Source organism: Vanessa tameamea, chromosome 5 (assembly GCF_037043105.1).
Source record: "Vanessa tameamea isolate UH-Manoa-2023 chromosome 5, ilVanTame1 primary haplotype, whole genome shotgun sequence".
NCBI classification, from domain to species: domain Eukaryota; kingdom Metazoa; phylum Arthropoda; class Insecta; order Lepidoptera; family Nymphalidae; genus Vanessa; species Vanessa tameamea.
In genome coordinates this window covers 1,593,296-1,665,384 of record NC_087313.1, presented here as the reverse complement: position 1 = coordinate 1,665,384, position 72,089 = coordinate 1,593,296, and the positions used below count along the sequence as shown (strand labels likewise).

The window sequence follows — 72,089 nt, the reverse complement described above, 5'->3', positions numbered from 1 at the left end:
CGTAAGTGTCCATTTCCAAATCACCCCATATTTATAACAAAAACAATTATACATACTATAGTTCTACACAATCTAATGATTATATAATATGTATATTTGTACATATATATACATAAGAGAAGCAGGTAAAGCTGATAATAAATAGAGGTGACGGGAACGACGTTGATTGAGTCGAGACATTTGTACAGCGCTACAGATTTCGCTCACGTACGAACCAGTTTATTAGTTACTTTGAAAAATTACGTGTCTTTAACGTTGACGCTAATTTTCACGTTATTTTGATGCTGCGTGAAACGAAAACGTATATATATAAGTATTTATCTACTAACGTGAATAGCTCGCAACGTCGGTCATGTTTAACACATATTTTTCAAATCGATACGAAGCTATTTTAAAGGATCGTATCATTCATTTGTTTATAATACTAGCGACCGATGAATTCGCACACGAACAAGAAAATATTAAGGGGTGTATTTTAATTTCACGTTTTTTAATTCACGGTTTCGCTCTCTCTTTAGGTCGTCAAGTCTTAGCCAAAACATTAGCCTATGTTTTTCCTTGGAGTTCAAGCTTTCTCTATAGCAAATTTAACCGCACTTAGTTAAGCTCTTTACGCGTGAAGAACAGACAGAGCTATACAGATATTTTTTTTATGATATCGGTCGTCGGGCGAGCGAATGGGCCACCTGATGGTAAGTGGTCACCACCGACCATAGACAATGGCGCTGTAAGAAGTATTAACCATTCCTTACATCACCAATGCGCCACTAAACTTGGGAACTAAGATGTTATGTCCCTTGTGCCTGTAGTTACACTGGCTTACTCACCCTTCAAACCGGAACACTATAATACTGAGTACTGCTGTTTGGCGGGTAGAATGTCTGATGAGTGGGTGGTACCTACCCAGCCGGGCTTGCACAAAGCCCTACCACCAAGTAAAGATACATTATAAATAAAGTATTATATATTTATATATTATTAAAAATACATACATTTTTGGATAGTGCTCTCTTCGTATTTCAACGAACGATTTTTGTTGCGTGAAATTTCGAATCGGTTATATCTACTAAAGTATCATCTTTATTACATGGCCAAGATAACATATTTATAATAATAAGGATAATTTTCTTCAACTCATTATACTGTAATGTTTTACTAATCGGTAATAGATAAAAATAGATAGTTATTTAGTGTACCTTAAAAGATAGATATCCTAATGCAGATTTTTATAAGATCTAAAACTTTCTTTTTTTTTATTTTGCATTATCGCCTAAGGTTTAACCTGCGAAGCCATATAAACCTATATAATCCTTCGTTGTGAAAACATCGTTACAGTTAAGCCATTTAAAAAAAAAAAACTAAAATGCAATGTTACAAACAAAAACGGAATAATATTATCTTATACTATTGATAGATAAAGATGACGTAATTAAAAATTCAATTAACATGAAACATCCAAATACCATATACGTTAAGTTTCAAATCTTGTATATTGAGTTTTAACAACTTTTCCACTTGAACAATTTCTTAGTTCAAATCAGCTTACACAATAAACATTTATCGATGCGAGGACGTCGTGACCCGCTTCGATATTACATTTATTTGTATGTCAATCGCTTGCCAATAATTCATCATCTCAACAATAGTATTGCAGAGAAACAGGAGACGAGGTCTTTATCCAACTTTGTTACTCGCAAACTATCATCTATGTTAATAATATCGTGTTTCTACGAGAGACCCGATCGAAACCTACCCGCAATTATAGATTTTTTTATTTATTCATTTAATTCTCGTGACTCCAACAAAAAATTAAACAATATAAGGGTTACAAGTTGTGTGCTCCTTCGATTATAGGAGACCACGGCATGCACTAAATAATAATTTAAATACAATTAAGTGAAAAAAATATACGTAGCAGTAAAAACTGATATAAATTAGTAACTTAAAAATTAAGAATAGCTTGTTAATTAAACATTTTTATTTTTGTGTTAGGTTAAAAGTTTAGTTAGACGCACTCTGAATTTGGACAAACTGTAACGATGAATATCGAGGTCCTTATTATTTCTAGAAAGTATGTTATATTGCCCACAGAGCCTTGAAACAGTAGCGTTATGGCCTAAGGTTGATTGAAATGTAGGAATATTAAATAAGTTATATGCTTTTATACGGGGCATACGAGAAGGAGTATTAACTTGAATATCGTTAAATCGTTAGAATATAATGATTTTTTAGTCGACAACATATTGCAACTCCGGTGCGAGAAGTGTAAGTAATAAGTGTCTGAAACAACCCTTTACTTGGTGCAATAACCGCAACACATAGTTTCCGTAAGATGGCGTGAGTGTCATTACGGTTTTGGCTGCAATTTCCCAAAAGTGACGGTCTCGCACCGGTCGTGCGATTATATCAGCAATATTCGCCTAATCGATATATTTCGATTTTAAATCCATAAAATTTAATGACATGACTGTTCACCGGGCGGCCATGTTTGACGTTTACGAGTGCCTCCAGAAAGTGTGCTCCAAATAATAATTTCTATAAATTATCAGATCAAATTTTATGAAAAACTTATATGCTATATTGAAACTAAAGGATGAACCGTATTTGTTTATTTTTATTTATTTTAGCCGACCGAAGCCGGGCTTTCTAGATGAATACTAGATGAATAGTAATAGTATATTTTCCAGCATAAAAGACATGTTATAAAAGGAATCATTATTATGTCTTTTATGCTGGATTTAAATATATTTGTCTTTCAAGCGATTCATCCATTTGTGATTTTATAATCAAATGAAAAGCCTTTATAATCCTACCATGTCTATTTGTCAGATTGTCTTGTTTCCCCGCTTTCATAAATTCGGTAAACTTTTAAGCCCGTCTATAGAAAATTGGTTGGGTCAGACGGAGTAATTAATTATTTCAATTTAAATTTTTGTTCGTTTATACTTAATTCGAATGTGATTTACTTATTTAAATTTTAAGCTATTAATTTAATTAAATTTATAAAATAAAATTTTAAAGAGTAATCTTTGAGATAACCTTTAGTAAACTGAAGCATAACTACGATGTAGCAAAAAACATGAATGTCTATTAATATTCCGTTTTAGGGGTGGTCGTTGGGTGTAAGATTTAAAAACTAGCTTATTTCCTTGCGTTTGGCTCAAACTTACTTCATTCTATCTCATTAAATCAATTTTTTCAAATTCGGACATTGGTTTGGCCGTGAAAACGTAACAAACGTTAAATATCCTTCAATACATTAGAGACATGATTAAGTTAGTTCCTTCGAGTATTAACAGTGATATCCGCCATCTTGGATTTAATAATGCCATATTGCTCTACATGGTCTATGACACGGAAAACTAGCACAAAACAACCGAAACCCCCAAGTCTCAAACTATGATTAGTAGCTTAGCTACTTCGATTGGAACACATGAGCACACTTACATACATCGTGCTCGGAATTCAAAAGAAATATCGTGACCAGACCAACGTTTATACTGTACTCTACCACATATATTTCTATCGGCCAACATGCAGCGAAGCCTCTTGGTGGAATAATCTTAAGAACTACCGAGCGGACGGACTCTTTCAGGCTGTACCTGTTATACAATTTATATAATATATTTGTTAATCCCACAAGCGATAGGTGTGAGCCGAGATTTCTCAGTGGTTGGTACATCAAAAGATTAACTGAAGATTGTTGACCAAACCGAGCATGCTCCGTGAAATTTTCGTATGCTAATTTGTGTTTGTAATTCGTGTCACGCTCGGCGGAACCTGTAAACGTTGGATGAAGATCATTTCTATATATACATTTATATATAGAACAGTATTGGAGCATCGCAGATTTTAAATCGAAATATTCTTCTTTTAAGGACACGACGGATGAATTTTCTCCATCGACTATCTCTTGTTGACACTTAAAAGTAACTGAACGAAAAACTCGACAGTCGAAACAATCCCACGAATATTTCCTTTTTTTTAATTTTTATTATTATATTTTTGGTATCATTTCAGTTGGGAACAAGCGCCAAAAGGCTAAGTGCGTTTTATTTACATTTTAATTAACAGCCAAAACATAATTATCATTCGTATCTTCACAGAAGCTGCGTAAGGTGGAAATAGTGAGAACGTCAGACGATGCTGCGTAAGCGAATAAAATATATCACGCGAAATTAAGCCGCGTTATAAAGATATAAGATATAAAATTAATTATTTCACTTTACTTATAATTATAAAGCCTACTACGATTACGACTTACTCGGTACATTTTCTTCAATCGATGTGCATTTTGTTGGGAAATAAATACTCTCAGATGCTCTCAACGCTGATATTAATATATAAGTTTAAAATTTGACTTAAAAGCCGTACATAGAGCACTCTGTTTACTAAAAATAACGCTATTCACTATAAGAAATCAGCCAAACAAACCCAACCTATTATGCTATACAAAGAAAAGGTCGTATGATTTTTCCATAGCTTACATTCTAGCCTCTGATACGTCCATTAAAATTTGAATAAAAACATGGAAAATAGCTACTCATTTCGCGATTGTTACCCGCTAATGATTTCGAGCACTCAAATCGTGTTCAATTCGGTCGTCATAATGGCTGCGAAGGAACCTTGAATGATACTATAAAACGACACTCAGGTCGATATAGAGATCGATAAATAAATCTTGATATTTGGCATTATAATTGGCTTCTAATTATCGATCGCTATATTTAATGTGCTATCTGTAATACTCATTTTTACACTACACAACTCGCTACACAAGGGAAAATACCTTGATGAACTAGAAAAGGTTAAGTTAGAATTATAATCCCATTGCTTTTTCTTTTTGGATCTGAAATATATATTTCCGCATTGGTTGTAGATTCTCGTCAAACTAAGGATATATAAATATAAACATAACGGATAATATTTTTGAATTCATCGAATTAGCTAAATTTAAAATATGTCTATTAGTATGTATGTAATTAGGTAAGTATGAGCACTGCAAAATGAATCACGGCGCTTTTGTTTAATTCGGATTATACAAATTGATATTTTAATAAAATTGTTCATATACTGTAAAATTTATATTAAAATAATAACTGTTTGGTTAATTAAGTTATATTAACTGAAAAAAATTAAAATGCTAAGAGCTTATATTCTAAGTACTCCAAGTAGTTCACTGTAAAATAAGTATTATGTAGAATTTATCCGGATGCACTAGTTTTTCAAGGGTTTTCTTTACCACCTCGTACAGTTTATTAATAGAAATTTTCAGTGTTAAGAGTACAAGAATTACTTTTATATCGATTTTACCCTCTAGGACATTGATTCTGTTAATTATTTGTTTCTTTCCTAAAACTAGATAGAATTTTCAAACATACAAAAACATGGATTATAAACCAATATGACATTAATCAAGTACTCATAAGAGTATAAAATAAAATAATTTTTAATTTCATTCAAACTATATTGTCTTCTAAAATGTATCAAATCTGTTCAGGCGTTGTATAACAAAAAGAAAAGTGATGTTTTTAACACCTCGTGTAAAACTATCTATAGATATAATACTGACTCATGTTTGGATTGAGTTTATTCACACAGGCACTTTCGTCGAAAGTAGTATACGCTTAGATTGTGCTTAGTAACACGTAAACATGTACACTGCACTAATATGAGTAGTTCGGGGAGTAGTTGGAAAAACCTGAAACTCAATGTGGCACAGAATCCAAAGAAATCAGATTGCATTCTAAATTATCTTTCTCAGAATAACGAGACATTTAAACGAGATAAAGGTAAGTGCACATTAGATTATATAAAGTACGTTTTCATTTTATTTTATTAAAAATTGGCATTTTTGTAAAGAGATACAATTAGAGGGACTGTATTCAAAATTATTTCCATAATGTAAGACGGCTCGGATTCAAACAGGATTATTGTCAATAATCATTTGTTTCATCGTCATTGTCGTTAAATGAAGTCTTAAATGTTGCCGGTTACATTTTTGTTATATCAGTAGGCTACCTACTTCCCATAAATGTCGGTACTGTAAGGAATATTAATCATTCCTCTTACCACTAATACGCCACCAACTTTGGTATCTAAGACGTTATGTCCTTTGTGCACGTTACACTAGTTCACTCATCCTTTAATCTAGAACGCAACAATACAAAGTATTGTTATTTGGCGGTATAAAATAAAGTGGGTGCTAGTCTGTATAAAGCTTTACAAGCAAGTTCTTTTATCTTCATTATTATAAATATTTATATTACTAGCTTGACGACGCTTAAATAGTAAATGTATTTATTAGTTATCGTTAAATCAACCATTTATTGAGAAATGTTATATAGTGGATACGGCCTACGGGAATGAAGCGTGGTAATATTAAACAAATAGCTTATTTTCTTGTCAATCTATCCACACAACTATAATGTACAAGAAGCTTGATCAGTATGGTTTCATTTAGGCGTTAAATACAAGGCACAAATAAAAATAAAACGATTTACTTGGCCCAAATAAATTCTTCGGTATTAAATGGTCGGAGGTCTTTAAACGTGGGAAATATAATATATGACATTTACATAACGTACGGATTAAGAATTTAATAGTTTCTTTACATAACTTAGAACAAAATGTACATAAGAACCAGCTTTCTTTTATTTATAAACTAAATACTCGATACCGAGTTGTGATTCAGTATGGTCGGGAATAATGTTTGATGTGATGTTTATTTTAGTATAATATTTCTGTAGTAAATGTTGAATAGGTCAACGGTATACGCCTAGCAACTTTTAAGTTACAGTTTAATTTAGATCCCAGGCTATAATCGTGACCAGTTCAAGACGTTAAGTTTTAATCATGAAAATGTAATTGTACGTAACTTTCTTAAAATCCATCGCCATCGGCTTCATTGAATTATTTTTGTGTAGACATATATATGACATACATATATATTGATAGATTTTAAGGCAATAACAGCAACGTGATTACACAATATGTTATTCAAATATCGAATTCTTCTTATTTTAAATCACAATAAATTCAAATACGGTGAAAAGATTAATGGGATTATTTGACGTGAAACGTTTCGTCGATGCCATAATTTGTCGCAAATTGATTTCATGTTAAAACCTATAATTTTCAATAAACCACGATATAAATAGGCAATTAGGTCGCTCGGTGACCTATTAATTAGTAGTATAGTAACCCTTGTAATAAAATACATCAATGTTAAAACCGCGGTTTTGAGTTTGTGACGTAACTTACAATACGTTTATATTATAAAGCAAACTCTGTTTTTTTTTTTAATATTGGCAATCTGCATGTGTTTAATTTCAACGAAATTCTGCCACATTTGTATTCCACCAACCAATTAAAATTAAAAAATTAAAATTTTTTAATGGAATTTGCACTGATTTCGATAATAAGCGTTATTGTTTAATTAATTGAATTTTGAATAAAAAATGATGCAGTTGAATATTTTCTGTAAACGATTACAACAGTGATACGAAAATGTTGTGGAAACAAACACAGATTATTTTAAATTATTTAAAAAAAGAAACACGTATAACCCCAACAAAATACGGACGACACTAAACAGCACTACTAATTTATCTTGTATCTATATAGGTCTTAATAAGCTGGCGAGATAATTATGGTTGAGCGCGTTAATTTTAGATACTAACAATACAATCTGAATAATTATTTTTGCGGTACATAATTCGATTGTCGAAAAAGATTTCACAGAAATCTGGCAATTTTTATAAAATATGAATGTTTATATGTTATTGTATGATTTAAATTCAACGAGAGTCACACTAAGTGACAAAATTAAACATTGCTAATCACTCTCATATACCAAGAAGTTTTTCCAAGATAAAACAATTTGGGTGAAATATTAAAAATCTGCTTTGGAATACGACTTTTATTTTTGGGAGTAAGTTTGAAAACTTCTTTGAGTGTGATGAGAGTTTAATTTATAAATGTAACACATTATATATACAGATTGGGACCATCTTTACCACTCAAAATGTTACAAATGCTATATAGATTTAAGTGCTCCAAAACAACTAACTTCTAGAGTGCAGCGGATTAAGGTAATTCCATGCATACTGAAGAGTACCTTCTCTGGTAGCACAAAATGAGTATAGAGATATTATGTCAACGAGTTAAATACCTATATATATATATATATATATATATCTATAACCGTCAGATGAAAAATACTTCTCAAAATAATCGCCAGGTTTTTTGCTAGTACAGCTGAACCATCTGTTTAAAAATCTGACACGCTGGAGTATTTCGATACGAATATTATTTTTTTTTGGCATTTTCAAAAATTATCTACTCGTTAACGTCACTTTCGAATCGTCAGTCATTTGAGTCATAGCATTTTTAGGGTTAACAGTACACCCCTCTGAATTTCTGACATACCCTCTGAAACACTTTTTTCTACCATTTTTTATCCATCCGTAGGGCTAACCACAGCACACAAGCTGACAGATTAGCATGCCTTTGTTATCAGACGTTAGGCACCTAAACTATCCATATCTGACTCGCTTGAGTATTTTCATGTAATTATTTTTTATTTACAGTTTAATGGAATGCTCTAGACGCTCTCATCTCTGTAAGGGGAAACTTTATATAATCATCATCATGATCAGCCTGTGTTATTCCACTGCTGGACGTAGGCATCCCCCCCACTGAGCCCGATCTTCGGCCCTTCTCATCCATGTTCTACTGGCCACCTTCCGTATATCGTCGCTCCACCGTGCCGCAGGGCGTCCTACACTACGCTAGCCGATTCGCGGTCTCCACTCTAGAACCTTCTTGCCCCGACGGCTATAATAATCTTTTGTATTTCGAGACAACTAATTTTCAAAATCCAATATTCCCACGACCAAAACCGAAATCGTAATCGAAATATTCTTTCTTCAAGTAGGCTCATAATAGCAATTTTGAATCGTCATGATACACTGTTGAATTAAATGTATAACTACCGCCGACTCGGAAAGTATTCAATACAATATTTTTATAAACTTAAATAGAACACTAAATACACAAAATGACGACCTCCGTGGTCGAGTAGTGTGTACACCGGTTTTCATGGGTACCATCATACGAGTCGATGTAGAAAAAGTTCATTAGTTTTCTATGTTGTCTTGGGTCTGGGTGTTTGTGGTACCGTCGTTACTTCTGATTTCCATAACTCAAGTGCTTTAGGTACTTACATTGGGATCAGAGTAATGTATGTGATGTTGTCCAATATTTATATTTATATTACAAAAAGTATTAATTCAGTCGCATTAAACTCATCAAAAATTACATAAATAATAAATTTTAATCAAAGGCTAATATTTACACTGAACAATCAGTTACTGATTTAGTTCGTATTTCATTAATTATTCTAATTATGTTTAATTCTAGACTAACTATTGGAACACAGTTGGAATTGATTAAATGTTAAAATTACTAGCCTACGAACTACTTTATTTGGTGGTAGGGCTTTGTGCAAGCTCGCCTGGGTAGGTATCGACCACTCAGATATTCTACCCTCAAACAGCAAGCAATACTTAGTTTTGTTGTGTTTCGGTTTAAAGGGTGAGTGAGCCAGTGTAACTACAGGCACATAAGACATTAGATCTCAAAGTTGGTGGCTCATTGGCGATGTAAGGAATGTAAAGGAATTGGTTAGTATTTCTTGCTGGGTCATTGTCTATGAACGGTGGTGACCACTTACCATGAGGTAGTCCATTTGTCCGTCCACCTACATTTTACATAAAAAAACATACTTTTATATTTATTTTACTAATGACTACATTTCTGATACGAAATAATAACAGAAGAGATCACTGCTATGGGGAATGTTGAATGAACAATCATTGTTGCTTTTGTAGTCTCGATTAATAGTCTATTGGGAGAATTTTCAAAATCAAATCTTATTCAATCTTATTCAAGGAGAATCAACATTTAACAAACTATATTAAGAGAAGCTAACATCGGTTCGGAATGCAGACTCGACCGAGGAGAACTGGCAAGAAACTCAATAGTTACTCTTTTTGAACATTTAATAATATAAATTCATGTTAGTTAAACACAATTATATACCTATGTATATAAGACATACTGCCTGGAAGTCAACAAGTGGAACTCCACGCTTTTTATATCATTTAAATAGTCTTGTATTGAATAATATTCCTTCTTTACCAATATATTCCTTCCGTACGGAAGGGGGAGGACCAGATAGTTTAATACTTTATTTAACATTATATACCAAAATATCCAGAATGCGCTGGATTTTCTTTTGTAACTTTAATGTAAATTGGTTTTGTGGTATTTTATTGACAAAAAATTTAAAATCATTTATTTTAGTTTATTTGTTTAAGAATAAAAAACACTAAAAAAACCACGATAAGATTTATACATCCGATAATGACAATACTCTATCACTAGTTCAGAAAAGTGACGTAAGTAGTTATACACGTCAGCATCTAAACTTGGTCATTATGAACATTTCACAATCCATCACTAGTTACGTCAGCTAACTGAACATGTGTTATGAGTGATTATGAATAACCTCTTCTAACTACAGCAGGAATAAAGCTATGTTAACAGCTTAGCGATTGAATTGACATGATATCGTTGGTAAAGCTCTTGAACAATCTATGATATTCATTATGGATTCGAGAAATAACGGCATTTTTATCCGACTGTTATGATACGGATGTTTGTCTGATTGACTTATATTTTTTTTATATCTATTCGGGCATAAATCCTTCATAATTGTAAAGACGGATTTGCAAAATTCCTGTTCCAAAGTCATGGCATGGTTCCATTTAAATTAAATTCCCTCATTCAATATAGAAGCATTACGGTTGTTTGATTGGTAATTAAACAATACTAGCGGCTCGGAAAAGTAAATACCCTGACATAAGAAGAACCGGCAAATTTTTCAGCAATAATTTTTTTTTGACTATTTAAGATTGTGTACGTATGTTCAATATCACAAAGAAACAGCCTAAACTCTTCACTTGTTTCCTGATCACAACAAAAAAGAAATGTACATTTATTCTTAAATATAGTCTGTTATGTATATATCAACTATCCTTACATCGTCAATGAGTTACAAATATTGGGGTTAAGATCTTATGTCCCATGAGCCTGTAGTTGCACTGGCTCATTGTCTTGCTATTTTTATTCTAAGAGGAAAAATAAATAGATTGCCCTGATCTTTTATCCTCTCTCACCCTACAAGTATAATTGTATAGGCCCGAACACTAATTACAGTAAAAACTCTGTTAATTCCCGCACGTATAAGAACTCGTTCATTTTGTATAGGATATATGTATTTCATTCATCTGAGCCACCATTAAAAATGTTACATTTATTCGTAATCGGTAACAAAAAATTGTAAAAACATATCTACGCACCCACACACACATACAAACATTATACTTACAGAAAAAACACATACAAACCATATAACCAGCACAAGGTTAATATCAGATTTAAATTCAACACCATAGCGAAACATAATTACTGTCATATATTGTCTTATATCTACAAGTAAGATCAGAATATATCCTTATATATATACCTATGTATATCTTCTTATTTGGCTTGTACTCTGATCACTAAACTATTTTACCAAAAATATATAAAATCACTTATGATGGGCAGCTACTATGTCTAGCTAGTCGTCTCGGCTTTAATCGGGTGAATTAAGATTTTTTTTACTTCCCGTTCGCAGCGCCACCTGCCAGGTCCAATCTAAGCAATTCGTGGACCTACTACACACAAAAAAAATCATTGAAATCGGTCTAACTGTTGAGGAGTAGAGCTAAATCTACAAGTATAATATTTTTTATATGAAGATAAACTTCGGCTATTGTTTAAACCGACCTATATCTAAAATTGATTCCAAGAAATGTCTTGAAATATTGTCTAAATTAATGCTTTTTTCATTCGTCCTTAAGAGTTTTTTTTTTAATTATGTACCTGATAGTAAATGGTCACCAGCGTTCATAGACATTAGCGCTGAAAAAAAAATAACCATACCTTACAATGCAAATGTGCCACCAACCTTGGGAACTAAGATATGACCCTTGTGCGGGTTACACTGGCACTGGAAGGGTGATTGCACCCTTCAAACCATTGTGGTCCAATAACACTAAGTATTGCTGTTTGGCGGTAGAATATCTGATGGGTGGTACCTACCCGGACGGGCTTCTAATAACAAAACAAATCAAAGGTGAGCCTATCATTTGTTATCCTTGCGTAGCCATCCACTTAGAACCAGAATAAATCTTAAGTATATGATATTTGCAAAACTATATAATGACTGAAAATGCTAATTGCTCAATAATATGTTTTGTCAGTTAACGCAAACTATGAAATATTTCTCTACGTATTTAAATGTATATACATATACGAATGTATGCATCTCATATATAATACATACAGTTAGTGGATGGAAGTAGAGAATATAGTGAGTGCTAATGATAGCTAGCTAGTTAGTGGTGTGTACCAATTACAAATCATTCTAAATTCGAAATATACTGTGACCGATTAACATTGAGTGTTGAAAACATAAACTAAATTAATAACACATAACTTAACTCAGAAAGCAAAAATTAAATTGAAACAACAAATATACTACCGTAGAAACAAAGTTAACTGTTAATCAAACCAGTCACATAGCACATATATTAAAAATATAGCATTAATTCACACACATTTATTTGATGACTCGTTCAAAAGGGCGGCTAATGTATTTTTTTCCACCGATAAATCTCCTTTTTAGTCATAAATTTTAGTATTTAGAACTCATAATGTAATATAAAACTCTTAAATAACAGTTATATAAGTCACGTTACAAACATGACCTCAAAACTGAAAGGTAATGTCTTTTTATGTGTATATCTCTGCATAGCATAGTATAAAACAAAGTCGCTTCCCACCGTCTGTACGCATAAAACTTTTAAGCTATGAAACAGATTTTAATGGGATTTTCATTAATACACAGAGTGATTCAAAAGGATGGTACATATTAAACAGTAGAAAAACCACTATAAGAAGTACGTGGTAAATTGAAAAAAATATGAATTGTTTTTCAACATAAAATACATGATAATAAAATTATTGATGATTACATTGTATATCAAAACTACTCGAGCGCTGTATACATGTCACTGTCAAAGTTCAGCGCGATAAGCTCGCTTACAAGTGCATACTGACAAACTGCAAAGTTAACAACTACCTATATGCGAATATATAACATACCATAAATTAAATAGTAGATACCGTTCGTAGTTAATTAAAATGGTATATAATAATATTGTACTTAATTCTAATGGATGTTCCATTCACTCAACACGTCATAATATAAAGAGATAGATGTAACAAATTGTACTAATTTATAGATAAAAAAGATCGTCGGAAAAGGGCAAACGAACATAAGAAATAGGGTCCGAAATTGGACGTCACTCTTCGGTATTTTTCCACGAAGCCGCAAAGGGTCTAAATAGATGCGATTATGGGATATACTTGTATTATCCCATGACGAAATAAATAACTTACATCAGCAGTATATTTCGCTCCAAGATTGCTTGGAATTGCGTTTGTTTCGCTTATGACTTGGATTTACTCTGAGAGAAAACAATAGTGGCCATTTATTATTTCGTCAAGACTATTACACGTCAGCACATTTATCTTCGTGTATCGGATTATTATGGACATTTTTGCTAACAATAATTTCACTTAAACAAAATATAATATAAAAGCTTAAACATATTCAATTCCGTTTTTTTTTTGAAAAATTTGCTATGCAAAAAATTTCCAGCTCGAAGAATTTTTCGGCGTTGAATTCTGACGCAGTATAGACTGGAGAGGAAAAAATTTGAATCAATTTGTAACGTCGACAGTCCTGCCATTTTCACGAGCAAACCTGAATATTTAAGCAAGCGCCCATACGAATAACGCAAATTGTGATTTGCATAAGCATTCTGTGCCACATTGTGTTGGCGTTCACAGAATTATTCCGCCATTTGCGACGTTCGCACCTGCACATCGTTTTATCTTTATTGCTTTTGTTTAAATTTGCCAAATCGAGCGGCACAAAGTATTTGCACCTCCACGTAACAACCATACGAACAGTTATCGATCTGAGGCACCTTATTCACTTGAATAACTTTCGCCCACATCATCAACTAAACCGTTTTCTCGTTATATTCCGTTGCATATCAATTTTTGAATTGGCAATTCAATTATTTTAAAACTCAGTCGTTCTCCGAATATCGATTCACTAAATTCTCCTTTAAAATATCATCAAATATTTTCATTACAATTCAATTTCACATTTTTTTTTATCATTATCACCGCATCTTAGTTCCGTCGTTAAGTAGAGCAACGTTCTTGTAAATAAAACTGTGCGTTTAATAATAATAAATAATTAAAATGGATCAGTTGACGAAATTTCTCGTGTATAACAAAACGCCAATATCGAAAACCACAATGAATTATGAAGCGATGAAAGCAGAGAAAAATGATAAGAAATTGGAGAACGGTGAACTCGATAAGAGGATGCTGCTTCTGTCGCCTGATTTAGGAATGACTGCAGGTAAATATTTATTTCACTTTAATAATTTAGATTTATGAAATCAATTGAATATAAATGAATATCTCAATTTTTAGTAGTGAATCAATATATATAAAACTCTTTCGTTACTGAGTGATTGAGTGACTGAGTGACTGACAGACAACGCACAGCCTAAACCACTGGACCTAGAGACTTGAAATTTGGCACACACAAGGTATACACCTTGAGTATCCTAGAGGCGCACTAAGAAGGGATTTTTCAAAATTCCCACGGGATAGGGAATAAATGAGATTTATATTTTCGAAACAAAGTAGCTCTATCTCCGTAACTATAATTTCAAATTTAGCATGCAAGTAGGTTATAACAACAAATAAAAAGTATTTTTAGGATATTTCGGAATTCCCAAGGGATAGGCAATAAACGGGAATTGTATTTTTTCTTGAAAGTCCGTAGTCCTACAAACTTGAAATTTGGTATGAAGATAGTTATTATAGCAAAATAAACTGAAAATCATGATTTTTTATTTTTATTTGTTTATAAATATAACCAATATAAATTGATCCCACAATGCGTACATTTTGCTTAGGAGCAAGGCTCTGCTTACATTGGAAATTTTAAAAAACTTGAAAAATGGGAAATATCTTCAAGCATCGTTCCCTTTTGGTAGATCTATGAGCTATTTACATACCTATAAATATGTATATGGAACCCTCTGTCTACGAGTCCGACTCGCACTTTATTAGGTAGGTTAGTTTCAATTGAATAGTTACTTTTAGGTTTCATTTATTTTTAGTTGGTTCTTTTTAGTCCGTAATTAGGTTTACAGGTTAAAGTTGAATAAAATCTCTGCATTTCGTTAAAATGATTCAGAAAACACACCTCAGAAAATATGTTTGCAAATCCATACTTCCATACTAATATTATAAATGCGAAAGTAACTCTGTCTGTCTGTCTGTCTCGCTTTCACGCCAGAACTACTGGGCCGATTTAAATGAAATTTGGTACACATATAGTCTAGAGCCTAAGAAAGAATATAGGCTTTTTATTTAGAAAAAAATGCTGTAAAGGGTTTAAAAGGGGGATGAAAGGTTGTAAGTTGTTGAAAGTATTGTCATCATTTTAGAACTAGAAGCATAAAACTTATATATTAGGCTGTACACTTATAAACTAACATATCATGACACCCACTAAGAAGCGAATTTTGGAAATTCTACCCCTAAAGGTGTGAAATAGGGGTTGAACGTTTGTATGGAAGTCCGTAATTTTTTAAGTTAGATACATGAAACTTTATTTTTGGGATACTGATTAAAAAGGAGTAGATACTTATTTAAGTGTTTCTGCATATTCTACCCCAACGGGGGTGAAATAGGGAATGGAAGTTTGTATAGAAGTCCGTCATTTTTGAAGTTAGAAGCATGAAACTTTATTTTTGGGCTACTGATTAAAAATTAGTAGATACGTATTTAAGCGTTTCTGAATATTCTACCCTAAGGAGGGAGATTGGGTTAATATTCCGTATACAGGTTAGTCTGGAAGTCCGTCATTTTTGAAGTTAGAACCTATGAAATACACACCAATGTCAACAAAGAGGTCTTACACTAACGTAATATTTTAAGTTCATTTGTAAATATATTCAATTATTTATATTCTACGCGAGCAAAGCCGCGGGTAACAGCTAGTAATATATAATTCATGAAAATGATAAACATTTAACGATTATTTGACGTGACATTTTACCAATATAAGTATGTGGAAAAAATGCAATATTCAAAAAAATTATCAAAACCATTTCCCGCAAACATATTTAAATTAGTTTTTGCCCGCGTATGTAGTTTAGAGTTACGGATAAAAACTTTTATATGTGCTTTTATAGACTACAATCTCTCAGTGCCAAATTTAATTTAGATCCGTTCAACCGTTCTTGCGTGATTGAGTAACAAGCATCCATCTATCTATCGAACCTTTCGCATTTATAATATTAGTAAGATTAGTATTTCCACATTAATTGGACGTTTAACGTACCTAATAAATCAACTCTGCAGCATTATTCTGTAATAAGTTCGAAACTCACCCCTAAACACGATCGTGAAGTGTCAGAAATTAGTACACATTGACAACAATAATTATTAAATTTAAATGTACTTGTATCAAAATGACGTATCATTGTAAACTGGTTTTAAATATTTGATTAGTGAGATTTTTTCAAATATAATATAGGTAGACGGACAAGCAAATGCATCACCTGATTACCACCACTCAAAGACATATTATTGGCTTTGTAAGAAGTATTAACCATACCTTACATGACCAATGATCCACCTTGGGAGTTAAGATGTCATGTTCCTTGTGCATGTAGTTTGACTGGTATACTATCCCTTGTAACACAACAATAGTAAATAAAAATCTAAAAAGCCAGACGGGCTTGCAAAGGTCGACCACCAAATATACTAATATATGTATACGTACGAAGTGAGTTCCCTTCCCACAGAATAACACCGCCAGTTAGTACAATCAAAATTTCAATCATATTTCAACAGATATAGCTCAAAGTGAAGGTCACACTTGCACATGCAAGAAACGTTGGAAATAAACGTTTCTAACACCACGATTACATGTTGCTTATCACGTCGATTAATTTGATGGAAACGTAAAATCGGCCTTTCATTTATGGTGCAAGATACAACCTGAACGATGATTTTAAATATTTTCTAGACAAAATCGAATCGATTTATCCTCAAACTGTAAAACAAATGGATGGAGTACGCGATACATTATTGTGAAGCAACAAAAGTGAATATAATATAATCAAAAGCGAATAAAAACTCACAGTATTGTGAAACGACGACGGTCTTTTGTTAATACGTCAATAATTATTAAAACTTTGACTTTTGATTTCGTATTCACTTTTGTTATTTAACTATTATGGTCCGTGCGCGCTATTTGTCTTCGTTTTAAAACATGAGAATTTACCAAGTAAACTACAGCATATAAACGATATTATATAAAATTGTCCATAACTTTGTTGTAGAGTCTCCTTAATAATGTACATTTTAAATGTCCTCGCCTTAACGCGAGATAAACCAAGATAATAAACATTTTTTTATTTTTTGTACCCCTTTGTAAGTGTGACTATTCAAAAAATATGTTCTTGTTACGTGCGTGTAAAAATTATAACATACATTGTAAATAATTAGATATTATTAACCTTTAACTGTTTTACTTGATTTTTATACTTTCTGTTTTTGTTTTTATTTTTATTGTAAGTTGTCGTTTGTTTATATTAATTTTAAGTGGAAACTTGATTGATTTATGTTTTCCTTATATTCATGTTTTTTACCATTAAGCGTAATTATAATTGTTTGATGATTGATTTGATGATTATAATTGTTTCCCAAATAAATATATTATATAAAGACACCGTCTCACTTTTGAATCTATTTCAAAATAATATCAACAGATATTATTTTGAACTCGTGAACAAGACATTCGTAGATAATGTCGAAATATCGAGCTCCACCAAATAAAAATAAAAAACATGGTAAATATCCCGTTTTAAATACTGGTAGTAATAAAAATAACCATGTTAATTTAAAATCTTAAATAGATATAAAGTTTATTTAGATTGCAAAAGTGAAATTTATTAACAAAAACAATAAACTGATGCTAATATAAATTCACATTCTTACAAATTTAAGTAAATTACTTTTAAAAATCATAACACAATTAAATACGACAATAATGTTATGTTGTATATATGTAAAGTCTTATATACTGCGAGCTATTAGCGCGCCTTTATGTTATCTCTGCGGTTGTATGGGTTGAGTAATCTCTTAGTTATATTATGACTATTGCAATATCAATTTAATATATTAATTTGTATACTAATAAAAAGTAGATAATGAATTATTGTGTAATCTTTAATAAAAAATGATTTTACATTTCAATGATTTTTCGTAATTTAATTGAATTGCCAATAATTTAATTGTAAAGACGATTCAAAGGCGCTCGGAGAATTTAATTTATATATTTTTGATAAAGGTATCCAATATTTTATCATTGTAGCAATTATTACAAATTTTAACTCTTATCTTTTAGTACATTTTATTTAAAAACACAGTATTTTCATTCCGTTATATTGTAATTGTATATTATGTAGTTATATTATCTTTATGGTACCGTCTGGTAGGTACCACCCACTCAGATTATATTCTACCGCTATGCAGCAATACTTAGGATTGTTGTGTTTCGGTTTGTACGGTGAGCCAGTTAAACACGCACAGGGGACGTAACATCTCAGTTCCCAAGGCTGGTGATGCATTGGTTATGTAAGAAATGCTTAGAATGACAAAAAATGAGCTTGAAGATATTTAATCTAAAGCAACATTTACGTACAATAAGAAATTAATATGAGAGACATGTATATATAACGGCCTGTAAATTTCCCACTCCTGGGCTAAGGCCTCCTCTCCCTTCGAGAAGAAGGTATGAGCATATTCCACCACGCTGCTCCAATGCGGGTTGGTGGAATACACATGTGGCAGAATTTCGTTAAAATTAGACACATGCAGGTTTCCTCACGATGTTTTCCTTCACCGCCGAGCACGAGATGAATTATAAATCGGTTAAGATGCACGTGTTCTAACCACTGGGCCACCTCGGCTCATAAGTTATTTTAGCAATAATAATATTAGTATAAATATGAACGTGGTTCTCTAAATAATATAAACTTAAATAGCTAGTCACTGGTGCAAGAGAATATGCCTTGTATCATTTTATAGCTAAACTATTGGATTCACACGCCATAAACAACAAAAGCAATAAACGATCTACGAGACATTTTGTTTTGTATTGACGAAACATTTTTATACTCGTATATTATGTGCTAAAACTGAAAAGGCCTTTATTTATTGGGGAAACATTCTGAAAGCTCTTGGTGCCTTCTTCTAAATAAACTTGGAACTGCCAGTGAACATCATCATGATACAATTATCAATGATGTCATACTAATCAATTTTGGCTACAGCAGCCATTCCTAGTTCTCCTAGGCACAAGAGTCTAACTTAGTTTTTACTAAAAATATATAGTCTGAATAATACAGTTTGTATTATATATGTATGACTTTAATATATATGTAACGAAGCTTGAATAAAGTTTATTTATTTTGAAGTCGTATATGTATATCAAGATAGACATATAACAGAATCAAATTTTACTGTAGGAATCACTCCATCTATTGGTAAATCGTGCGAAAATTCGTTCGGTATTTTTAAATGTATCGCGTTCAGACATACAGAGAGACAGACACGGCAGTCCGACTTTGTTCTATAATATGTACCTATTGAAGTCCGTAATTTGACGAAAAAAGAACGCGCTCGTTGAATATTAAGATATACAATATGAAAATTACATTAATTCGAAAAAAAATACAGTGGACTCATCCGTTAGTTAGACTTAAAATCGACTCTTGTTTAATAGGAGTATATTATTCAAATAAATGAATGTCTGCGAATTATATCAAAGTTTGTGCTTTTTCATCTTAAGCCGAAACAAATCCAGTATTAGGGTTTGGCTTGGCATAACTCCAGCAATAAGACTGACTGAGGTTCACTCGGAGACAAATATTTTAAATACGAATGTACAGTATTATGTGTGTATAGGTCTGTATTAATGTTGCTAAAGAATTTTGAGAATCTATAAAATACTAGCTGAAACAGCGGCTTTACCCAAGCGAAATTTATTAAACTTTACCTGTGCATACATGCAAACCATCGCTCTCAATTTTATCCCCTCGAATGATGAAAAAAAGTACCCTTTATTTATCCTCGGGACTCAAACTATTTTCATACTAAATTCCATCTAAATTATTTCAATTGTTTAACCGTGAAGAGGTAATTTGATTGATTGTTTGATTGTGACGATCACAATGATAACTAAGATGATCATTGTGATTGTGATGATGCCGAAGGTGTAATTCTTTTGAACTATGATTATTCGCAATTTCTATATTTAAAGAATTCTGTGAAATTTAAATAAAAATATAACGTACGTAATAAATTATTTTCGTAACACAATAAACCCGTATAGTTGACACAATGTTATTGCCATAATAATTTTGGAACAAATTCTTAATTCAAATTAAATAAAGCAAATTTTGATTAATATTATATTGCGAATGATTCCGAAATATTTAAAATTAATTTAAATTAATTCTCTTCGAACCCGTAACGTACAATATAGATCGAATATTGGTAATTTTCTATTATAATCCAATGATTGAACCAATATCACATCGAGTGGGCTATAAGCTACCACTTTGAGGGATTTACTACTGTTATTACACAGTCGCGAGGAGCTTAACGATCCAATTATTTCTAAACCGCGTCGCCTGAACGGTGAAAGACTTTGATGTGAATATTAAACAAGACTCATGTTTCTTCTAATTAATAAAACGCACAATTTTAATATGTCATTCAAAGTTTTAAGCGTATTGTAAAAAATATTTGGATAATTGTTTGTTTTTCTATTTATGCGAAATGTAATAAAAGCCTAAGGGACATGACGTCTTAGTTGCCAAGGTTGGTGATCCATTGGCGACAAGTATTGGTGAATATTTCTTACAGCGCCAGGCAGTCCATTGGTCTGACCGCTTAACTATAATATCATTAAATATTCAAATACTGCCTGGGTTTGATCCGTAATCTTAATTTAAGGTAAACTTGGTCTAACGTAATAATCTCAGCTTATACAATTTATATTTTCAATAGAGAAGTGAGAATCTGTACGAAAACTTTTTTTTCTTTTTCAGCTGCGACGTCTATTAGCTTAGTATTTAATTTCCGCGATCGTTTGTGACTTGTTGCTAATGTTCTAAAAATCGTTTGAAGTTAGCTCATTGGGTTAGTTTGTAACTGGCGTTCTTCGAACTGGTCATATTATGCACTTTGAAACAATAGTTTAATAATAGTATGGAGTTTAAAGTTTGCAGTTTAAAGTGAATTCATACGCAATTTTTATTAAAACCGTAATAATAAATATGGATGACGATTATGAATATAAGCCGAGAGGTAAGTTTAATTGTGGTTTTTTTTTGTATAAAATATTATATGAAAATTCATGGAAATTCGGCGAAATACATTTTAATTAAAGAAGTCCAGTACGAAGCATATAAATGATAATGATGCCGAATGAGCGAATTATAATCGACTGCCTAATTGGTCTAGTCGTTAGATTTAGAGCCGCAGATCCCGAGGTCCTGGAATCAAACACGAAGGCGGGCCAATGAATGCCAAAAAATCCGAATATGGAAGTGTGTACTGCCGTGCCTCGAATAGCACGTAAAGCCGTTGGATCTGCGCCTGAGTTCTTTCCGGTCATGCCAGATTTGCCATCCTCTCGGATTATGAGAGGATGGCAAATCTGGCCTGACCTGAGGAAATATAAAGTGTATCTATATTTGCGCGCACACCCGTGCACATAATATGTTCTGCGTGTTTTATAAATTTCAGGCGGGCAAAGCCGCAGGTTCATCTAGCAAATATAAATATTGACACCCAAGCTTGAATCCCAAGTAACGACAAATGCTTCTTTTTACTTTTTACGAACATTCGGTCGAAGCTATGGGCGAACCTTAGTAAAAACTTTTTCTATATTCAAATACAATATTAATTAATACAAAACAAATTAATTTAAAGTATGCAGTAAATAAAACATAAAACCTTATAAGCAATATCTATCAATAGCTCTTTAAATTTTAATCGTATATTATTTTGCTCATAACGTGGTAATGACTATTATTATTTCTTAAAGAATAAATCCCAGTTGAATCATTATTAGCTAATTTTCGATCGTTTGAATTTCACGGTGAAAAAGGAAAATCGAGTGGTTTTTGAAATTAAATGTCTTGTAATGTATATTATACGTTTGTTTTTTGTGTATAATATTGTACATTACACTGTGACAAAACAATATAACAGCTGTTTAAAAAAATTATAATCATCGCTTGTAAATGTCCCACGGCTGGGTTAAAGCCTTCCCGTTTGAGAAGTTATAGAACGTATTTCAACCCACTGCTTCAATGCGGATTTGTGCATACTCATGCTGCACGTGATGAAATATAAATACAAATAACTCAATTCCTAAATGACCGAGTTTTGGATCCGCCATCTTCGCTTAAGAATCAATCGTTCTAACCACGGGCCTATTGCGACTTTTTTTTATAATATACAAAAAATCGGCCGCTCTATGGTAAGGGGTCACCACTGTATATAGAAATTGGCGCTGTATGAAATATTAACCAGTCCTAACAATACTACTGGCGTACTTACCCTTTCAATCAGAACATAACAATACTAAGAATTGCTGTTGGGTAGTAGAATATCTGATGTATGGACGCCCGTCTAGGTAGATTGCACCCATACATCAGATCTTTATCTTAATCTTAATCTATCTAAGATTGCACAAAGCCCTAACACCAAGTAAAAAGCTGTTTAAACATGTAGCAATTTAAGGAGGATAAATCACTTGTGTTAATTCTTAGTTAGTATTTTTTAATTAGTTTATTTCAATACATTATTACCAGATCCTGATGTTGATTGGACTTTTTTAAAATATATTAACAAATTCACACAAATACATACAAATCATATTATAAAGCAGTCATATTGTCCAATCGATGTTATTATCACAAATAAAAATGTTATCTAGTTTTCGTTTAAAACTATTACTTTTACGTCACTCTTAAAACTGGAATCACTAAAGCCTAAAAAATCCAATAAAACATTAGTTGTGTTAATAAAATCGTCTAAAAAAAGTAACAATCTTTTTTAAATCAAACGACGCCATTTTGAAATATGGCCGCGGTTTATATTGCAATGGCGCACGAAGGCGCGATCGGTTCTAAAAATAAAAGACTAATTTTCTATAAGGTCGGTAGGTGGCAAAACTTCAATATAGGAGATCGTGTTTGAGTTGAAATTGTCGATGTGATTGTGTTGCGTTTTATGTGACGTTGTATAGTGTGATTGAAAATTTTCAAATCTTATAAATGTTATAAGAAGTTCAGCTAAACGCGCTTTACGCGATAGAGATTCTATATTTTATGCGAAGATATTTTAAGATAAAATATTATAACGTTTAATCGAATAATTATATCTTAAAGTAATAATTAGTGTAAGTTAACTTAAATAAAAGATCGCTTATGCCGTATAAAACGTATATTTCGACACTCTCAAGACAGTCAAAATTTATAGGGATATACTATTTTTGATAATAAGTACCGTCAAACTTATTATAATAACCTACAAAATTGTACGGAACCCTCGGTGCCGAGTCCGCCTCGCACTTGTCCGGTTCTTTTGTATATATTCACTAATTTTATTCTACACTGTGGTACCCGAGTTATAAAAGATAGTTTTAAGGAATAGGCATTGAAATTTAAAGGAACAATAAAACTTATACAGATAAAAAATTCGCATCTTATCACTAACTTCTCAATTGAGTTGTAGTATTAATCGATGATCATTAATCCTGCTGAGTTACTGGAAACTGGCTAACTGAACATGACATTATAGCCGGACAGTATGGCTTAGTACTAATTTGTGAACAATTGCAAGTCAAAATCGATGCCTTCATTTTCTTAATTATTATTTTTAATAAAATAAGAAGATAGATTAGCAAATGGTAATTTGCAATTAACGTCCATGTGCACTGATGCTGTTAGAAATATTAAACATTCCCTAGATCGCCAACACGCCACTTATTTCCTTTTAACCAGAACTGAGGCAGACGAAAGATAGAAAGAAGTTCCAATACACATACACCACCCCAGCACACTCTTACACAACTGGTGTCGGTTTGTGCCATACACTGCTTGAAGCTATCATCTTCAAATCAAATAATAATATCAAAATTTGCATATTATATATGTTTCATTTAACGCTTTATTTTGTATATTTTATTGTTATTGCAATTAATTCAAAACACATATCCTGAGTCCCAAATAGCATTGAAGGGTCAGATTGAACCTTCCCAAGATCCCTAAACTCAAACCTTAATTAAAATCTAGTGTTGGATATCTATAGACAACTGCAAATATATATTACACACAGTGCTTATATTATTGTATATTGATAATGTAATGTATATTTTATTTCGAATCGAAAATTAAAATTCGAATTATTCTTCATTTTTTTTGCGATTAAGCAAGTTATGTGCTTTTTACTAGTACGGTATTATGCTCGTGCTTATTTTACACTAAGAAGGATCTGCTCGAAATTAACTGCTACATAAAAAAGGCTAGCCTGTCTGGACAACATAAGTAACGCATATTTATCATATACTTTTGATATCGTTATGTTTAAAGGAGTATTATGTTTAATAAGAAGTCTAACTACAGGCTCAAAGAACTTAACATCTTGGCTTCCAAGTTTGGTGGTGCATTGGTGATATAAGGAATTATTAATATTTCTTACACAACCATGTCTATGGGCAGAGGTCACCTTTGCTTATATGCTTAGACTTACCGACTTATCAGACGGCCCATTTGCCAATCCTACCTATATCGAATTTAAAAAAGTCGATCGTAGTATAACTAGGATTCGTTATTAAAAAATATACATTAAAAAGACATAGCATTTGACTATAGTTTATTTTAAGTAAACAAATTTGCTTATTATTAAAAAAGTAAATTATATATTAAACTAATAATAGGGATATCGTCAAAAAGTATTAAATTTACATACGGTCATTAAATATTTATCCGAAAAAAAAGTTAAAATTAGTTATTACAAATATTTAACTCGTTCACAGACTCGAAACGAGCTATAAAATCCTTAATAAAATATAAAAATAATAAAACAGTCAAAAACTATCAACGAATTTTAATGTATTTTCAATAAACAACGCATTTATCGGCAAAACGAAGTTATTCACGCCACAGTCCTGCCAACAAAGCCTTGAAATTGATTGCTCAATGTTAAAAGCTGTTCTGCGTGTAACATAGGCAAATTGCATCAAACCACTCGTAAATGCATCCATTTGATATCAACTACCGACTCTGGTGTGACGTGTTTTAACACCAACGCTGGTGCAGTTCGAACGACCTTATTACTTGGACGTTTAAAGTTGTTTTTGTTTGACCCGCTTGTATAGAATGAAGCTAGTGCTTAATCACAATTTGTGACCATCATATGAGTGGTACTGCGTTCAAATAAAATCATTCGCAGTTGCTAGATTTCCAGCACTAGTCAAGAGATACAAAAATTAGGTATCCATTTTTGAATTCGTCTTTTGAAAATGCTTCGAGGAATCAATGATCGAGCTCTGATGCATGTAGAAGGTACGCTTATGATTTTTTTTACATATTATTTAGTTATTATGACATCGTCGTGTACAAATTCAAATTTGTATTATTGTATTCAAATAACTCTTTGCAAATACCTATTTATATATTACGTTACCTTTGGCATTGCATCAGCCCCTGATACAATGGTATTTTACGCTACTGTTATATCGTGACACGAATGCAATTACTACGAGGCAGTTCACATTTCACACTTGGAATATTGCTATTCCGATTCTTGCCTCGGTTTATTCACTTAAAATCAATTCCGTATCACCTTGTTTCAATAAAAGTCTTCGGAATGGCAATAGTATCAGTGGAACTCGTACGGTTGAACCATCCGCATCTTGCGTTTATCTGCTCTTATCTAAATGTGAATCCAGTTCATTAACATAGTTGAGCCCCTATCTTTTTTCTTTTGGACGTGATCTAGTTTACTTTTCTGAATTTCACCTACGCTTAATAACTTATCTGTTTGGAACTCGTACTATTGAAGTCGTAAAATAAAAAAATTCATTTGCATTCTCAGACAAAAGTTATATTTTACAATTTTATTGAATGACAGTTTATTTTTTTTAACCGCGATGATACGAAAACATGCACTGGGTACATCACAAGAAGAGATAATATATGGTACTATACCTTTATTTATTAAGTCTGTTGGTCTACTGTTTTTGTTACTCCAATGAAATATCTAGTTTGAAAGAAAGAGATGAAAAACTATTAAGTAGCAATATCTTATAAAACTTTATAATAATGTAAATGTTATGTAATAAAAATTTTAATCCACGTGACATATGACATGGCTAACCGAAATATTAATAATAATAAAGCTGGATTTATTGAGTTTATAGATTTTTCACATAAATTTGTCACGATCTATTTTATTGCAGATTAAAAGTTTCTTAAAGTAATTTAGTACGGAAAAATTAACAACTTCTGACATAATGTATGATGGGATAACTTTAATATTCTTTTTGTTTACAGAACGCGTGCTATATGCGCGAAATAGGCAGCCGGGCTTAAAGCCTGCCGTAGTAGGAGGGAATCCAATCACCGAAGAACTGGCAATCGTTAGTGTGCGATTGAAAACATTTTGTCCATCCATATATCTAAAACAAAATTGACCAAATACTGGTTTCCGATCCGACAGGAACTTCGTGTGACAGCATTCGGTACTTCTTCATGTCCACCACGCGGGGAATGGATCCATACTCCTCTCATAATGAGACCCTCAGACCAGCCGCTTGGTTACGGTCTCGCTGCGCCGCGGAACGGGACCAGATCCCTTCTAGCTGGCCTTCAAGCACATATTATTAAATGGTTGCTGTTCGATTCCCGTCCCATGACAAAGGATAATAAGTCTATGGAACCACCAGACAGGTTTGTTGGATCTGATTATTATATAGCTACTCCACTCAACTTCATTCGTGTAATTTTTAAATTTGGAGCAATTTCTATGAAAAATTTAATTATGGTCTGTATAGTTGTATTGAAATAACAAACACGTCTGTTTGTTGAAAGAGTTACTTCCGTATTTGTAATATTATAATATAAATTAAACTTTATTTATCAAATAAAAATATATAAAAATGTTCCAAAAAATGTTGCACCTACCCAAGGTACAGAAAAGTTATAAAATATTAAGATTCATAATCGTAGTGACGGGGATTAAAAATAGAAGAGCCCCATACGGTGTTGCCATAGTTTTTAAGTTCTGACAAAACAAATTGCCGAAACCCGGGATCGAACCAGGGACCTTTAGATCTTCAGTCTAACGCTCTCCCAACTGAGCTATTTCGGCGATACGATACAGCTCGAAATATTCGGTTGCAATTAAATTGTGCTGTTATAATACGTATTTGCTTCTTTTTATATAAATGCGAAATCACTCGAAACTCTGTCTGTCTGTCACGCTTTGGTACGAAACGAGGTTGGGTTTCACCAAGATTGGACATAGACCACTTTTTACTAATTCACGTTTCAAGGGATAAATTACGGGATGATGAGGATGCGATTCATGAAATGTAATTTGTTCTTCAAATTCGAAGTTTAAAATGTACAAATTAATATGTTGGCTTACAATATTGTAGTACGGGGTGAAAACAGTATTAAAAAAAATTCAAATACTCTTTATTCAAATAGGCTAAAAACACTTTTCAATTGAATATTTGTCACAGTGTTAAATTAAATCTAAAACTACCGCAGGTTCGGAAAGTAGTTTCTACCGAGATTAACCGACAAGGAACTCAGTATTTACTCATTTCCACCATTTTAATTATATCAACAAAGTACAATTAAATGTTAATGTAAATATCAATTGTATGTTACTGTAAAAGCTCGAACTACGGTAAATCCTAAGATTTTCCAGTAAAATTAAATGCCCAAAACGGTTTGCGATTCGAACTTTTGCCACCGTTCACTTTGTAAATCTTAGGATTTACATTTAAGGCACGGTAAACGTTCAAAAAAATTATATCATAACGTGCTATAAAATAATATCCGAAATGAAAATAATTTAAATAGGTTAGGTTAGTTATTTAAAAGTCCGAAAAATTCGTCCCTTTATAATAAACTAACTTAAAATTTCTAACTCATGTCGGTAAATACCTAGAAATGTCTAGATGTCAACAAAAACTAAGTCCACAGTCCTTTTTTATCATTAATGTTATCTTGTACTGAGTCATATGCCTTGTTTATAAATGTTTTATTCACAATTTTTTAATGGGCCATTTTAAAAAATAACTGTAGAATATTTTTATAGAAACAAAAACCATGCCCCAATAAGAATGTATTAAATATGCAAAATTGGAAACTAGGTATGATTGATTGTCACTATTTGTATGAAAAATATCTATATTATTGTGAATATACATAATAGTTGTAACTATTGTAAACATACCGTAAAACAACTTTAAAAATATCACGAAGGGCGACTGTGGTGCAAACAGTGTCGCCGTACAATATCAATAAAAAAATGTGAATATTAATATTCTTTAAGACTTTTCTCAAGATATTATATATGTTTGGTATTCTTGATTGTTGATAAAATTTGGTATGAAACAAACTTAAACAGCAAGAAAGGATACTTTTTGATACCTAAAACATATTACTTTTAAATCGCGAACGAAGCCGCTAACCTAATGCGGATTGAAAGCGTTAGAAGATTGCTAACTTAAACTTAAACTTTAATCATCTTCGAAAACTCTCATATAGTTTATTGATTTTGTATCTATGTTTTCCTTTACCTTTAAAGAAGTAACTTATAAGGACCTAACTTAAATTCTGAGGTGTGTGCCCTGGGGATGAAACTATTGCGTTGAAGTCCAACGTCTCGACAACTACCGCTGTTTCGTAATAATATCGTAGTATTTTATACCCATCCTAATTTAAAATTATTACTTAAATAAATCTTCATAGAACAAGCTAAACAAGGAATTCCGTTATATAACAAATTGCAAAGCCACGGATTCAGCGAGTGAATTATAAAATTTAATGTAATATCATTATTAAATTGTTCATATGACTCGAATAGGTCATATAAATATTGAATTAGCAACAAAAAATAAAACTACGTTCAAAAGAAATTTCTGTAAAGGATGTTCCTATTTCAAAAATTACTATACTCAAATACCAATCTCAGATTCATCCTGTAAAATATCACCAAAGTTTACACTCACATCTAGAAATACAAGATTTCACCTCACCGCACGGATTTTGTTAAACAATTTTCAAAGCTTAAGTACATTTTCACACGCTGTACCGAACAATAATTCAAGAGGGAGTGGCTTTACTGATATCCGGACAACACTGTTGGACCAGGCGACAGAATAAAATTACGGGCATTTCCTTTCAAAAACAGAGAATGTTTACAACGAACGGGGTGTTGTGGGATCAGGGTCGATATTTAGAGGATCGAGAATAAGTTTAGGTGTTATATTTTTTAAATATTTTATTTCTTTTATTCCTACTCGAACACTTCGTTTAAATACATAGAATCTGCTCGTAGTTTCTTTGTAATCCTTGCATAGCAACCTTTACAATATTAAAATCATATTGCAGAATTATTTTCTGTATGTAATTTTTTTAATATTACTATATATTTTGTACTATTGTGCTATCTCAAACTACAAACGAAAATTATATACTCATAAGTTCTCAAGAGGAATTATGTATAACTAATTATATGACGATACTTTAATAATAAAAGCATCACAATCGAATCTTTACCACATAAAATGGTAGCAGTCGCAATGTATTGAGCAAGCATTTCTTGCTTGCAAGCTTGACAAAAACGGTAGGTATAAATGCATGTGTATTATTACTACAGTTACATTTTACTGCAAGATGTAACTCCCAAAAATAAATTAGTGTAGTCCATAAGATACTGCATTTGTGATTCAAAACTAAAAATGTGGTATTATTATCGAAATAATATCGTTACTAAGAATACTTCACCCCGCAAATATATAAGGTACCTTCAAAATGCCGATCATAATTCTCTAAAAGGCCACGTGCTTTAGCATAAATCCGAACGATGGCATGACGATATTTCACTAAAATGGAACATTATAGTAAAACCAGCGAAGTTTTAAATTGACAGTATCTCATAGTTAAAATAGCGCGTCAATGTATGGACTATTCGAAGTGTGGTTGGGATTTGCCGAGGAATTTCGCTTGTTAAAATGTTTCTATAACGACCTCCTTTACCAAACTTTCGAGGGGATGTTGGATAATGGAAAAACAGAATTTTACTAACCTCTAGGGTAACTTTTATTTTCCGGAAAGAAATATATTATAAAACAAAATTGTCATTGTTGATTATTATCATAACACACTTTGTTAAAAATATCCCATTGGTTATAGTCTTTTACAGAGAAAATATTATCTGAGATACATAAAACTTTATCTTTGCTTGGTGGGTTTTGTACAAGCCCGTCTGGGTTAGTACCACTCATCGTATATTTCACAGCCACAGTTGTGTTCCGGTTTGAAGGGTGAGTGAGCCAGTGTAACCACAGGCACGAGAGACATAACACCTTATTTCACAAAGTAAGGAATGGTTAAAATTTCTTACGGCGCTAATGTCCATGGACTATCACCAGAAGGATCATATGGCAACCCACGTTATAAAAATACACAGAAAGTTGCGAAGGGGTTTCGTATTTATATGAACCCTAAATTTATATTATGTTATGTTATGAAGCATATTGGTTTTGATCGTGGAAGCCGATACTGGAGTGAATGGCGCTGTAAATTTCCAGTGAAGTGAAGACGTGGTAAACCTATCGTTACTGCTTCTATTTTTAAAATAGAATATATTTATAGGTCGTTGTACAATGTGCTAAGCGTACCGATACTAAATGCAGCTGTTATAATGTACGTTGCTGTATCACGAATGATTAAAAACTTAAAAGGTTAACATTTACAAACTAACTATGTCAAGAACCTATATATCCATATAAAAATTCACGATAAATCAAGAATGTGTTTACGACTTTTAAATACTTAGAGAAAAACTCATTCATTGTAAAAGTTTTTGTTTTTTATTTTGGTTTACATTACATTATATTTGGGTAATTAGTATTTACGTTTATTTAAGTAAGTATTCTTAATGCGCTATCAACTATGGTTCCAAGAGTTCGGTCTGAACTGCAACTTGCTGAAATTTTGCATTCACATTAACACCGATGTAATCTTGGTTTTATATAATATTTTATTTATTTAATAATTTGTTTTTACTTTTTTAATTATGTTTTACTTTATCCTTTTTTGGTTCTTCGAAATGATATTTTTTTATTTTTATATTTTGATGTTGAAATACTAGGTCAGCTGTCTGGAAACTTCAGTTATATTTAATAAATTTTCATTTATATTTAATAAATACGCAGTTAAGAGCAAGTGGAAATAAATATGTTACATCAACATTATACCGTGTCCTCCACAATTTTTTCCTAGTTTGATATCTTAAAAAAATAAAACTACTACTCTCCAGCAATGTCAAGACAAAGTAAATTATAATATTTCGCTCTTGTTACATAATGGACGCGGCTCATCATCATCACAACTGTCCGTGGCTTAAAAACCATGCCGCGCGCATTGCCGCTTTGCCCATCGCACCGCCGTTTGCGGCTCCCGTTGCCGTGATGGTTATATAAAATGAATCTCGTAAAATTATTATTGAAAAGTGCTTTTAAGAGTCTATTTGAATAGTTTGAAATAAAAATAAATCGAAGAAAAAATATATATAAATAAATCGTAGATTTACATTGCTCATGTGATTTCCGTTCTTCATTGAAAAACATTTATGTCAGCATTGTTTGGTATTACGTCCCTTGTGTTTGGAATACACTATAAACCTGTACAAAGTATTTTTATTAGTAAGCTCTGATTTTTAAGTACTCTGTATTAACAGTTGCTACTTATAATGGCACATTTTTTTACCTTTACTTAATGTTTAGCTATTTACGTCCTAATGAGGATCGTCAAGAAGAAGCTTTGTGGCGAGCTTGCAGCGAAGTGATATGGCGTTGTGGCGGTGGTTTCAATGCTCAAACTGAAGTAAAAGTAGTGGTAGCTCTGCCAACCAGCACCATTTATGTGCAACACAGTTCGACTTATTATCAAGATGGGATCACTGAAATGGTAAAATTTTAATTAATTTTTATAATCCTTTATCGTAAAGCTGTAGACTGTAGCTGTAGACTGTAATTCGATAAATTATTTATTATTGTCTACGTCTACAGTTGATTGCTTACAGTAATATAAATTTTGTGAGATTAGTTAATATTTATATTAATTTTGTTGTGATAAGTTTAAAAACCAAAATGACTCGGAACTCGGATTAAGCCGAGGTAACTCTAAAAAATGAGATATTGTTCCTTAATACAGTGGATCTCACTCTCTTAATTTCATCCTCTTAATCTTCTTAATTATTTTTTTATTACACCAAGACGGTTAATGAATATTATTATTTGCGTTTTTCGGATTTAAAATACGAATCGAACTTCATAAAACGAAGACAGTCCTAATAATATTTACTTTAGTTTAAATTACTGCGGTCAAAACATAAACCATTAGAAATCAAAGAGTGCCTTCAGTGCAATTTAAATTCATATAAACACGATAAGTTCACTAAACTTCTCATAACATGTTACAATTATTAGAAATACTGATAGGTTCTATGAAGTTTAAATGTGAACAATATTTGTAGGTTTTCGCTATAGATAAATACTACCTTATAGTCTTGCAGCACCGTACGAGTGAAAAAAGAGAAAGGTCTTATATGTAGAAATTCTAATCTTTTTTAAAATTCGACCTTGAAATTTCAGTCATGCTTGAAGTAGATAATATAGAAAAATTATGTAAAAAAATTGTAAGGATGTACTTAGAGTGATATAATATATTTTTATATGCGATGTCTAAAACACTACACTATCTCTGAAATCAGATAAGAGCAACCGAATGATGGATGGATTCTGAATATAAGATTTTATTTCCACAGACTAATTTGGTTGTTGATGTTTCAAGCTGCACTTATTCGAATTTAAAAGTCTGGAGGATTTGCAAATATTTCTGAAGAGATACTTGTACTTGGTGAGTATTTGTGTAAATAAAATATTATTTCCAACAATATTGAACTATTACAAATACAAGTTTTTATCTGTTTTTATTCTTGCAATTCTGAGTTTTGAGATTTGAAAAAGCGGTAACGCCGAATACTCTGTTTAGTTTTAATGGTAAGACAGTTGATATCATTACAGGCACAAGGGACATAACATCTTAGCTACCATTTTGAGGGTCCGTTGTTGTAAACTGTATAAAGATAAAGGGCATTATAAGGATTGACCGACTTATCAACTCACAGTTTAAATTTCGAGGAAAGTTTTGTTTCATACAGAAAGGGAAACAAAGGGCTTGTTCCCTTAATCTTCGAGTTGTTGTTTGAATTGTGGTTCTTTTAACTTTATACACCAAGGGAAATAAAATGTTTATAATATTTTTGGGCTCCAATAAACCTGATGCGGTTAAAATGCAATAATATTTATTAATATTCCACGAGTAAAACCGTGACTGATAATTTTAGTGGTTAATAACAGTGGTGACCCTCCACGATGCATTGATTGAATCTGGCATGCGTATCCGCAAATGAGAAATGAAAAATTCGATGAATTATTTTTTAATAAATCAACAGTGGACAATTAATCGTCCACTGACTTGGATCTTATTTAAATCCCAGAGTAAATAACCAATTGTTTTTTGGCTTTGGCAGAAGTAGGTTCCTGGTCTCATAATTATAAATAAATAGGAGGAGAAAATATGCCATTCAATAGCAAGTTTATCCATTAGCTTGAAAATTGGGATATTTCATTCTGCATCCAAGTAACCATCATAGTTTGTGGCGTATCTTGTAACGTAGCTGGTTATTGATAAACTATATTAAAAGCGATACAGAATATTATATGCTTATAATTTTACCATTTATCCAACCATATCATTTATGTTCATATGACTGCTATGACTTGGATGCATTGGAATGTGTAGTCAAAATTGAAAGAGTAATTCGAAATTCAAAATTACGTTATTTGGGGTTAATTTTTTAATGTTTGCGAGGCACGTAACAATACGACGTAAGAATGATAGTATTTTTTTATTTCTGAGATAACCGCAAATTATTTGTGTCAATGAATACGTTTACGAACAATTTCCAAGATAATAATAACATATATATGTATGGACGCTATTTTTGTCATGTTATTTTCTTAAAATCATATATATCCAAGCATTAAATCTTTCTGAAGTAGACTTAACTCTTAAGACTTACACTGTCGGTCTGCTTGGAACTTTAATCATTAGGAGACGGTTGGACTGGCCGATACCAGTTTTTTTAGATATTTATTAAACATAAATTATTTCTTCTAACCAATATTCTTAAAGAATTTATTCGTATCTGTTTTATAAACTACGGGTTTTCGATAATAAAAAAAAATATATGTAACTTTAATTTCAATAATAATATCTGTAGAAATTTGTTAATTTGTATTTATTTTAGGATCGTGTGACGGCATATTATATTTATCTTTTGAAAAATCACTTTGTGGTTAAGTATCATCCACTCATCAAGTCATATTCCACAAACATAGTGTTGTTGTATTCCAGATGGAAGGGTGAGTGAACCAGTGTAACTATAGGCAAAAGGGACATAAAGTCCTAGTTCACGAGGTTGGTGGTTAATATTTTTATGGAACCAATGTTCGTTGGGCATTGGTGACCACTTCACATCAATTGGCATAACTGCCAGTCTATCTTTTTATACCAAAAATAACTGCAACTGTATGCTTGGTGCATTGTTACGACGCACTCCTTGGTGAAAAAGTATCTCAGGATAAACTCCCTATTTTCCCCAAATGAAATGGAGGTTAACACAATATAATTATTTCAATGCAGACATTAAATAAACTAAAATTTTCCAGTTGAAGTTTTTATATAAATTTTGACTACTCAGTAAATAACAGTGCGAGCTGTTGAATGCGAGATGAAATTATTTTATTCGTTAAAATAATTTCAATTATATAAGAACAAAAATTAAAATAAAACACGAAACCGTCGCATTATGCGCTCCATCGCTGTTTAATTATGCATTTGCAAATGACCGCTGTTTTACATTTTATCTGGATTATGCGCCGCGGAACGATCATTATACGATGGTATATTCGAAATTCATTGAATCGATCGCCTGAAAATTTCGCTGTATGATAACTTGTATGTAAAAATTGATGTTGGTAGGTATTAGACTGGCAATCGGCCATCCGACGACCAGTGGTCACCACAGACCATAGACATTAACGCTGTAAGAACCATTGACCATATTTAACATCGTCGATATGTCACCAACCTTGGTAACTAAGACGTTATGTCCCTTATGCCTGTTATACTGACTCACTCACTTTATGCCAGAACAAAATAATACTAAGTATTGCTGTTTGGTAGTAGATTCTATTTTGTTGAGTGGATGGTACCTACTTAAATGAGCTTGTACAAAGTCAATCAAGTCAATTGTAAAGATTGAAATCACCATAAATGTTGTGTACGATATGTGTAACGTAAGGTAGATAGAATATTATTTGAATAAACCAGTCTGCTTTTAATCTCGGCCTTTCATTGACGTAACATTGGCGCAGTCGGTTTCTTTTAAAAGTATTACCGGATTTAAACAGTTATTAATAAATCCTAAAATGCCTATCGGTAAAATAGAACCTTTTTCGGTCGAATCACATAACTGGGACAGTTACGTGCGTCGTCTGAAACAGTTTATAACTTTAAATAGTATCGACGACGGACTTAAAGTCGCCACGTTGTTAACATTAGTCGGTGCCGAGTGTTACAATTTACTTTGTGATTTGTGTTCGCCCGATCACCCGGAGGATAAAGAATTCGATCAGCTCGTTGAGCTGCTTAAACATCATTTGCAACCTGAAAAGTCCGAGATAGCCGAGAGACACATTTTTAGACAAAGAACCCAATTACAAGGTGAAAACATTCGTTTATATCTACAAGTATTAAAACATTTGGCTAAGACTTGTAACTTTGGGTCGAATCTGGAGGAGAATCTACGGGATCAATTTGTCTCCGGATTATATTGTGAAGAAATGCGGTCGAGAATATTCGCCGAGAAGGATATCGACTGCAAGAGGGCTGTGGAACTGGCTAGCGCTCTCGAGGCGGCGGAGTGGCACGCGAGCACGGCGGCGCAGATGCGCTGCACCGGGTGAGCGGCAACGGGCCAGCGGCGCGTGCGCGCGTTAGCGGAGCCGGCCGAAGTGGCGACGCGGGCGGTGCAGCGGCGAGCAGCGTCGGTGGCGATCGGGCAGCGGACGGATCAACATCGTTTGACCAATCACGATGAAAGTTGACCCAAATAGAGTTTCATGGAGAATGTTTTTACGCTATGTGTATAGCGTAAAATTTGAAAATTGTAATAGCGTAAAATATTTTGTTGCAATTTGCCACTAGATTGCGCTTCAGCACTCCTTCTTCGATACCGATCGAACCGATCGCAATAACTATAATTGGTTTATACAGACAGGACAACGAGCCGGCCTTTGCTATATAAATTGTATGAATTTATTTTTACTCAGTTTTTTCTTAATAACGCATGAATATGAAATGGAAATTGTGGCGGAGCGTAAGATGGACTTCCTAAGTGTCATTCTTAGCAGAATTTTAATCAACATTAGCAGCCTATGAATTGACCACTGCTGGGCTAAGGCCTCCTCTCCCTTTGAGGAGAAGGTTTGGAGCATATTCCACCAGCTGGTCCAATGCGGGTTGGTGGAATACACATGTGGCAGAATTTCATTGAAATTAGACACATGCAGGTTTCCTCATGATGTTTTCCTTCACCGCCGAGCACGAGATGAATTATAAACACAAATTAAGCACATGAAAATTCAGTCGTGCTCGCCTGGGCTTGAACCCGAAATCATCGGTTAAGATGCACGCGTTCTTACCGCTGGGCCATCTCGAATCTTAAACATTTGTTACAATTAATAGAAGCAACTGCTTTTACAAATCTCCGATGATATATCATATTTGTCTAAGGCTATAAAAACGCTGCTGTTTTTTTTTCACGCATTCGTATTTTGACATGATATTTGTGCCAACATATTTGGCGTGTTTCAAAGAATATTTTCGGTTAAACATTATTATACAAAATAATTCAATGAATAACGTCGCCAAGTGGCCGGTCTGCTAGTTTGCTAAAATAATATTATTAAGAGAAAGATTTCGACAAAATTAAAAAAAAAGTATATTAAAAAATTGTTCATGCTACAATATGAGGTATGCGGTTTATTATTTTAAAAAGTACATATATAAAAACTGATAGAAATATATGCTTTTAGTTTTAATACAACATGTAAATCTTCCATCTGAAAACTTCTTTACAATTTATTCGAATAACACCGCGAGCGACCTGGCGAAGCACTGCGAACTCCTTTCAAGGTTTTTTATAAATGCTGAAGACGTCACAGCACTTAGTGACTTTAGCTTGAAATTTGATCATTTAGTTGTACATTTGATTTTATATAATCTTGGGCAATTTATTTTGAAGAGTGATCATTGATAAGTATGGTAATTTAATAATGAATATTAATAATGATAAAAAATTATAACAATTAAAAATATAATTAAAACTGACAAAATCTATTTAATTGACTACAACGGATTACCGGGCATGCGACATTGCCTTATTTCTTAAATAATACAATACTCACTTGTCAAGTCAATGATACAAGCGATATGAAAAAACCATAGAATACGAATAAAATCATGAATTCATTAAATTTTGAGTAAATATTAAAATAAATAATTATGAAACCACAAGTGATTTCGAATACAGTCTACTGAAAACCATCGACAAGGAACTCATCAAACCATTTGAATTACATTCATTTCTTGAACAGAATTTAAATTTTGTATGACCTGTATAAAAATCAGTTTTTTTTTTAAATAGTTTCAGTCTGAAGACGGTTCGGGATCTCTGCTGCTCTTATACGCTTGTATCTTATCGAGAGGCTGCGAGAAGTAAGTATAGTATAATTTCACTTCATTTAAATTTATCGTAAACAACGTACATATTTTGGTCTTATGCCTGATTTTTCCGGTCATATCTAATAACTGACACATCGGATTACAAGAGTGGAAAATGTGTGTTTTTGCACATGCGCCAGTTTCATCTATTTCAGCCAGTTCAGTCATTTGAATTACTATCCTTACTGATAATAATCAATGATCCTATAGTACCGAGTCTAAAACGCTGAAATTTGGAACTTGGGTTTTTTTTCTAATATAGGCATCCACTAAGAAATTAAATTGGAAGGGTAATTTTATACAAACTCTGACGAAGTCGGTGCGACTTCGTGTTCGTAATAGGAATAATCATAAGAACTTTGTAATTGATACAATTATAAGATAAGTATCAAGTATCCTGACATGTTTTTCTTTACAGCGTTAAAAAAGATCTCGACGGTAAGCTGACCTATCTCGTGTCGACGCAAGTGGAGGGTTCACTCAACGTGACGACCCTCGTTCTGTCCGGCCGCGCTACCCCTTATTTGCATAACGGAGTGCAATATGTTGGCGATGAAGATCATTATGTAAGAGATAACTTTATTCCATCAACGTTTGTAATTTAGTTGTCAAGTTTTGATCTCATTGTGAGGTGTTTTATTTTTATACATTAGTTATTGTTTCCAATTTCTTTAGTTCGAAAGCAATCCTGCTAAAACTGCGATACAAATAAATCAACATTTCAACCCGACTATGTAACTTGATTGTATTTGATAGTTTTTTTTTTACATTCTTATATTTTAATTTTGGAGTTGTAAAAAAATTTGACAGCTTAAAGAAACGATATGTTGTGTTAGTCGCGACTAAGCTTATCTTGCTTCCTCCGGTATAAAGGTTTAAACAAAAAACATTTCCAGGCTATGCCACAATTCGGGGTGCTATCACGAAGCCCCGTTGGCCTTCTGGTTTGGTATGGAAATGATGACAACATTACCAAGAACATATCGAGGCAGTACCCTGGATCGAGGCTGAAAACCCCAGCTCTTCCTATTTGGGTTTAGTATAGTAATATTATACGTATATTATGTTTCAGTCAGTCCTGAGTGTGATAAAGATTAATATGACTCGTACTTCAAAATATACCGACAATTATAGCTTTAAACTGACCTTGTGAACCTTATGTCGGGATGTATGCTACACTTATTGCCTCACTTATCTTAAGATTTCATATTAATAAAATACAGTATAAATACTCATCATTGTATAATAAGAGTATTTTGAAATTTCATTAAATCTTGTAAAATGACGATTCAAAATTACTTTCAAGAGTCTACTTGAATAAAGTATATTTTGATTTGATTTCGAGAAGTCGTTTATTAAATTGAATTACAAAAAATTTAAATCATACTTTTCCATTTTATATATAATTATAGTTTTTATTGTTATTAGAAGTCATATCTGAATCATATTTTATTTTAATTATTATATATTAATTATTATATATATATATTCTAGACTCTAACTTGATAACTACATTTTTGCTTAACACCTAAAGGCTAACCCCATAAAACGCGAGGACGCCCACTAGTTGAATAGTTGTCTTTCCTGAATCAACAAAAACCACTCAAAGTACTGTGGCTCCTAATTTAGAATATAAGTCCTGTGATAACTCAAACTATGGCTAAACTGGGTTTGATTACGAGTATAATTAAATCTCAATATAACTGATATTTTGTATAATAGAATATGAAAATATTAATAAGCATGCAAAATAATCCAGGTTCCATAACGTTTTGTGTTGCAATTATTACAATCATAAACGTTCAGTTGTAATTAAAATCAAATTTGAAGAATCACTTATACAAATGGGTACTTAAAATAATCCCGCGCTATTTTGTTAATCAATACCAATGTTTGTTAAAGTCTACTAAGTGAATGTGATTTTAATTATATTTTTATAAATAGAGAGAGTAATTAATGTATTAGTTTGAACGATTTTCAATGGGAACAAATGTTACTTTATCCGCAAACAGTCCGATAGTCACAATTAAATTATAATGTAACGGATTTATTTGCTATTTTGAATGCAGCATTTGACACATAAATCTAAACCTGCATTAATGACAGTTTAACTGACAGATATTGTAATTTCGGTCATAGCAGGTGCTACGTAATTTATTTAATTTGCATATTGTTTGAGCGATTAATTTGTCATCTTTGACAATGCAGTTAAAAATATTTTCACGTATGGGAGCACTTGGTTGATTTACTTGGTGGTAGGGCTTTTTGCAATGCGGCCTGGGTAGGTATTAAAATCTAGTCACTCATTAAAACCGAACAAACCAAACAAATATAGTATGTTGTGTTAGAGTTTGAAGGTTGAGTGAGCCACGGTAAGTATAGGCAAAAGAGACATCATATTTTAGTTATGAAGGTTAGTTTGATGCCTCCGTGGTCGAGTAGTGTGTCCACCGGTTTTTATGGTTACGCTACTCTGAGGTCCCGGGTTCGATTCCCGGCTGAGTCGATGTAGAAAAAGTTCATTAATTTTCTATGTTGTCTTGAGTCTGGTTGTTTGTGGTACCGTCGTTACTTCTGATTTTCCATAACACAAGTGCTTTAGCTATTTACATTGGGATCAGAGTAATGTATGTGATGTTGTCCAATATTTAAAAAAAAAGAAAAAAATGGTAGATGATAGTGATAGTTACTTTTACAAGTTTTTATTTAACTTGCAATGTAAGTATGTACGGGTGAAATCTTGCAACTCAATTTTGAAGGAGACATCTTAAGCCGATTGAGCTGAAATTTTTTATACACGTTCAGTTGGATGACAATGCATGATTAATTAACGTCAGTCTAAATTCTGCATGGCGGATATTTTTTTAAATTTATTTTCTTCAATATGGGTATCAAATAAAAGAGCTTACTGAGAATAAGTCAAAAAATAAGGTGACGTCACTGTAAACCAGTAAAGTAAAGTTGTAAAGTTTTTAGCGCTTGCCTATAATATGTATATCAAATGAAAGGACTTACTGAAAATACGAATACGAGTTTAATTACTTGAAAGTTAATAATTAAAAAAGGTTCTTTACTTTTCATTTATTTTACAGTGTCAATGTCAATGTGGTCGTGATCAATTTCCACCAGATGGCCCTTTAACAGTCTACTTACCTAATACAAAAAGAATACTTAAAAAAAATAACAACATTTAAAAAAAATATCTGTTGGTGTATCCCAATTAAAATTAATTGACTATATTTAATATTATAATATTAACTAGATATGGATTATCGATTGATGAATGTTAGTAGTTTGTCTTCGAAAATATTTATGTTTAAAAAAAAAGGTCTTATAATATGTTTTCTATTATTTTATCCACATTCTAGGTGACAAGCTGCTCTGGTCATTATGGTGTCCTTTTCAATACGAATCGTGAGCTTTTGAGGAACTATCATGCTGAACGGAGGTAAGACTTAAACGAAATTTAAATCCACTTTAAAAAAAACCTGAACACAATTTTGATTGTTTTGGGTCTCAATCATAAGATGATACAAATTCACCCCAATGCTAAGCAAAACTTTCTTGTAAAAAAAGTATAAAAATGAATAGGAAAAATACTCCTGATAATACTACTGATAAAATAATCGTTATTATTTATCAAGGATATCCTTAATTCAAAGAAAATTTTATCATCTATGTACTTTTCCCCATTCGTAATTGTCAGTTGAATGTGTTGTAGTTAACAATATTTATTAAAAAAAAAACATTCCGGGATTAAAATATTTGTTTCGTAAAATTCAAATTTGGTTAATATCTTGTTACGTGCTGTCTTTCAGGATAATACTACAATTGGTTTATCTGTCAAATTTACTTGCCAATAGTTAAAATGTATCATGAATAAGTTAGTAAATTTTACTTTCATAAACAATATATGTGAACACTTTAAATGGAAAATATTGTGTCATAATTTTTCAAACATAAAACATAGATTAAATTATAAATAAATATACATAATGATATTATAATGCTTCAGTATCTAGATTACAATCTGTTTTATTTCTAGATTTGATATTCACTACTATACTTGTGGGGGGTGTCATATTCTTCTCAACGTTGACACTCGAGCTCACGAAGATAGCGTGACTCTGAGAAATGATGACATCAGCGCAACTCCACTGGAGAAGCTCATTCATACCAAGTAATAAAAACATAAACTAAAAAAAATCAACAAAATATAACTGACTCGAAATTTTTTCTTAAAAAATGTGCTAAACACCTAATAAAACATCTCAAAAAATTAATTCAAATCAATTCATAAATGACGAAGGTCTGAATGAGGAAGTGATAATAAGAAATATAGAACCGATCTTATAATGAAATAAATAATGAAAATTAGAAGTTGGTTCAGTCAATTATATTTTTTACAAAACCATAATAACCATAATAGAAGATAATTAATGTGATGAATTTCAGATAAGTTATATGACCTATATAATCCAAAACGCATAAATGTTGGCATTTCAGTAGTGGTAGGACTTCGTGCAAGTCCGTCTGGGTACCATCCACTTATCAGATATTCTACCACTAAACATCAATACTTAGTATTCTTGAGTGAGTTTTGAGTTTTGTTCATTGTGTAGTAACAGGCACAATGAACAAAACATCTTAGTTCACAAAGTTAATAGCACGTTTGCGACCTAAACCTTAAAATGTATTATATCCGCTTGTAATCTTTTAATTGTAAGGCAAGTAATAAATGAGAGACATGTCTCTGTAGATCGGCCACTTACAAATCTCAAGTCAGTTTAATTTTACCAATTGCGGAAATTATACGAGAAACTGTTGTAGTTATTTCGTAAAACTATCTTGCCAACTTAAAGTGGCATTGAGCCAGAATAACTTGGCCTACTCTTCTGCCCTTAGTTGAGAATTTAGGTAATGGATCTGCAAACTTTGTACAGTATCTTAGAGGTCTAAAAATAAATTTTCTCTGTGACTTATATGGTTAAAATTTCCCAAAATGCTCTTAGCAGGAATTTAATTTGATATATCAAGCTAAGATTTCTTGGAATGTGACACGATCTCTGATTATATCTGGTAAAGTTTGTTTAAAATGATAAACTTCATTTTCTAAAACTCAACTAAAATTCGCAGAAACTTAAAGCATTCACTGAATTCAAAGAAATACACGGTATGAATTTTAAACATTTTTAACAACAGTAGCCAAACTGCTGTCTTGAGTAATAATTTATTCATAGTTGTTTTTTAAGTAATCATAGAGGAACTTCATTTTAATTATTGTATTAAGTAGGAATTCTTTTTTACAATTCTTAACAAATATACTACTATAGAATTGTATATAATTGTAATACATAATATTAGTATTATGACTTTAATAGTATTTGTCGGACTCCTCGGTTTAATACTTTTGCACGCTTTGACTGTTTGTTTATTTTTTATTTATTTAAAGAAAAATAAAGTACATTTTTAACATCATGTCTAGCTGTGTGTCGTGAATAATAAATGGTTTTGCTGTGCTCTCTGAACAGTAGAAAAATCCATATAATAAAAATATTAGTTTGTTTTAAATATAATCAATAAGATCTCTTCTATAAAATGATAACGTACAAAAATGTGATTAATTTTTTTATAAATATTATGTAATGTAATGTTAATCATGCAATTAATGGATTTTAAGTCAGTTACATTTAATCGATCGAGCTGAAATTAGGTGCATGCATCAGATATTGACTACGATACAATTGTGAAATATGCTGATTCAATTATAGCAATTTTTTTTATATGCATGTTTATTTCTTGCATACTATTTATATCAATCAAGTATTCCATAAATAACTTAAGTAAGACATTTAATTGATTCCAGTATAAATATCAATTCGTTTGTCTCCAATCTCAATCCTAAGTTATATAAGATCTTCAACAGACCGTTCTAGCAGCTCCAAATGCAATACGTTGAAATACAATTGTTCATTGTTTCACAAACACTAACCTGTTTCAGGTGGCAGGACGCCAAGATCACTTGGTCTGGCCCGGTGCCCTTTGCGGGAGACTCGCCGAACTAACGGCTTAGTGTCTAATTGCTCCAGCAATCGGCTTTGGTCTAGTGGAGCTGAATCTGGCTGTTATAATTGCTTTACGATATCATTCAACTAAATTGTATGGTATATGACGCAGATTTTAGATGCATTTTATTATTTTGCTTATTATATACATGTATGTAAAGTGGGATTCGTTTTTTGATTTAATATAGATTTTAAATTTTTATTTGTGTTAGATTTACTGCTTTATGTTTTCGCAATTTCGGAAAGTAAGATGTAGATTACTTGATGCTGTTTCTTAGGTCCTTTTGTTTTGTTTCTAGTTGTTTAATCAAATAAATGAAATGCTTTACTGATGTTTTGTTTTAATTATTATATTTCTTTATATATTTAAATAAAACTCTTATTCATTATATTCATATTAGCGACATATTTTTTTCTTCATTATATTGTTTCACGTGTGTAGCAATATTTTATATTTATTATCTATACTTTCCGATTCTTTCATTAAATCATATTCAATAAAAAAATATTTATTTTCATTAAAATTATTAATATAAAGGACTTATATGTATGAAATGGTAAATAAATCCAAAGGAAATGAATAATATTATTCATCATCAAATGTTGGTACAACCTACATCTATAGGTTATAATCAAACTAATATAAAAAATACATATTATTTTATGAGACCTCAAATACCGTTTAACTAACCATGATGGATGGGCCCCTTGACGAATGTTATAGAGCATCGTTTATCATAATTTGTGTCAATCGAAACGTATCCTCACTTCCGACGTTTCTGGATGATATTTTTTTCTGATGTATTATCAGCATTTAATCCCAAGGTATGATGAATTGCAACTCACTGTGTACGAGGATATATTGGAAAATATAATAAATTTTGTAAAGAATTAAAGGAAACATTCAAATATGTTAATGGTCACTTTTGTTCAATTTCGTTTACACAATTGATATTTACAAGGCTTGTTCTATCAGTCAGAGAGGCTTGGTTTGTTACTTACTGTCCAAGCAGGTTTAATCGTGTTGCTTTCCATCACCGCCGAGCACGAAATGAATTATAGATACAAATTAAGCACATCTCGGCAAAACCACGATATTGAAATCTCAGTGCCAATTTCACTTATCGACTTTCAGTTAAGATTACCAGTGAGCTATTTCGGCTACAATACGTTCATATATTGCACACAAACTTCACAATTCAGAAATTTTCGGAAAATCGCAACTGATATTATATCAGTTTATAACTTTTCACGTAAAATTTAACGTCGGCTTAAACGTAACGTTGATATGGGTAACTTCTCTGCATATATTAAACAAGTTTAATCATCGAATAAAATTTTATTGGCACCAATCTTGTCCGCTACGGCCGACCAGTCCGGGAGCAATTAGCGATTGTTATGGCTTTGTTACAGACTAGCCATATTATAGACAATTCGATTAAATGATTTACGAAAATATAAATACTAAAATGACATATGTTCTATTCAATTCTAATATCAGTTGCTCAAAAACAACTGTTACTCTTTATGTATATTATGCGGTAATATATTGATTTCTTTTTTATTTTAACGTTTTAGTTTTTATCGTTTTCTACATAATAAATAAAAAATTAATACGTGAAAAATTAAAACTGAAGATTTCAGTACAGAAATCTAATATAAGCAGATTTTCATTATATGCAAGCAACGCGAATTTACCATCTTCTCTATTGAAATTACTATATTTAGTAATTTCAATGACTTCTCGTACCAGTCGGGGTATGTAATGGCGTTCTGTCGCGAATATCTGAGCATTATGAAACTCGATCCAATCGTTCGGCCCGGCTAGATATAGATAGGGAAGATGGGTTTCAACTGTCGAAAGTATGGAATCCAGTGATAAAGTTATGCAAACCCTTGAATAATAATATAAAAAATTCGCGAATCGATACGATGAGTTTCGTTTGTAAAACACGGGATCGAGTTTCGAGTGTAAATAAAACAAATAGTAGGGGTGAAAGTGACAGTGGTAGTGGTGACCAGTGTTTACGCAGCAAACGTACGAGAAAGGAGGTAGTCCGATATGGCCACTTCTAATGCCGTCAACATCTACCCGCAAACGTCAGTCTCGTGAACAAGACATTCGTAGATAATGTCGAAATATCGAGCTCCACCAAATAAAAATAAAAAACATGGTAAATATCCCGTTTTAAATACTGTTAGTAATAAAAATAACCATGTTAATTTAAAATCTTATAACCAAAAAGTTGTCTCGAAAATTGAATAAACCCAATTGAATTCTATCAGATGTCCTGTAATGAGAAACCATAACACAAAGAAATTTGTGGGTGGGTTTCCGAAAGCAATGTCACCTTTAACCTTATTTATTTTTATTTATTGTACAAACATAATTATTTTGAAGTATAAAGACTTCAGTCTGAATGTATATCGGGTAAAATATTGATATATATCAATATTGTCGTCTAATATAACTGATTAATTTTTAATTATTTTATTTTTAGACACAAAAGTCACAATTTGACTTTGAGTTGGATTGGCCTAATTGTTGTATTAAATATTTCAATTTATTTCCTAATGTGTAATGATTCATTTTTTGAAAAAAATCTATATTAAGCAAAAGTCAATATTAGAATATTAAGTTAGTTAAATTTATAAAAGGAATCGAGAATTTTCTCGTTTTCCTCTTTGAAAATAATATTCATATTTTCAAATTATTTCTTATTAATTCAACGCTCTATGCGAACGTTTATCTGTGTACCACATTTACTGACAAATTCCGTGAATGGTAGCACTTTGCTCGGACTATACTGATTTATGACAGGAGCCGGCCATTTGGCTATTGTCCCCGCCAATTATTTGTGTGACTCGATGAACGACATATCTTGGATAAAACTTTGTCACCTCATAGAACGTTATGCGTAATGTGTATTTGAAGTAAAAATGAACAAGAAATATAATTAACAAGCGGTGCCCGCGACTTCGCGCGCGTTTGAATTGAACAAAATGGTTATTGTTGTATCCTAAGTTACTCCTTATTACATCAGCTATCTGCCAGTGAAAGTCCCGTCAAAATCGGTCCAGCCGTTCCAGAGATTAGCCGGAACAAACAGACAGACAGACAAAAATTGTAAAAAATGTTATTTAGGCATATGTACCGTGTATACATACATATGCATTTTTTTTTTTTATATTATAGGTGGCAAACGAGCAGGAGGCTCACCTGATGGAAAGTGACTACCACCGCCCATGGACATCTGCAACACCGGGGGGCTTGCAGGTGCGTTGCCGGCCTTTCAGGAAAGAGTACGCTCTTTTCTTGAAGGTTCCTAAGTCGTATCGGTTCGGAAAAACCGCCGGCGAAAGCTGGTTCCACAGAGTGGTTGTGCGAGTTTAGTAAAACGCGGTTATTTTAATATTACAAACAGACACTCCAATTTTATTACATGTATAGATTACACGTACTAAAAACTGTCCTGTGAAAATAGAACTATACCTCTCATTCAACACATTAATAAATGATAAAACTAACAGCCAATTAAAATTTTTATGGTGCCAAAATTTTGTATTTTATAATGAACATAAAATAAATTGTTCATTACGTTTAAGCTAAATAGCATTGCTTTCACTATGGACGTTACGGTCTGATATTTCTGAAAATACGACCTTTAATGCCGTCCTGGATAATTATCACGTACAATAACTTTAAGCATATAAATTTCAAGTTATGTATAAATCTTACGACCATAGTAATAAAGTCTAAAATTGAAGTGCCATAAATCTCTTAAACTGGATTTAGTAATACTGATCGCAAGCTGTCGCCTTCGGACAATATGTGACGGTCTGATAGTGCTATTTTATTGCGAAATAGTCAACGCTAGAACATCAAATTTGAACTTGAAATTTGTTCATATTACAAATTGCTTTGATTTTAGTATATGCCATTCAAATTTACGTATATTTTGCTAGGTGAAGTAGTAGATTTGGTAATGGAATTTGATTTTAGATTATGTTACTACGTCCCATCAGGATAAACGCATATCTATATTTTATATCAATGTGTTGGTTTTGGAGATAGTATTTACTAAGCTGTGAGCTTCAATGAAATAGTCAATTCAAACATTGCATGAAAATTATCTTTACAGCGAAACCTCTTTGTTTCATTTACAGTATTTATTAAAACAGAAATTATACTCAAATCATGGTGTCAATAAAATCTGTTTTTTTTAATAAGATATTTTTTACTCGACGTCAGGCGGCCTTCGGTATTGAAATGTATACGACTATGACTAATCGATTCTCTTAACATAGTACAAAATAAAGTCGCTTAGCGCTGTCTGTCCCTATGTATGCTTAGATCTTTAAAATTACACAACGAATTTTTTCAATAGATAGATGGGTTCGGTTTCGCCGTCCATTTTTTTTCGACGGAGTCAACTGATAGTCTCGAATTATAGAAATTCTAACCTAACCTAACCGAAAGATTATAAACAATCGAAATTGTTGTATTTATTGTTAGTTGAATCCCCGTTGACAATCTTTCGACGGTTAACAATCTCGCGAGATAGCTTATAATCTAACGGTATTTAACATATTTTCGGTAATATATATAAAACTGCCAAATTTGCATCACAATTTTTGTATGATTTATAAATTTAAATTAATGTTGATGTTAATAAAAATTTATGCTGAGAGAATAATAAATCCACGTGAATTGATTTACAGCGCAACCGGTGTATGACGACATAGGACGGAGATTTAGGCCGATTTCCTGCACTAAATTGTTTGAACCAATGACGATACTGATTTTGAAATGGCGTCCGAATATCTGTTTACAACTGCCTTATAGAGCAGTCATTATTTATAAATAGAGCCGAGATGGCCCAGTGGTTAGAACGCGTGCATCTTAACCGATGATTTCGGGTTCAAATCCAGGCAGGCACCACTGAATTTTCATGTGCTTAATTTGAGTTTATAATTCATCTCGTGCTCGGCGGTGAAGGAAAACATCGTGAGGAAACCTGCATGTGTCTAATTTCAACGAAATTCTGCCACATGTGTATTCCACCAACCCGCATTGGAGCAGCGTGGTGGAATATGCTCCATGCCTTATCCTCAACGGGAGAGGAGGCCTTAGCCCAGCAGTGGGAAATTTACAGGCTGATTATGTTTATGTTTTTTATGTACATACGTATTTAATCGTTTCTACACATTCTACCATAAGGGGTGAAATACACACCAATATGATATACAAAGAGTTCTTAAATTAACGTAATATTTTAAGTTAATCTATACGTATATTCAACTTCCACGCGAGCAAAGCCGCGGGCAATAGCTGGTCATTATATATTCGAAATAATGTAATTATATTACATCGATCTAGTCGTAATGGCCAAAAATCTCACATTTAACAACATTAGTCTAGAAATAGAATAAACCATTACATTTTATTCTGACAAATGAAATCCTACAGAGGGTTCCTTGGGCAATCTTGTTTTAAGTGCAAAGTGCTTATCGATAAGTGATATTTAATTTGATCTCATCATAAAAGATTCGTACCATAATAAACTATAGCAAGTACGAATCAACAATTATACGATTTTGTAAATTATATTTTTTATATAAAAGTGTTCATACTTCAGATGATAAGCACCGACCGTGGAGACGCTCCGTTCATTATGTTGTTTATTCGACATAAATGAATCTTCTAAATGAATATCCCTCGCGGATTCTTTGGGCTTATAGCGATGAAATTACGCGGTGCTCATTTTTTTCTTTATTAGCCTTATATATCTCATTTCGCATGGAGTTCGCTGCGTTTAAATTAAATTTTTCTGTTCATTTTTAACAAACTCGCATTATATAAATGTTTAATTTTAGAAGTTTATTTTGTGTTGGAATGGCGTGCTAAACATTTTTAGGGTATCCCTTTAAATTATGATCATGGTTATGTGGGTAACGTTAGACGGTTTTATACGTAATATTTCGCTGGTTAGTGAACCTTTTGCTTAAAATAGTTAAACCATAGACTTTCATAAGATGGATCCCGGCGTATACAGCTGCATGTTGACTATTACGTAAGTGGTGGAATGTACGTATTAAATTCCTTAGCTGGTTATTACTACAAATTATGTATATTTTGTATGATTGCGTTGGTTTTAAGTAAATAAATAAAGTTTTCATTAAATATAATGATATACACATCAAATACACTATATAATAAGTAGCGAATAATTATTATATCTCATGTATTTTATGTGTGTAGTTCCATGTTTAGCAAGTCAGACGTGATTTTACTGCTTACTTCAGATGTTGAGGTCCTTGGGTCAAGTCCCGAGTCGAGCCAATAAATAGTAATATCTCAATAAGCCTGAACTTTTAAATTAGCAGCGTATTTTGATAAAATTAACCGTAGAAAAAAAAAACAGGGAAACGTTTTCAATTTTTCCTTCCTCATTTTGTGCCTGACAGGCAAATGGCCCATCCGATGGTTATAGGTTACCACCGCCCATAGACATAAGCGCTGTTGTAAATAATAATAACCATTTCTTATATCACCAATGGAACTTGTGAACTAAGATTTTATGTCCTTTCTGCCTGTAGTAACATTGGCTAACTCACCCTTCAAACTGGAACTCAACAAAACTAACTATTGCTGCTTGGTGGTACAGCATGATGAATGATTAGTACCTACCCAGGTGGGCTTGGGGCACAAAGTCCCACCATCAAACCCGGAAAAGTACCACACTCTTACTGAAAATCGGCGTAAAGTAACTAAGCTGCTGCGTTTCGTCTGGTATGTGACAGTCCCGGAGGTCCGATCGCCTCCCTACCTAAAACATGACAGATGACAGCACCGTAGACAACTTATACAACGGACTAATATTTCTCGGAAACACGTCGACGTAAACCGAAACAAACTTGTATCTAAAATCGAGCCTTTGTTAAACCAAATCTGGAACCGAGGCCGGGTCAAGATAATCCAATTCAACCTTTTAGACACGAAGTTACAAGTTACACGCGTTAACCGCTAAAAAGTCACCATTTGTCTTATTTCCGCGCTTTGAGAATATTTCTATTGCTGCCACAGCTAGTATCGGAATACTTGGCGTTGATATTTCAAGCCTCGTTCAATTCTACGGTCAATTGGAAGGTTAAGACAAATTGGCATCTAAAAAGCTCGGTGTGGTCAGCAAGGCAAGCTGGTCACTTCACGTCGGCTCGTAGCCTAAAAATATCCAAGGCGCGAATTCGGCCTTACATGGTGTACTGCTCTCACCTCTGGGCTGCAGCTCCCCAGTACCAGCTTATTCCATTTGATCATATTCAACGGGAGCGGCTCGAATTATCGACGATCTATATCTCTTTTTCTCTGTGGAACTAAAAAAATGTGTAGGGTCTAGCCCAACACATTTCTTAAAGTCCGGCAAAGCAGCTACAAGCCCTGGTGATGTAGCTGTCCATGGGCGGTGGTAGTCACTTTCCATCAGGTAAGCCTCCTGCTCGTTTGCTCCATAATCCATAAAATATATATACAATAAATTACAAATATATGTATACATATGTTTTCATATGAAGGATTATAAAAGATTTTTCCATAAGCATCACTGTAAATTTTTAATACCTAACACTGTGAGCCGGAAACGGTTTACACGGAATATGGATAAACGGAATTAGCCAACCGACCTAGATATTACCGAAATTCGCCGACCATAAACCAGCGGGATATTTCGCCGACGTTCGTCTGTAACAGAAAACGCACCCGGGGGATAGACGATAAAAAATTACGATTCCACAGGGTCCCTGCCCCATTCGACCATTATATTTTATCATTGAACAGAAATTTAAATAAGATTGTTCTTTACGTGGAAGTTGACTTAGTATTAATTATTCAAATTCCATTTGAAGTGATTATGCAACAGAGTTGAATTTCGAATTAAGGCTTTTGTCTTGTCTTTCCGATATATATTCCGTTTAAAACGACTTTTTTTTTAATTCTGGCTTGCATAAAAAGATTATGTGACGAGAGACAAATTCATTATCATTCCATTTGACATCTGTCACGTTTCTATCAAATCAAATTATTCTTATCTATAATTATAAAATAACATGTCCTGACTGACTGATTCATCATCGCCGAGCGTAAACTGTTAAAGTTAGGGCCATGAAATTTGGTGAATAGGATTGTTTTATTGGGTAGACACCCACTAAGGAAGGAATTTTGAAAATGATAACACTAAGGGGGTGAAATAGATGTTGAAAGTTTGTATGGAATTCCGTCATTTTAGAAGTTAGAAGAATGAAACTTTATTTTTGGAATACTGATTAAAAATGAGTAGATACGTATTTAAGCGTTTCTAGATTTTCTACCCTAAGGGGTGAAATACACACTAATGTGGTATACAAAGAAGCTATTTTAATATAGAAGCATTACACGTACTTATTCACTGACAAATTAAAAATTACTACGTATGTATATACGTATAATATTAAAAATCCAAAAAAAAATACAAAAAATATTTTTAACAAATTATAGATAAGATAAACTTTTTAAAGATATTACCTTACACTCGAAGAATTTTTTGAACATTTACATAATATTATAATTTTTTTCTATTTGTGTAAGCATAGAACCTAAGAAAATTGCTTTAGCAGTAATATAATCAAACTGCAGTATCATTACAGCAATTTCGATTTAAGATTATTAGTTAAGTTTACCTTTTAACTGAGCTCTTACAACAGTGAAAACGAGGATTTCAATTTGTAACTTAGAATGAAGTAACTTAGAAAACAATCGTTGTGATGTATTCCATGCAATATATACAAGGTAACTCTTACTTCAGTAAAATGTACATTGTAGAGTCAGCATCACACACTTCACAGCATCATAAAGTAACATTTAAGATCACCAAAAACATATAAACATCTAAAGTCATCAATAATATTCATAATACCAAATTCGTCTAAATATTTACAACGTCCATTTTGTCGAAATTTCGAAGCAAGAACAGGCAAATAGACCATCTGATGGTAAAAGGTGGTAACCACAGTGGTTACAGATATTAGAAATATTAACTATTCTTTACATCATCAATGCGTTACCAACCTTGGGAACTAAGGTGTGTCCTTGTAGTTAATTTTTGGCGGTGGTTTATATGTTGAGACTGTGGTACCTACATAGGCGAGCTTGTACACATTCCACCAAGAATACTTTTACGTCGCTAGACAACCTCTATATTTAGCTATCAGTACTTATTTTTACAATTCGTTGTTTTATATAGTTTAATATACTTAATTAGTTAAATGAACAAAAAAGTAAGAGAATGGTAAACACACCGCCACAAAGTTACAGCATGAGAATTCAAACGACACGTTCTATTCTTTCCACCAGCGCATTCAGTGTAAAACCAATTTGTAAAAAAAAATTGCTAGAATTTTGAATAGTTCAGTCGATAGTGCTCGGAAATTTCGTGAACGGTTTGAATTTGAGGGTTCGCATTTCAATAAATGTATGGCATCGAACGTGCGATCGGCTGAAGATGAGTTAAGAGTTAGCTTAATGGTGGCTAGTTGAATTGCTTATATTGGTGATAGTGGTCGGGCTTGGTTGTTTATGTGTATGAGCTTGTTTGTTGTCCATAATTGGCTTATCGGAGAAGTGAAATATGATCTTCATAAAGTTAAATTTTCATACGATCAAACTACCGTTTCTGTGTGTGAAATTTTAATAATGATTGAATGATTATTTAGTTTATTAAAAGCGGAGCCACTGCGAAAACGCTGTAGCGATTGGCGAACAGACGATGCAATTATTCGTCTCTGATTGCAGATTATATCTTTGTAATGTGTGCGGTTGAAAGACCTTTTTAAGTTATTGACAGGTCAGGACAGGGCTAAATAGTCTTTCATCTCCCGTATGGTCTAGTGGCTAGGATACCAGGCTTTCACCAAGGAGGCTCGGGTTCGATTCCCGGTACGGGAAATCTACTTTGGGGTACATGTCAGTCACCTCCTCGTGGTGTACCCTGGGCAACGGGGCCGGCTTGAGCTTGCTCGTCGGCCACGGCTAAGACTGGCGGGAGGGATGCGGCGGGGCCGCTCCTGGTACGTCCCTGATCGGCGTCAGGGCGGACCACGTGAGTGGCCTCGTTGGCTAGGAGGGAGTGGGAGGGCTCGCTACTCGAGCCTCCCAGGTGTTTTACACTGGCGGTCAGCGGCGGAGCCTACCATCTTATCCGCCGCAGGGCGTCAGCTTCGTTGACGCCCAGCCTCCAGTGGCGGACTCGGGGGAGTTCGCCATATTCCCACGTGGAGGATGAGGGGGAAGGCGCGCACTAGGCGCGCTTTCCATGAATATTCAGCCGCTGGTGGGGTCGCGGTTGCATGCCCTTGGCGATCCCGTGGCCTCACCACTCGGCGGCATGGTGGAAACCCGAGGATGGTTTTAGTGGGTAGGACAGGGCATTAGCATCAGCGTGCCCTGGCACGGGGCATTAGGCCCCGGTTGAGTCCCACATACCCGTCCCGGTCCCCCGACCGGGCGGCATGCGTAAATGCATTTCCTCCTCGTTAAACAAAAAAAAAAAAGGGCTAAATAGTCTTTCATTTTATATTAAATAATATTTCATCATAATATTTTTATTACCGAAGTCATGTCGACACGATACAACTTATAAACAGGTGTAAATGAAGAAATTTAATTTGAAATAAGAATCGTAAATTACCGTCCGAAATTATCATCCTAACGAGATTTTTTACCAAGGAACAGTATTTCATCCAAGTTGCAAAGGCTCTACATCAATTACAAAACGTCTGACACTAAATCGCGCGTTCCGCGAACATGGTTTTGTATTCCAACTTTAGCAATTACGTTAGTCAGGATTAAAGTTCAGTTGGAAACTTTCAAAACGGGATGGATGGCTACCGCTATGCCTACACACTGCTTCTCCGTGCATCAGATCTGTGTAAACTTACCATTGTTCTCAAAGACTACGGTTAAACGACAAATAAGTTTAAAAATGTTATGGTTTTGTAAATACAAGCTTATACAAAATCACTGATGGCATCTCTATTCTCTAACCTTCGTAATTTGAGTGGACCAATAGGTTTACGTACTTTCAGGGGTACAAGTTTAGCACTGCAAGTTACAAACAGAAGAACCCATTGACATTTTCTTACTTTTAACTGGTCCTTAAAGTTTAACCAAAATGTTCTACTAAGTAAAACTTGTGTAAAAACCGATAAAAGGTTATAATTATAGTGTTCCTACTTTAGTGGTCGCAATGGAGAAGCGTGGTGGAATTTGTTACAAATGTTATCCCTAATAGGCGCGCAAGATTTTGCCCACGGTCAGACAAGCTGTTGCTAAACAAGAAAAATATTTGCGTTAATACCATAAACAGGAAACCAGAAAAGCCGTATCAGGTTACCAACAGTGCAATATTTTTTCAACAACTCAAGCCAAGAAAACCGTCCCAAACAACGAAATCCGCTTCCAAGGGATATTGTTTAAAACGCGAACAGCATTTTGAACAAAAACTTTAACTCTTGATAAAAACGGCATCACTTGGCCGGTGTTTTTAAAACTTTCGTATACAATCAGACAATTTATGCAGCTTTTTCCTGGTGCTTCGTAACTTTGTACATTGTTTTGCCTTTACGTTGCGTTTTTTGTTATTATCTCGTCGTCCGCGCTAATGCATTTATTTTAAGATTTCCTGGTCATTTTTCTACAAAACGTTTCATTGCAATTTCGTCGAGTACAACAAAGATTCTTTGAAATATATTCGAATTAATGTACGAATCATACTGAACATTAAATCCAGATTTTCGGTTCAGATTTAGAATGAAATTAGAAATTTAGATTTCCAATCTAGACTTTGTACTGTTTGTTTTTTTGTGTTTATAATTTTTCGTATTTTACACTAAAAGGAATTATTTTACGAAAACCAGCACGTGTTAAAAGAGACGTTATACAATCTCAATAGACTTTTAACGGACTTCAAAAAAAAAGACGGTTATCAATTCAGTTGTATTTTTTTATGTTGCTCATACCTCCATAATTTATGAACCGAATTACTTCCCGTTTGATCCTATTTAAATTTGGAGAAAAAGAATTACCTCTGTTTCTTTTCGTAACATTTAATATTATTTACTTATTCATATTATACATGTTCAATATTAACAGAATATAAACGGCTGAGATATTGTTTTAACAACAATTACGCGTTAGTTGCTGTACATGTTATCCCAGACCAAAACAACTACCTACCCGTATGGCCTACATCTATATAATAATTTATCTTTATTGGACACCGAACTTTCTTTCCACTCGTTTCAATGTTCTTCAGCTATTACTCAGTATACTAAAACGATATAGATATATTTTTATTAACCTGTATATTGTTTTAATTTACTTTATTATATACCTTAACCGTAAATAAATAAAACAGTTTTTCGAATGACAAGTTACCTTACTTACTGCTTAATCACTTACTTAGTGGAGGATGGAAGCGGATCAATAACAATAGTATGATTAACTTTATACCAAAATACTTGCTTATTAAATATATTATACGCTTAGCTAGCTTAATGCTATATAGGCTGTCTAGCAATGTGGTGATAAGTTTGATACTGAGCGTCCGGCTATTGTTGTTATGTTATTAAGCGATATCTAACATAAACGCTGAACAAATTTAATTAAAAAACAGTTAAATTTGTTAGAAGAACTACACTTGATTTAATGTAGATGTTAGAATAAAAAACTCAGTACATAGAGTTTATCGCGAAGCATTAAATATTGCACGCTCCAAGAATGTGAACGTATCCACTTCTTAAACAGTTATAGAAGTACGGATTTTAACTAATTCGCAAACATAGTAACTACGCATCCCAGGATATGATCCTTGAACACTTTATTATATATATTTTTTTGAGTAATATCTGGGCAAAGGGCGAGCAAATGGGCCTTTGATGGCAAGTTGTCATCACCGCCCATAGACAAGCGCTATAAGAATTTATCATTCCACACATAACATCAGTGGACGACCAACCTTAGAACTAAATGTATTTCATTTAATTTATCAAATATCATAAGGAAATATGCTTAGAAGATAATACGAAAAGTTTTCTTATTACCTTTATAATGTAATGAGAGGAATATCAAAAGAAAATTTCCTTTATGCTTAATGTACCTAAGTTCAATTAATTAAGACAACATCAACCGTCAACATAAATTAAATATGATTATTATCAAGAAATGTCGGTCGGATCCTTCCCTTGGGGATCGACCCGTGAATGTCAGGGAAGACATTAAGATAAGGGCGGGGATGAGTTAACTATTTTAAAAAGTTTTGTTGATATTATTTACGATTCATTTGTAGAAATGTTTTTGGAATTGGACTTTGTCCAAGTCCATCTTGGTAGGTACCACCGTCTAATCGCTATACAGAAATACTTAGTATTTGTGTGTTACTGTGTGAAAGGTGATAAGCCATTTAAACTATAGACATAATGGACATAATATCTTAGTTCCAAAAATTGGCGGCGCATTGGCGATGGAAAAAATGGTTAATATTTCTCACAGCATTTATGTGTAATTCAAAATCAAGTCAACGTCAAAGTCAAAAATCTTTATTCAATATAGAAGTGTTTACACTTGCTTATTGATTGTCAAAAATCTACCACCGGTTCGGAATTTAGCACCTCGGACCTGAGAAGAACCGGCGAAAGAAACTCAGCGGGATATTTTTTTTTTTTAACAACAAAACTTTGTCAAACTCAAAAGTCAAAAAAATTTTTTAAATATAGAAGCGTTACACTTGCTATTGATTGTCAAAAATCTACCACAACATTGTTGTGTTTTGGTTTGAAGGGTGAGTGAGATCATCGGGACCCATTTAGCGGTCCACCTCCCTATGTTATACAATAAACGGTTATAGTGATAAGTTTTCACTTTGTAAGTAGCTCATATTACCAGATCCAAAGTAAGACTGACAACGTGCAGGATCGAAATCGACCAAAAACTCAGTAATTACTAAAAATGTTGACTTTAAAAATTAATGGTTCATGAAATTGTGGAAGTCAAATATTGATCTTTTTTGAATTCGGTGACGGGATGTGTTTGTTAAATAATAAAAAAAAAAACACAATAATTGTTACTTAATGGCGCTGTGAAAGAAAAAATATGTTATAAGATACTAGAAAGGGCAAAGGGCCTACGGCGTGCATTATTTAGGGGGCAATTCTTCAATGTTTTCTTAAATTTCATAGAATTTTATAATTATAACACAAATAACAATTTGACATTTCACGCTCGTTTTCTGCGGCGAGATTCGAGTTTCTTGTTATAGAATAACTCTACAGAATGTAGTCGTTGTTTAAATCATTATATATAATTTTTTGTTTTAATTGTAAACAAACTTTTTCTTATTCTTATATCATTTACGCTCTTTAATTTTCATTTTAACATCTTTATTTTATCAAACATAAAGTAACAACCCAAAAGGGTTACACAACCGATACTGGTTGCCTCACGATTGTCTCTTTTATTGTGGAGTACGTTATTAATTATAACACACATTAAGTACCTTAAAAGTTAACAGTACTTCAGTCCTTATTGAAATTAGCAATCTTTGATTAAGATTACCATCACAACTCATTTTGAACATTAGGTATAATATGTATATAAGAACTAGTTGTTCCGACTTGTTGAAATTTTGATTGCAACTACAAATAATTGCATCAAAATGAAAACGTCAAAAATAAACAATTTCAAGAACTTTGGGATACGTTCAATTTCCCCTGACTTAAAATTCAGCTAAATGATAAAGCGTGTTTTTTTTTTCTTCAATTAACTCTGTAGTTTCGTATCGATTCCCAACGGTGGCGCCCGAAAATGCTTTCGCAGATGTGTCTCGATCTCCCTTATTTGATTAGCATGATCCTGCCGTTTCATTTTTAATGTATGCATGTGAAAGGGACGAAGGTACATCATTCAATAAATTATTCATATGGCAGATCGTGATAGTCCGTTAATTAATCTTACATTCATTGACTAACGCTTAGCTACGCATTTGAATTTTGTATCGGGGATTAAGGTGCGTGAAGCCAAGCCTTGCAATTTAATAAGATAAATTCGAATACCTATTGGTACCTTTTTTTTGGAAGTTTTTTTTGAATTTGAATCTTTGATCTCGAATAACGTCTGTTTGAATATATATCAAATGTTGTGTCTTTTGTTTCGTCTTGCCCTGGCATTATGTAAGCTCACGTGAGTATCTTTTACTCCCTAACTTCAAGTACAAGAGACGTAAGATCTTTGTTCACATTTTTTGGTGTTGCTTTGGTCGTAGAAGGTATACTTTTTGGATTGAAGTTCTTTTCAGTAGAGTGAACAGGTAAAAATCGTCACGTAAAGATGACGCTATGCCTCACCAGGCGACCTGTCCCTGTCTTACTCTTTCTGTAATAGATTTAAGGTTTTATATAACATAATTTAACTAATTTTTTGTTATTGTTTTAGTTCACACAGGATTTTCCAAAAGAATTTTATTCTTGCATCTTATATATTCACGAACGTGATCTTAGTTGATCTTTCGTTAAACGTTACTTAAATTTTGTACATGAAATAAATAATAATGTTATAAGTATTTACTTTCATATCAAATAATTTAACAATATGTGCATCGGTGTGTATTTACTAAACAACGCCATCTCTAGCGGCTTACTAAAAGTTTTTACCACGTAGAATAATTTTAGTTCGTATCATATCCGTCAAGCTTTCTCGACAAGCCTTCGAATTCAAAAATAAATCAATAGATGGCGCTAAAATTTTAAAACAATACTGTTCAATCTTTATAATTATTTAGAGATTACAAATTTCCACAGCTAACGTTACGTGTCTTCGTGATATTTATGCAATTCTTGGATCTGATAACTTTTTAATCTTAATTTAAATATACATGTACTTTAAAAATATTATATTATATGTTATACTAACGATTCGGAATGTAGATTCAACGTAAAAATATAATCGGCGAAAAATTAGTAGTGATTTTTACGTCAATTAAATAACACTAAATACGATAAAAAAATTAAATGCTATCTGAAAATAAATACTAAATTCGCGTTTGTATTGATTGATATAGATTCAGATAGCATTCAGATAAAAAGTTAGTACTAATAAAGACGGTTTAACAACTCTTTAATACTGTATACAAATTTTTGTTTAATTAGTAGTACCTATTTCGATGATAGTTCATCAGAGATTGGACATACATTGTAATCCAATGAGAGCAGTAAAGGCCAATAAAGAACCTTGACATTGAATTGACGCGTTGATATTGGTCGTGAATAATCGGAGGCGTTGAAGCGGCGAGAACACTGGACACCTCTAGCGACGTACCGCAACCGTCTCCCCAAGGAAAAGTTCGCACGCAAACGCGTCGTTGGAGTCATCGTTCGGAGGCTGGATTAGACGAAAGCCACGAGTCACATTCCGTCTTACGCAGGTAATGAGCACTCGCGGTTGTTTAGGTGAATACTTGTATAAGATCGGATGTGAAGCGATGACGGTGTGTCCAATATGGTGCGGACCAGGGCACCGGCCAGCATAAGCTGGAGGCGTGCCCCGTATGAATGCGGAGAGGCAGATTCAACCTCACGGTATTGGACGAGACCTTTCCCTGCGAGCAATCGGGTCGACGATGAAGCGGAGTAGAAGGCCCTAGGCTCCTTCGGTACTTCTGGACCATCATGGTCCAGAAGGACCATCCAGAAAGACAGCGGAGCGGGAACGAAAAAGGGCTGCTCGACGGAGACGATACAGGCGTCGTTTTGGCCCTCCCCCTGCCGCCACATCCGGGTTTTAAAAGATAGTACGTGATCCTGGGTCCGTGGACGCGTGAGGAGCGCGTTTCCTATTTCAGACGGCCCTGAGGAGGACGGCAGCCGGGATGGCCTCATGCTGCCGTACGAAGTAGCGAGGATTATGGCGGGGCGAGATTATGGTCACCCCGTGAGAAGAGTTCCACCGAGCCACTAGGGGCCCACTGATGAGTTCGCAAATCGCAGTGATTTTAGTGGGTAAGAGAGATTCCTCGGGAGAAACCAGGTTATGTGGGAATATACAAATATATAAAAAATATATAAAAGAAAATACAAAAAGAAAAGAAAATGTTCAATTAAAAAAAATACATTTAAGCTTAAAGCTTGTGTATTGCTTGTGTGTGTTAAGAGGAGACGACAATAGACCATGGGGATTGGGATCGATCCTAAGTCCTTTTACTTTAAATTGGATATAAATAGATAATACATAAATCAGGAACTATTTGTAGTGCATAAAATAGCAAGACTTAGGTCTATAACGAATCTTATTTCCTCTTTATTTGATTTATATACCTCTGTTTACCATTTTCGATTGGAATAGACTAAATAACTAAAATTACCTTTATATACGAACTACCCAGACATATCGCATTATATAAAGTGCTTAGCGATTAAATGAATGAAGTTGAAAACTGGAGAGTATTTATATCTAGGAAGCCTTTTCCTGGCTGCAACCGGTATTACCACGTAAAGTTTAAAGCCAGCTGGATTAATTGCAGATGACACGTGAATTACGGTTGAACCAGAGTTTAAGCCGAGCCGCGGACGTGGATTAATCCTTTGTTCGCATTTCATGTTCCCATTATTTTCTTCTTTTAGTAGAATTTATGCGGTGCGGTTATATTTTATACTCGAATATTACAGCATAATTCCAAGATATAATAATTATTTCTATTTCTGTCTCCCTATTTAAAACTCTGAAGATTAATTTAGGGGATTATAGACGCTATAAACTCGAAGATCTGATTTTATGAACATAGTATGATTACGGAACCATATAAAATGACTAAAACTAAAATTGGTAAAGCCGATTTGCTGTTATAGATAAAATGTCTATTTGGACCTTCAAAAAATACAACACAATCTTTCCTATTGAAATACGATATTACATATCCATGAATCAATAGGGTGGCGTATGCTCAGACGGTCTTACAAAGAAAGTAATTAATTAAAATCTATCAGTCGACCTCAATCAAGTTCAAACTTTCATCAATAACAAAATTCACACCTTTATAATAGAGTTATTTAATCGAACTTAAGTAAGAATATACGAAACAAAATTTCAACAATAAACAAATAATGACAACTATTAATAAAATACACTACTCATCAAGCTAAACACTTAATAAATTTAATTTAATTCGACAACAATAATGGTTGATCGAATGGATTCTGACAACTCATTTGAATTTCGATTCTCAAAGAGAATGGTTGTGACAACCTGAATAATTCTAAAGAAGACAAGGATATCAGAGAAAATTAAAGTTGAGATTCTCTGATGACTCGTATTATTATTATTATTTCGTGATTTAGACCTATTTTATAGAATCGCTTTTCTGTTATAGGTTGATTTTATGTCAGTCCTTCTATTAATATATATTTATGAAATAATATAGGGATGGGTAGCATATCTAGGTAGGTATCTGCCTTGCCTTCTTTCTGCGAGATTTGCATATTGTAATATTATCCAGATCAGTAGGAAAAATATAAAATAATTTTGGTGTGTTTTTTTTTTAATTTTGGACCACGAGATATACAATTTTGAATTTCTAATTCGAGATTATAATTTTATCCTCGATACAAGTTTGATGAAACTATAGCCCTAAATTATTTTTAGCCTCGGCTTAAAATGTCGCATAAGGTATCCAACCAACTCCAACGAGGTATTGAAGATTTTTCTGTCTCTGTCTAGAATAACTATGTAACCTAACCATTCCACGTTACTTTTCTTTTCAATAAGCTAAAATTACGTCAAACCCAAATTTCAGAAATGATGCACCTATACTTATTCTTACCAGAATTCAACATCGTATAATGAAACGTCACGATGTTGATGTTCAATTGTAGATTTCAAATATAATCCAAACGGATTACAAAACACTTAAATAAGCTACTAATACGATATCTAGTCACGAATGGAGAAATAAGTTCCAAAACCTAATTATTAGCTAATAACCTGCAGCGGGATGCTTACAACGGGCTATCCTGTGTCTACAAAATAATTTTAAGAGAATTTTCACGAATTTCTAATGTCATTACTTATATAATTTCGTTCGTGTAATCTCAAAGTGAGGCGGAATAAAAATATTTCTTAGCGCATTTAAAAGCCGTTTGAGCCAGATCTCAATATAAAACTTTCTTTTAAGGCTAAAGGCGTCTTGACACGACACTCGTTGAAGCTCTCGCGCGTGTAATACGTCTCACGATTTCTTCTGACAACAAGAACGAAAGTTTTTTCGTATTTTTTTCTTACGAATGCAGTGGATAAACGGTAGATAACGTTTTCATATAGAGAAATTCTTTTTTAATTAATAAATAAGTCTTTTAGACAAATTTAATTTTATTTGTTTTTGTTGAGTCGTCATGGCACAGAGACATACACGAACACTTAGTTAAAATCGCAAGTCCAACCACATTCCACCTTACAGGAATTAACTAATAAATATCAAAGCTCAAAGAACACTATCTGCTATTACGAAATTTCCAAACAAACACGTCCACAATTTCAATATTACTTTGGACATTGAATAATCTGTGTAATTTGTTGGTATCGTTAAATTAAACGAAATCAAAGCGGAATCGCTATCATTATCCAACTAGTTTTAATCATGACTAATCAAGCTACAATTTCAATACACTAAATATTAAATCACAAATTTAGACTAAAAACTAATTTTCCTATTTCAAACACAAATACAAAGTTTTAATTACCAGCTATCATTCAAATTTAACGGGGGTTATGTTTAAATTAAAATCCTTGTTTTAGTTCACTATAAATGATTTAATTATAAGTTTTAATATTTTTATATATTCTTTTTATGTATATGACGAAGTAGCATGTCCCGGCTTGTTTTTTAAAAAAACATGACGTCAGCATTGTTGACGTCTCGAATGTCAGGGTTTGGATTTCTATCCATCCTCGAAGGTAGGGAATTAAACTCAGGAAATATTCTTCTCTGACTTATTCCAAACTGAGGAGGTCCGAACGCTCCGATGGCTCGAAAATGCCTCTCGATACCGACGGGCGTTCGGCCTTTTGTAACAAAAATGGGTGGGGGGGGGGTTCTGTTCACTCAATATAACACTCAATATAAATATTTGTGGACGGTGAAATATTTCAAACTAATTTAACATCTCAAAATTCGCTAAATATTATTAATTTAATAATCAAACAGTTTTCAATTATTAAAAATAATTAAAACAATAATTTCCGGGCACGTGTTTCTCTTAAATACGTGATTTTCCACCGACATATATATTTATTTTTTATTTGTATGTTTGTGTGTATTTTTACGTCGTCCTGGCAAATGGACCACGTGATGTGAAGTAGTAAATACCCCATATCGTCGATGCGCCACAAAACTTGGGTACTAAGATGTTATGTCCTTCGTGCCTGTAGTTACACTGGCTCTTCTAGACTTCAAACCGGAACATAACGGTTTTAAGTATTGCTGTTTGCCGTTAGTACGAACAATAGAGTAATTAAGTGTCACGCAAATACTAACGCTTTATTTTTGAAAACAATTCCTAAGGAATTTAAATATAAAAACATGAAATAATCTTGTCGAACTCGGTGTCAGGTCATTGCGTTCACATATGCAAAATTACGATTCCTATTTATAAATTGAATCTAAAATATAACGTTACGTAGTCGATGGATGGTATACTTGTAACCGATCTATTTATTGTAAAACCTTTTTTCTTCTCGTTTGTATATTGTATTAAATTTTGATTGTCAGCGAAAACTTTGTAACTTAAAGACATTCGACTGAACAAGATAAAGGAATTGCGCTAAACTTTTTAGTCTTCCTTCGCATCAAATTTCATTAAAATCCTTTTAGTGGTTTATCCGTAAAAGCGTAACAGATAGGCCAACAGACTGACCTTTAACGTAAGTATAGATTATTAAAACTTAACCTAGTTCCTTTGGTTAAGATTCACGTATTCCATCTATTCGGTCATCTCCCGAGTCGTATAAGGAGCTCTGATGAATATTTCAAATTTAATATAATATGTGTTAGTTGCGGTTATTCTATTAAGCGCAACATTCCTAAGTAGACGACACTTAACTGAACAATGCCACACACACTTTTCCTGAATAAACTTAAATTAAATCTTTGAAGGAACATATTTAGATGCTGGAATTTAATTTCTTAGAAAAATTCTTAGCAAGTATTGAAATAGACAAACCTATTCACAGGAATATATGTTTTCCTAATTTACTTCGTCAAGTATAATTCTTATTACAAAGCTTTCCAATTAAAGCAAATCAAATCAAAAATCTTTATTCAATATAGAAGTGTTTACACTTGCTTATTGATTGTCAAAAATCTACCACCGGTTCGGAATTTAGCACCTCGGACCTGAGAAGAACCGGCGAAAGAAACTCAGCGGGCTATATATATATATATATATTTTTTTTTTAACCATTATTATATACAATGATAATTATATTTTAGTTATTTGAAGCAGCCTGGAGGCGATCATTACATTCCCAAGGTGTGCAGTCAACTAAAAGTAAAAAAAATTGATTATATTGAAATTGATCCACTACGTGTTGGTGAATTGTTTTTTATACAAATAGTAAATTCCAATTTATACGTAAACAAAGTACTTCTTAACACTGATAATAATAAACTAGTTATCATCCGCGGCTTAGCTCACGTTTTAGAGGTTTGTCGTTAGTTACTGTGTATAAAAGATAGTGTTGCATATCGATAGTCCAATATCGATAGTTAAGGTGTTAGCGATAGTATCGATAGTATCGATAGCTCCCCAAGAGCATTACTATCGATAGTATTGAAAAATCATTACTTTTAACCTAAACTATCGATAGTCCAAAACTATCGATACTATAGATAGTATCGATAGTATTGATCAAAACAATACTATCGATAGTACTATCGGTATCCTGAATAGGTTTCGAGGTCAACTATCGGTAGTTCTGCAACGCTGATAAAAGGTAGCCCATGGCTTTCCTTGGGGTTTAAGCGATTATTTTATAATATAATTATAAAATAATTAATGTGTAAAATAATGTAAATTACATCATTAACAGTACAAATACGAATATACGCTCACCTATCTAATTACCAAATTACCACTTCAGAACAGCGATAGTGCCATGTTAAACACTTAACCACTTCTGATCTGTTGACATCTGTCGAAGCTCATGTGAAGACTTGTCATTTGAATTAATTGCGAAACCGCGTTGTAAGAACGGAGATTGATTATAATGAAATATAATTAAATATTATCTCCTACACTTACATGTTTTCTCACAATATTCTTCACTACAAAGCTTTCGAACTCGAGATGAAATATAAATACAAAATTTGACTTAGACTATCTTTGGAGCATTCTCTGTTCAATTTGAAGTCCCACATTTATAATATTTGGCTGGTAGGACGTTGTGCAATCTTAATGCTCGTCTGGATAGGACTACTTAACATTATTGCTCATCGGTGTGTTTCAGTTTTAAGGATGGAAATATGAGATCTTTGTTCAACTAATAAATAAAATATTTTACAGTTTGTCATTTTTGGAAATGGTTTTCCAATCTAGAGACGCGGTAGCGTGTCAGCCAAGTTCAAGTAACAGAACTGGCGAGCAGCACCGTGTGTAGTATTTACACGAACCATTTGGAGCCACTTTTGACCTCCTCATAACTCAAAAACTATTTGATTATTTTAACACAAAGCTTCTTCTTCTTGGATTTTTATAATGAATTTCTCAGTTTTTCTATTGCAAACTTTAATTAGTTTTATAAAAAATTGTGACATATCGACTTTAATGGAGGTATAATGCCATTGGATTCGTCAGCTAAGCTAGACGGCAGGCTTTGTGAATACGGGCAGGTATATGGATGAGTCTAAGTGGTTTGTCAGATTGTCGGAGAAGTGAATTTTAGTATGTAAGCGCGGCTAAAATAAATTTCAAATATTCGAATTCCCTCAGAAATATATTTTAATTTTACATTTTCTCTTGATTTATTCAATCTGAAAACGACGCATTTTGGAATAAATCACTTGAAAAATGTCATCTTATTGATTTATTTATTTGATTTCTTAGAATACATACCTACAACATTAATATTCTTCTTACTATATTCATAATATTAATATATTTATATATTTTAAACATGATAAAATATAATTTACATATACGAGCAATAGCAGCATCACGGCAATTCTCACAATTTTTGGATTCGTCGAGATTGTAGCGAAAGAGTAAAATGAATTACGGTACGATCCTAAAATATGTCCTACCTTTCAAATGTAAGTGTACATCTATCACCGAAGAACTTTCTTCAAACTTTACAACCGTCATCAATAAATTCAATAAATCACTTCGGTTTACTGGATTAATACTGATCCCGTATTTGGCAGGTCAATAGCACCACCGGATTGGCAACTGAGCCAACCGACCTCCGAGTTCAATGCAATATTGTAATTCAGTTCCATAACGCGTTAGTCATGATAAATGACCTAGGTATTTTGAAAGGTAAAATAATATCTGCTAAAGTTATTGTGTTGATCTCGTGCATAAATTTGGCTGTTTCAGAAATATCATCAATAAAGTCATGCCTTACATCAAGAATACTTTTATGATATTTTTATAGTTTTATAAGTCAGATGTCTACCTTATGCGGTTGTTTATCATGAGGTCTGGGTATGAAGGTAATTAGCTTAAGGGTTATAACGTTTCGGTTTCCAAGGTACGTGGTGCATTTGCGATGTGATGAATCCGTAAAATTTCTTACGGTGCCAACATATACGGACAGTGGTGAACCACCAGATGGCCGATTTACGCATCCACCTAACTATTAAATAAAAATGTAATATCAATAGTGCACTTATGTTCTGAGAAATTATGACTTAGACTAATTTAATAATAATAATAATAATAAATATTGGACAACATCACATACATTACTCTGACCCCAATGTAAGTAGATAAAGCACTTGTGTTATGGAAAATCAGAAGTAACGACGGTACCACATACACCCAGACCCAAGACAACATAGAAAACTAATGAACTTTTTCTACATCGACTCGGCCGGGAATCGAACCCGAGACCTCGGAGTGGCGTACCCATGAAAACCGGTGTACACACTACTCGACCACGGAGGTCGTCTAAATCATTACAAAAAAAAACTATCTGTAAATATTCCACTCCTTTTTTTTCTTTATTTTTGAAGAGATCGCCTCATCACGCTGCTCATGGGGTTTGGTTGATATATAACATGTGGAAATTTTTCATTAGACACATGTTTCTTTACAATATTTTGACCGCTAAACACGAAATTATTATTATTTTATGTCATAGGTGGCAAACGAGCAGGCTCACCTAATGGAAAGTGACTACCACGGCCCATGGACATCTGCAACACCGGGGGGCTTGCAGGTACGTTGGCGGCCTTAAGAAAGTACGCTCTTTTCTTGAAGGTTCCCAAGTCGTATCGGTTCGGAAAAACTGCCGGCGAAATTAATAATAATAATCACAAATAAAGCACACTAAAATTGAGTTTGAACCAGTAATCTTTAGCCCTCCCAACACTGGCCCATCTGTTCATTTACTATATAAAGATACGATTATGTATAGACCTTTCCAACAATAGGGTATTCAAAGCTTAATATACAGGTTTATTCAGAGTATGACAAAATAATATGGATGAGTTAGTAATTTCTATTGAAGGAGTTTAATATATGTACCAAAATCCAAGGCATGAAAGGTTATAGAATATAAAAGATGTTTTGTATGAAGTTCCATTAATGATGTTACATTTTAACAACACTTTTATAAGACGAAAAATATTTAAGTTAGGAAATATTAAGAGAAGCAAAGGAAAGTAACGCGAAGTACTTCCGCTCTTTTTTTATAATGGATATTACAATAGTTTCTAATGGTCATTATTGTCAATGGACTATACTTCTAAAGTCTCGACTATTGTCTTCTTTGAAAGACCAATTTTCTTTCTTCGATACTTTTTGTTTTATATTTTTTTTCTTATGAAATATAAACATTTTATGTAAAGTTTTTCTTGCTCTCGTCTTTGTGAATGTATTTGTGTACACGTGTGACTAATTTCTGGCCGGCTAATGTCAGAATGGTCATTAATACGGAATGTCAATTGACAATGAAACGCAAGCGTGAAATTGGCGTGCCTCGTCAGAGCTTAGCCAGATATTCGTGCAGGACTATAAAAGGGAGATTGCGTGTCACGTATATCATTGCATTATCAGACCTCGTGCGAACAATAATTATTTGGAAACTGTGTTACGTTGTATTGTGTTAGATTATTTAAATAATCGATTGACAATTATTCTAAAAAAACTTGCAAATAACAAGGAGGGAATATTTCTATCAAAATTTATATTATTATGTTTCATTAGATCAAGTCTTATTGACGTCAATTTAACATCATTAACATTTAAATATAATAGTGTTTTCATAAGTATATGCGTCATTAGTTAAGGGACTGTAGTAGTGGAAACTATCTGAAGTTTGTGATTTACAAATGTTGTAGTCTCCTTATAAATCAATTGTCCGATACTATGTTAATTTTTTTTTATAATGCTGGTGTTTTCTTGTTAGCTGGACCAATGACCAGAATAAAGTGACAGGATCAGACAGTATTCGGTAAGCGGAGAACTGTGTGATTTTGCACAGCATAGGAAATTAACTTATTTACAGCTGTTGACTGCGATCGACGATTGATTAAATGTTGATGATGATAATGATCAGTAATTATATTTTAATAAACATATCAATCATTACGTCTAAATCATTGAAATACATTTCCTGGTCTTAATTTCGATCACTTAAAAAAATATTTCGATTATAAAATTTATTACCCAATTTCATCACTCGGCTCAGACGGCACTAAAAATGCGTCAGATTCAATAAATTTCAAGCCTTTTGCAAAGCTTTTAGCAAATAAAATATAGTTACTAGCGAAAAAACGATATCAATCCTGTAGTCTACCAACACGTTAGGTCGATCTTCCATTGGTGATATCTGATGCAGATTTTTTTTCCGAAACGTTTATAAATACAATAATTATTACAACTAATATCAATAATGTTTCCCATTTTCACACAAAGTATTAATTATATGATAATCTTTAATTTATATAATCATTTTTATATTATTTTAAATTAACATTATTTTGTCTTGGTAGACGAGTAGTACTGAGTAATACTCCTACTATAGCGATATTATTTTTAAAAGATAATTTGTTAAACTTAAAAAAAAAACGGTTATTTGAATTACCTAACGTAATTACATAAAAGAGACAAATTCGCAGTACCGTACTCATACGGTGCATAAAACGCCAAACTGTCGGCATTGTACTTATGATGGACAGGTATTTTGTATTTAATCATGTTAACTTATTGTAGCATATTACTAGAGCCATACCTATAAATTCCAAATGAAATATGGCAATGATGGTATTTAAAGAAGTAGGAATCTGCTAGTTGAAGTTACTCGGCTTATAATATTACTGAAATGGAAAATCGTCAAGAGGATAAACTCAATTTGATTTCAACTCCATCAGAAACATCTGAAAACTTTTTATAATTGAATTCCCTTGAATGTAAAATCACTTTCGTTCTGTTTATTTATACTATTTATTACTTACTTTTAGCTATATACGAAAAAAAAAACTGAAAAAACAATGAGATAAATTTAAAAAATCGAATACATGTCTGATAAAGTACCCATAAATAATATTCTGGCGGACCATGATTTATAAATGCCTGGAAGCTTGCAAGCAGTAAAACAAAATATAACACTGTAAGAAAATAAGGTAAACGTTGCACATAAACATCGTTGCGCAGCGCTACAATAGAACGCTATCCTCCACCAGAAACCCGACATTGACGCGTGGGTAGCACAAGTTTGTCGCGCCGATTGGAGCGTTGCCAATTTCGCTGCGCTGCAAAAATGCAATCGGCTAAATGTTGCCAATCAATAAAACTGTAATTGGTCTTCCGAATAGTTTTGTTTGATTCGAAACTTTTATAAATTGCCGATATCGATACGAAAGATTTATTTCGACTAATTTTTAAATGTTTGATTAAAAATAACGGCAACTTCTACGAAATAATATCCAGAATGTAACGACGCCTAGTCGAGAGAAATCGTGCCGTGTACTCTACTGGATCTATTATTCAATTATCGTTATATCACTTTTAGCTTTCTCTCCCTTTCTCTTCTCCCCTCTTCTTCATAAAATATTTTTTAAAATTAACGATTACGAATTCCGTGGCTAATGACGTCAAACATTTTTTCCTTATAATGGTTTCCTAAGATATTATAAATTGTTAATGTTAAGGCAATTCCAATTACGCGGGCCATTTTCAAAACTTGTTATTAGGTCAACCACCAATT

General features: G+C 32.9%; 1 protein-coding gene and 1 non-coding gene across 5 annotated transcripts; one reads left to right on the top strand and one right to left on the bottom strand.

Annotated features, from left to right (window-relative positions):
• Nucleotides 1-14,362: 14,362 nt before the first annotated feature.
• LOC113392570 (inactive ubiquitin carboxyl-terminal hydrolase MINDY-4B) lies at nucleotides 14,363-44,879 on the top strand. 4 transcript variants are annotated; one of them, XM_026629063.2, is made up of 11 exons: nucleotides 14,363-14,614; nucleotides 26,919-27,004; nucleotides 27,085-27,314; nucleotides 32,393-32,576; nucleotides 33,462-33,527; nucleotides 38,446-38,516; nucleotides 38,941-39,088; nucleotides 39,419-39,556; nucleotides 41,891-41,970; nucleotides 42,568-42,702; nucleotides 44,524-44,879. In XM_026629063.2, exons 1-11 carry the CDS (start codon nucleotides 14,452-14,454, stop codon nucleotides 44,585-44,587), a joined length of 1,365 nt encoding a protein of 454 aa, XP_026484848.1. In that variant the 5' UTR covers nucleotides 14,363-14,451; the 3' UTR covers nucleotides 44,588-44,879. The 4 variants fall into 4 exon arrangements, with proteins under 4 accessions (XP_026484848.1, XP_026484850.1, XP_026484854.1 ...); XM_026629069.2 differs by lacking the exon at nucleotides 14,363-14,614 and adding an exon at nucleotides 21,513-21,657 and having other exon boundaries at nucleotides 44,524-44,878; XM_026629068.2 differs by lacking the exon at nucleotides 14,363-14,614 and adding an exon at nucleotides 25,633-25,928 and having other exon boundaries at nucleotides 44,524-44,878.
• On the bottom strand, nucleotides 27,663-27,735 carry Trnaf-gaa (transfer RNA phenylalanine (anticodon GAA)). Its single transcript has one exon. It is a non-coding gene; the product is annotated as a tRNA-Phe (tRNA).
• Nucleotides 44,880-72,089: the final 27,210 nt, after the last annotated feature.

Excerpts from the sequence above, each read along its gene's own strand:
- LOC113392570 (XM_026629063.2), top strand. The coding sequence starts at position 14,452 with ATGGATCAGTTGACGAAATTTCTCGTGTATAACAAAACGCCAATATCG. Across the intron at positions 32,577-33,461 it reads AAGATGGGATCACTGAAATG|CTGCACTTATTCGAATTTAA; the intron begins GTAAAATTTTAA and ends TGATGTTTCAAG. Across the intron at positions 41,971-42,567 it reads AACTATCATGCTGAACGGAG|ATTTGATATTCACTACTATA; the intron begins GTAAGACTTAAA and ends TTTTATTTCTAG.